The 72,089-nt window shown below is 45.9% G+C and overlaps 1 protein-coding gene across 1 annotated transcript; it reads left to right on the top strand.

The window, feature by feature from the left end:
• The first annotated feature begins 28,380 nt into the window (after positions 1 to 28,380).
• COLEC10 (collectin subfamily member 10) lies at positions 28,381 to 63,716 on the top strand. The gene is made up of 6 exons (XM_084847980.1): positions 28,381 to 28,538; positions 38,853 to 38,924; positions 54,457 to 54,528; positions 57,060 to 57,113; positions 59,229 to 59,324; positions 62,311 to 63,716. The coding sequence occupies exons 1-6, from the start codon at positions 28,403 to 28,405 to the stop codon at positions 62,700 to 62,702; spliced, it is 822 nt and encodes a 273-aa protein (XP_084704106.1). The 5' UTR covers positions 28,381 to 28,402; the 3' UTR covers positions 62,703 to 63,716.
• The last annotated feature ends 8,373 nt before the right edge of the window (positions 63,717 to 72,089 follow it).

Genomic DNA, 72,089 nt, shown 5'->3' with positions numbered 1-72,089 from the left:
TTTTTCCGTCATAATGTGTTCTGGTGGTTTCCACAAGGCAATTTAAAGAAACCTTTTTCTCTCTCTCTCTCTGAAAGAACTGACCTTAAATGATGATGAAGTTATTGCTGGACTCTGAAGCCTACCAAACCCTCTTTCAATTGGCACAGGCTCTGGACAAATCTCAAACAGGCAAGGAGAAGCTTCAAAAATATTTTAAAACTGGGCCACAGGACAGCAGATGAGATATCAACATCTGTCCCAGCTGCCCCCATTTGCCAGGGTCAGTCGTCCTATTCTACATTTGAGGAAAGACTGTGGGATGTTGTTTTTAAAATGTCTTTGCATCCTCATTCTGGGCATGCACAGAAATACATGCACACATCAGGATGTTGCAGGAGTCCGAGAGGGGAGTGGAGACCGGTGGACTGCCCCGCGCCCTGCTCGGCATCCCAAGCTCCAGTCTGTGGACTGCCACGTTTGCCCAACTCAGCATGCACCAAGTTGAGCAAGCGTGACAGTCTCCGCTGGTCTGCTGAGCCGCCATTTTATTACACCTGCAATCTTGCATAAATGGCTGCTTTACGGCCACCATTTGTGTAAATGTGGATTTACAAAACAAGTCCGAGCTGCCACTTTTACGTAAAATGGTGGCTCGGTGAGAGATCAGCAGCTGTGCACCAGGTGCCTGCAGACCACCCAGCAGCTCGCCACACATCTATATCTATATCTATATCTATATCTATATCTATATCGCAAGAGTGTTGAACATCAAGGTTCTCCAGACAGCCACACCCCTTTTCCCTACTCCCCTTTTCCCCAACCACCAATTGTGAGTGATTTCTCAACTTTTGTACAGTTTTTTCCTCCATTCTAAAAAGTAACTTGAAACGCCTCTCCTAAAGCTTAGTTACAGGCAGTAAGTTTTCAGCTAAAATATGTTGGTATCTTTAGCAATTTGGCCCCATCCCTTCAGCATTCTGCCTCACCCACCGCTGGAATGGAGCCCCCTGAATGCTTCTCCAAAATGGAACTCAGCCCTTGGGATGACAGAGTGTTGACACCCCTCAAGTCTGAGTTGGGCAGTAGTCTTCCTTGGGGTGAGAATGGGGGGCATGTTAGAAATGCACACAAGAATGCACCTTTTCCCCCCCCTGTAAAATGCTGGAAGGTACAGATTAAGTGAAACATATGTGCAAAATGGTGCACACAGACCAAAAAAACTATGTACATTCCTCCTTTTGTGCCTATCAGACAGCGAACAGCCTCCCCAGGCTTCTCTGTGTTGGTATCTTGATGAGATGTTCTCCTTCACTCATGTATGCAGATTTGCCAGTAAACATGTGTACCCAATGAACCTGGAAATATCAGGATTTTTTTTGCAGAGGTGTGGTGCGCACATGGTAGATTCTATGCCATACTCTCTGACAAGATGGGGAAATTAGATGGAGAACACATAGCTGAAAGACAGAAGTTTTGTATTATCACAAAAGTTAACAGAAACAAAGTGATTGGGTAGTACACCAACCCCAACACTGGACTGGCAGACTAATAGTGGTAGAGCACGAAGGCCCTCCATGGGCATGGGCTATCCTGGCTTTTACTGGACTTTGGACATACAGCGGGGTAATCACTTCCAACCACAACACATGGTGGTCCCACTCAGTTGAGGAGGATAATGGTGATGATGGACAGACCGAGTGGCTGGTGAATAAAAGCCTTGCTTCTGACAGACAATGAGGTGTAGGTTCATCGAATCATAGAACAGTAGGGTTGGAAGGCCCCTATAAGACCATTGAGGTTCTTAGAAGAAATTATACCATGAAGAGTGCCTAGGTGCTACTCCAACCTGTGGACCTATCTTGAGATGAGGATGCTTCAAGAATGGACCATGTTTCCCACCAAGGTGTTAGATTGGTCAGCTTACAGTTACCTTCATGGGATGCTTAACTATGGTGGTGACCCAGCAGTCAGGAAGACATATGCATTTATCCAGAGTTCCCAAACTTTGAATACTGCAGGAGGGCAACTCCTCTCAACGCAATTCAGGTAGAGTGCAAGCAGGTCATAACTTTCAATCACAATTAAAGCAGGTACCCCTCATACTACCATCAGGATCCTCTTACTCCTAGCTGCCATGAGACTCTTGTCCATGCAGCCTTTCCCAAACAAAAGATACATTGGACATATTAGACAAGTTGCTGGGATGATGCCAACTGAAATGCAAACTTCATCAGGGGTGGGGAACCTCAGGCCTGTGGGCCAAATACTTCCCTCCTGCAGTCCCAATCCATGCCCCCTGCTCCTGACTACACCTCCTTTTACTAGCCAGACACCCCTTCCCCCTCACCACTGAACATTCAGTTGTTTTCCAATGTTGAAATGCCTCTCCTAAGACTTAGCTAGTGGTAGTAAGAAAATTAAGATCAAATATGCTGGGGGGGTGTATTTTGGTCCCTCTCCTTTGACTTTGATGCAGCACACTACTGGAATGTGACTCCCAGGAGATTCTCTGAAACTGAATTCAACCCTCAGGCTGAAAAAGGTTCCCCACCCCTGAACTAAAGAATACATGTATACATAGTGTCATGTTTCAGCTTCTCCTGGCTGAGCTTCTCAGTAACAAAAGTAAAATAAAAAGTCCATCAGCATTTTCTTTTTTAGGCATCCCTGTGGAGAACTGCACTCTCAAAATAATTTTATTTACTTATTTATTTATTCATTGCATTTCTGTACTGCCCAACAGCAGAAGCTCTCTTCAGCTCATTCGAGGACCGTTACCTTGAAAGTGCAGTTCTCTATGGGGACGCCTAAAAAAGAAAATGCTGTGGACTTTTTATTTTTATTTGTTACAACGCATTTCAAGAATTCGTGTTTGACTTCAGCTCCTGAGGAAGGATTACTTCCTAAATGCACTGAGCCTATTCAAGAAGAGCTTATTAGAGAACAATCCCATGTTCGCGGCTAGATGGCCATAGGATTGGTGTGTTTCCGGGAACTGACCTCAAAGCCTGCACTCCGAGGTCAATTCCCGGAGAACCGCCTCCTGCCCCCTCCCCTGCCACCTCATAGGCATCGCGGATCCTCCCCGGGATCCACGCTCGTAAGAGCAGTGCAGAGTGGGGCAAAAGGGGGCATTCCCAGGGGCGGGGAGTGTGTGGAAGTGCTGGTACGACACTTCCTATGTGTCGTCCGGCCTCCCCACCCTGTGCTCTGAAGTCCCGCAGCTAGACAGTCAAAATCGGCCATCTAGCCATGGAGGCAGGGCAGCTGGAGCACGGAGGAGAAGATCCCCTCCATGCTCCTCCCACCATGCATTGGATAGGTGATCGCCTCCGAATTCGGAGGCAGCCACCTCTCCACATAGGATTGCTCCCTCCAAGAATAATTTTTTATAAGCACCAGAGCTTGTCTCTCTCTCTTTGTGCCTTCACTGTGGTGCTGTTTCTCTCTTTTTTCTACATGTGAGTAGGCACAGGTGAATCTGTCAATTGGGGTTTTGTTTTTGTATTTTCCATTTTTCCATTTGCAAGTTCAGTTTGCCCTGAATTTTGAGATTTAAATTTTTTTTCATGAAAATTCATCAGCATTTTTGTGCACATTTCTCCTGTTACATGCATCTTTGTATGTACTTTTGCCTAATACACATTTTTTGCAAGCAGTTTTCCTTATGTAATGCATTTAACATTATATCACCAAGATAGACGGATGGACATTTTTGATGGGAGAATTCCATTGCAAAATTCAGAGAAGTGTACATTTTGATGGACAGCTGAGTTTCGGTTCACATTGTGGTATGAAAGTGCAAAAGTATTTAAGTGTGCATTAAAATACACGCTGAACTAATTTCTCCCCCATCGCTACATGTGAGCTGGTTCAAATCTTGCTTCAGCCTTAGGTAGTGTCTTGTAAGCCACTGCCTCTCAGGCTCTCTATATTACCCATTTGTAATACAGAAGGAATAATACCAACACATGGTGTGCTGTGACAAATTTTAAATGGCAGGTTCAATGCTAAGAATTACTAGAAAGGAGCTGAAACAAAATGGCTAGTAACCTAGTGCTGGTTGCTTTATCTCAAAAAGGGAATCTCAGAACTGAATATACATGTATGCTGTTACACTCCCCCCACTTTTTCAAGTGGTGAGAGGTTCCAGCGGGGCACTGCTTACCTGGGCTTGGTTTCTTTTGGAAGGAGATTACAGAAGGCATATTGGTGTATTGCAATACTGGCATTTATTTACAAATATACAAGTTGACCATAGATGGAGGCACAACTTAAACAGTTCCAACAGACAGCCAATGTCCACTGCTTGGAGACACCCAGCTCCCGACGATGCTTCCAGAGCCTACATCTCCACTCTCTGTATCTTTGTGTTCTCAGTTTCACTCAAACTGCAGTCTCTCTTCACAGACATATGCCTAGAATTCAACATCCTTTGCTGGGAGGAGGGAAATATTGCTTTTTTGCCTCCTTTCAGGTATTTCCTTGCCATTCAGGAAAATGGTGTAATAATTAGTTCCCATGGAAACACATTGCCAGACTACTAACACTCTTCTGTCAAGTCCAGGTATTGCCTCAGGGTGACCCACAAAGATAGTCTACTCATAGACACCTGATATGAAACCCATAACAATATGCTTTGTTTCACTTTACTAGCTGAGAGAATGAGCTGGAAAGTCCCTGATTCAAATGTTACCTCTGCCACAAATTCACAAGGTGGCCCTTATTGTCTCAGCCCCCCCTCCCCCACCTGTTATATGAAAATGATAATACTGGCCTACTGGCTTAGAAAGGGAAGAGAGATTGAAAATTATTGCTCAGGTGTTTTCCTGTTCTGATGGAAATGAAGTACTTGAGAAAATTTAGTTGAAGCTAAGGGAAAGAGTTAATTTTGACAGAAAAGAGGTGGAAGAAATTGGCTCCCTAAATGTGTGTTAGGGGAGCAAAGAACCAACTGTGTTTGAGGAGATGGATGAATCTTAAATACAGTATGGTGAATTTTTATCTCATGCCTCAAGGGTGATTTAAATGGCCATTTCTGAGGTAGAATACGAACCACAAAAGTTAACATTTCTGATCTATATTCACTTGTGGAAAGAGTCCCCAAGTGGTAAGCTCATAGGTTACCTCATCTTCAAAAGGGCTGGAGGCTTAAGGCAGAGTTGGAATTCATTTCCATAATGGAGTTTGAGGGCCAAACTACACACAGGTTGCATGCAGCTACAACTGTTCTTTTTTCTTATTCAGAACATAAGTGCAGAGGATCTGATCCTTGTCAGGAGCTGTGCTGTGTGTGTGTGTGTATGGAGCAGGTAAGGGAGCTTTAACCTTTTCCCCCACTGTGGTCCCTATCTGGATCAGGAGGGCCATGCATGTTATTTATCATTTGATATTTTCATAGTGTTACATGATGTGCTGTAGTCAAACCCATGTACAAACTTGCATACATTCTAACGAGACCCACGCATCCGCTTATAAGGAACATTTAGTTATTGGCAATAGAGCGTCTATGGCTAAGAAGGTGATTCCCACCCAAAGAGATCCACACTCAGACACCGTTGAAGAGGATAATGCCACAATGGCACATTTATTGGGGTTTACAAAGATTCAAATGCACAACTGGTTTGGGAAAAATTAGCTAAGCAAATGGATTTGTTAACACTTAGACTAACTGGGGATGCACCAGCCTTTACCAAGTTATGCTTTGGTGGGCAAATTAGCTGCATTCTTGCTGAAGCTGAGCTCCAGGCCTAAGAGAGGTTTTCAAGACTGTGGGAAGGCCTGAAGCATGCACGCACGCACGCAGAGAGAGAGAAAGAGAGGGGGGGGAAGAGTGGGGTGGAGGCTCCAATTTGTACGAAAAACCTCCAAGAGCAATATACCTTTCCTTGGGCTGAAGCCCTTTCCTGCAGACAAGAACTAGGGAGCATTGCAACTCCTGGTCTCAGGTGAAGAGGGAGGCGAGCAGGAAGGAAGCCTTGACTAGGGGAGACAAGGCACCCACTGCTGGCACCTTGCTCTGGCAAGCAAGCACCCTAGTGATTTCAGAGGAAGGAGGCTGATCCTTCAACGATTTCAGCATGGGGCCCTTTCCTCTGGGAGGAGAGACTCTGAGTGATTTCAGCAGCAGTGTGGCACCTTAACCCTGGAGGAGTGAGGCACCTAGTGATTTCAGCAGCATGGCCCCATGCCTCTGGGAAAGGGGGGACTGGGGACCTGGCTGCCTAGACCTGAGGGTTCTTATACAATTCAGAGAAAGGCAGTGACATCACAACTTTGATGAACCAGACAATGCTCATAAGCACTGGAAATGGCGCTACTTGCTATGGGAGAAAGACTGAGCAGGTTTTCATCCTGTATAGCAAAAGAGGGTGCTTGCGGGATGATGGCTGTAGTTGCCGGACACAAAGTCCTACTGGGTTCTTCTTACTATTTCTATTATTTCAAAAAAAGATGACCTTACATGCTAATGATTGTCTTAACGATGGGTGTCAAGGCTGGAGTGCAACAACAGGAGCACACTGCAGGCAGTTGACGACTGGGTACCTTACCAGATATCACTCTTGCTATCCAGAGCATTCACGTTTTGCTCAATTTTTACCCCTACCTTTGCCTTTGGGGAGTGCATTTTAGGAAGTCCATTAGAAACTGAATTGCTTGATCTAGTCTTACGTGATTGCTCTGAATCTCATTCTTGTACTTTGCTGAAGGTGGAGATGAAGACATCTGGCTTTTCGGCTGTGTCTCAAAATGGAGTCAGTACTGTTCACTCAAAAGCAGTGGTATAGTGGAGGCGGGGACGCAGCCCCAGCACTTTTTCATTAGCAGGGACTCTGATGTCATCTGCCACCGGCCTCAGAATTCCCTGTTCCCTCTGAGCTTAGCTGTGATCCTCACTGTAGCTGTGGGGGCAATAAATTTTCCAAGCAACAATATATGGTTCCATGTTGGAATGCAGAGTATTTGGGATGACATGGCCGATCTACATTGCACCCGCCATCACAATGAATTCGGTGTCCCGTCGGGTTAAACGCTCTCGCATTAAAATGTGATTATTCACACTCACCCATTTTCCCCATTGCAATGCTTCATCGAATACACAAGCTCGGTTCACACTCAAGTGCTGTGCTGTTTTCCTGCTGTTTTCCTGCGCGCGTTGTCTGATCTCGGATGCTAAGCAGGGTTGGCCCCCGTCAGTAGTTGGATGGGCGACTGCCTGGGAATCAGGCTTCCTGCACTGAGCAGGGGGTTGTTCTATCCCTTCAAATGAGACTAAGTTTTACCCCCTCTTATCCCCTGCTCCAGATGTTTTTTTTTAATTAAGGGATTATCCTCGCAGAATCCGGGCTTCTTTTTTCTAATTTAGGCATGATGTTCGAAGATTTGAAGTTGTGAAGCCCCGATTCTGCGAGGATAATGACTTAATTTAAAAAACAAACATCCAGAGCGGGGGATAGGAGGGGGTAAAACTTAGTCTCATTTGAAGGCATAGAACAGCCCCCTGCTCAGTGCAGGAAGCCTGATTCCCAGGCGGGCACTAGGGGTGCACGAAAGTCCCTTACCTGTCCTCGAAGCTTTTCGCGGTGTGGGGGAGGCGCTTCGCTGCTCCCCCCGCGAAGTTCAGGCCGGGGGGGGGAGGCTTCCCACCTCGCCCGGCCGAAATTCAGGCCATGGGGGAGGCTTCCCGCCTCGCCCGGCCGAAATTCAGGCCGGGGAGGAGGCGCCTCTCCTCGCCCGGCCGCGAACTAAAAAGTTAAAAAAAACAAAAAACGCCCCCGTGATAGGCTACATGACGATTAACGTAGCCTATCACGGCTAGATCTGCAAAGTCAGCCGTGATAGGCTACGTAAATCGTCACGTAGCCTATCACGGGTGACTTTAAAAAAAAAAGCGCGTACGCAAATAACAGCCCCCATAGGGAGCCGCCATTCGCGTTCCTTATTTGGTCGCTGTAGTCTACGTAATCTTTACGTAGACTACAGCGACCAAATAAAGAACGGGAATGGCAGCTCCCTATGGGGGCCGCCATTATCCGTACGCGCTTTTTTTTTTTTTTTAAGTCACCCGTGATAGGCTACGTGACAATTTACGTAGCCTATCACGGCTGACTTTGAAGATCTAGCCATGATAGGCTATGTTAATCGTCACATAGCCTATCACGGGGGCGTTTTTTTTTCCTTTTATTGGAATGGCGGCGGCGGCAGCCGGTCAAAAGACCGGCTGCCGCTCCCGCCCCAGACGAAGACCCGCCGAACTGCCGGCCGGACCCGCCGCCGGGAGGGACATTCGCCAAAGGTAAGTCCCGTCCCGGGGGCGGGTGCGGGGGGTGGGGGGGTGCAGATAATTTCTCCCCGAAACTTGTTCGGGGGGCCGAACACGTTGGCGCTCATCCCCCCGAAGTTTCGGGGAGAAATTCTCCGCCATCCCTAGCGGGCACCCATCCAACTACTGACAAGGGCCGACCCCACTTAGCTTCCGAGATCAGACAAGCGTGCACACATCCAGCCCTTTGCTTGTTGCTGAGGAAATGGGGGCTGCTGAGGAAACTATGCGATCAGTAGCCAGAAGAAGACATGGGGCCATCAAGAGCTGTGATTGGACAGGAGGGAAATACAAACACCACCATATATGGACAGGCGGGGGAGGAGCTACGACCGGATATGGTAGCGAAGGTGGAAAATCAGAGCACATTAAGGGGAAATGCTGGGATATTAGGGTATTGACAGCGGGAGCACAGAAGTGGGAAATTCCGGTTCCAATTTGAGGCGGCTACTGCATAGTGAGAAAGGCAGGCGGTGAAACCTCACTGGAAGCAAAAAAAGGCGGTAAGTGTAGATCCAGCCATGGTCTGGAATTGGTAATTAAGACCTATTCACTTTACCAAAGACATGCTCCTTGGGGAGATGAAAACTCCTAGAACTGGTTTGTTGACATGGATCAAGACAGCTGCCTGAAATTTTTGAACTGCCCTTGGACTGTCACAATGAGCTCCTGCATTTCCAAATGTACCACTACACCACTGTGTGTGTGTGTGTTTGTGTGTGTGTGTGTGTGTTGTTCAATCCAGCTGGGTGTGTGAACATTTCTGTTGGAGAGGGAGGGGGGAAATATAATGAAGGAGCTTAAGGAAGGCTACTGGGTAATGTTGGGGTGCTAAGGGAATGTGCAAGGGGGCTATTTAAATGAGAAGGGATCTGTCCATGAGGGCTGAGTTGAGGGCGTGAAGCTTCCATAGAATATCCTATTTTGAAAACCTAAAATGTTTGTGTCTGGGTGAGTGAGTGAGTGAGTGAGTGAAAAAGATTTTAACGCCCCTGCATTTTTTCTCAGACCTCCAACTGAAATACCACTGCCTTACTCTCAGCTGCACTGTTTTTGGATCCCAGTTGAAGGCTCTATATCTTGCAAGGTTGTATAACCTTAGAAGGGGGCATGGCTGTGACTGTCACAAAAGGACCCAGCACTTCTGAATTTTCCACTTTACTACTGCTCAAAAGGGATCTAGTTCATAACAAGAGGCAAATCACAGGTGTGGGGACCTACAGTAGTATCCAATGTTAGTCCTGTGAAGAGAAGACCCATTGAAATAGGACTTAAATTAGTTGTGACTAACATAGGACTAACATTGGATATTTCCCCTAATCTGGATTGTGACTACAGTGGGAGGCAAAGTGTTAACATCACCCTACCACCACCACTCCTGCCCCCATGGCAGGGTCCTAATCTGGATCAGGTCCCATGTGCTTACTTTTGATTAAGAAAAAAGAACAGACATAGATGAATGCTACATATGAAAAATAATGGGTTTGATCCAGACTTAGCCATGCTTAGAGTAGACCCACTGAAATGACTACCTTAAGTCCCATTTATTTCAAAGGGGATACTACTAAGCATGACTAAGGCTCTCTTCACACCTTGGTTTTTAGTAGGATTGTTCTTCGTTAATCACTGGTTTTCTGTGCTTGCAATTGAAATGGTCATTTCCCCCCTGTGTAGTTCCCCCTTAGCCCTAGAGGTGTACGAACCCCACTCACCGATCCACTTGGGGGGTCCGCGGGGGGAGGGAGGCAATACATTCCTCACCCCGGAATCCTCCCCAGCCAGCTCCACTCTGTGGTGAATCTGCAGAGCTGCCGGCTGTGCCCATCCGCAGCCGGACTTCCGTCCACTGCCCTGCCGGTGTGCGGATGCAAATGGCGTCCAGCATAGCAGATACCATTTGCGTCCCTGGTCCTTTCATGATAGGCTACGTAAATATTTACATAGCCTATCAGGGCAAAGAGCAGGGACGCAAATGGCGTAGCAGACACTATTTGCGTCCCTGCTCTTTGCTGTGATAGGCTACGTAAATATTTACATAGCCTACCACAAAAAGATCAGGGACGCAAATGGCGTCCGCATACTGGCAGTGGATGCAAGGACTCAGCAGATGGACCCGGACCCGGCCAGCGCCAGGTAGGGTCCGTCTGGGACGAAGTTCGCGGGGTGGCGGGGGGGAATGGTCCGTTCCGCCACGGACTCCAGGGGGCCGGATTCTAAAGTATCCAGCCTCACTGGAGTCTGTGGCGGAATTCTCCGCCACTCCTATTTAGCCCTTTGTCCTGCTTTGTGTGGGTGCATGCTAGGGGAGGTTGCTGGGCAGTGTTGAATAACATTGTCATGACAACAAATTGGTGGGAGGGTGGGGGTTTCTGCCTCTCTCCCATTACACTACGGGGCAGGCGCTTGAACTATAAAGTGGTTAACCATCCCAAATGCTTCTCCGAGATCCCCTGAACACAGCAATGCTTACTTCTGAGTAAGCTCATTGGCTGTAAAGCTTTCCTTTCCTGGGAGTAAGTCCCATTGAAATCTGTGTGGCTTGCTTCTGATTAGGCATGCACAGGAGTGCATTGTAAGTCTACTTAGAGTAGCAGTCTTAAGGTCTCCCATCCCCTTCAGTGCATGTACTTGGAACCTCCCCCTCCCATTGACTTCACTGACTGCTTCTTCTCCCTCTTGCTCACCAGATTGATGGGCTTATTTCCTCCCAGGGTGGATGGGGGAGTCTCCCTTCTCAGCCGCACAGGAGAAAGGCTTGACAGTTAGGATTTCAATGGGTATTAAAAGCACATTTTCTCCTCCCCTGAATAAATTCATCATGCAGAGCTTGGAATGGTCATTTTTAATGGGTTTGTGTGTGGGGGGGGTTGTTTTAATGCTGAGGTGGTTTTCCTCCCACCTAGCCAGCCACTATCTTTTCTCCTAGCCCACCTTGCAGGGTCGTTGGAAAGCCAGAATAAGGGGGAAGAGCAACAACAGCACTGGGGGTGAGGGAGAAAGCCAGCCACTATCTCTTTTCCTAGCCCACCTTGCAGGGTTGTTGGGAAGCCAGAATAAGGGGGAGAGCAACAACAGTGCATTGGGGGCAGGGGAACAAGCCAGTTGATGGGAAAGCAGAATAAGGGGGAGAGCAGCCCCTGCTGACAACAGATAAGGATGGAAGGGATGCAGGAAGGAAGGCAAGAGGGACAGGCGGAGCATCAATCATGTTACAGGAACCAATTATCAGTGGGGCGGGGGTCCAGGGGCCAGCAGCCACCTTCTGTCCTGATTTTTCCATGCAGCTCTGCCCAATCATGAAAAGGAATACAGTGAAGCACTATGGAAGATGCCTGTATACAGGGCCAGTCTAAATCCTGGAAAGGATCAGCAATTAAAAGGAACAGTTTGTAGTGGAATAAAATGCCAGGTATGAAGACAGCCTAAGTCTGGCTTCAATGGAAACCAAAGTTTTTTTGGTACACAATTGGGATTTCTTTTTGCCAGGGAATGCAGCCATCCCTTGTTATATTTTAACATACTCTCCAATTTAAATCTAGTTGTGTGGCGTATCTGGTGGTAGTATAAAATTATTCAAACATTTAGGGGGCAAGTTGTGAAAATCATTCAAAAGACTGTTTGTTTGATCATTTGTTTGTGTGTTTGGTACTCCACTCTTCCTTCAGCCCATGATGGGACCCTGAGAGGTACTTCCAAAGGAGGTTTTCAAATATATAATGAGAGATCTACTCATACATACATCACAAACAATATCACCAACCAATCTAAAGTAAACTGTATGGGTAGAAAATTACAGTCTTGATGGGGAATGTGTTGTCAGGAACAAGAATTATGGCAAAAATGGGAAACTAGGAACCCATTAATGGACAATTGGTGTAGGAAATGGTGTCCATGTTAGCTGTGAGGAACATAACATTAGCTGTTTGGAACGTAAACATTGCCCCATTTTTCTCAGTATTGTCTACACAATATTAGCAGCAGCTCTCCAAGGTTTCATTAGTGGGGATTAGACCTGGGCAACCCAGGGAGAGTAAAGCATGCGCTCTACCACTGAACTACCTCCCTCAGCCTGCTGTGGTTATGGTACATGCAGTTCAAGAAGGAGCTTTGGTTTTATTTATGAACCAATTGGGAAAATGCGTATGATAATGGAATAAGAAATATCCCAAGGAGATGTGGCATGCTTTAGATGCCAATTGAAGACCTCTCTCTTTCCCAGACCTTCTCTGGTTGCTTGTTCTCTCTAATTTGCTTGCTAATTATGGCACTGTGAGTACTTGGTTTTAATGCTTTTATAAATGTTCTTTTTTAATGTATGTTAATGTATTTTTTGTAAACCACTCGGAGATATTTTTTTAAAAAAAATATGGTAAGCAGCATATTAAAACAAACAAATAAGAAAGAAATACACATGTATAAAGTTCTTGTCCATGTTGTAGGCTTGCTAACTTGAGACCTTTATTTCATCAACATGATTGGATGGTTCTGTTCATAATATTTGTCGTGTGTTCCTTTGAATGATGACTGTTTACCTTTTCTTTGTATATTTTATAAAAACCCAACTAAAATAAATATTTTTTAACATGATCCATTCCTTGCTTGCTATGGCCCTACAATTTGCGCTAAGTGTAAACCACTAGGCATAACGAGTAGCGGTGAGTATACGTTTGTTGAAGTAAGGGAACGTCTATTTGGATCGATGTTTGTTTCTCCAAAGCATGCTGAAGGATTCTCTGCCATTTAGAAACACTTTTTTTTTTTTACCCATAATGCACGGTATTTGATGAAAAGTTACGGTAGGTTGACTCACACCGCTTTATGGTGTGCTCCAATTAAGACACTATAATTTGGCCGAGCGGTAGCCGATTCAGTGGTTACCTTTCAGCCTGATGATTTGTTTTGATGCGGCAGTGAAAGTTTACCCAAATTACATGCAGGCGCTAGTCATGCCTAAAGGGCCCATGTCATCTCAACATTCATTTCTTTGCGCTATGATTCATGCAGCTGACTAACTCCAGTGTCTGTCTAGGTCAAGAATGCATCCTTGGTGTTGTTGTTGTTCATACTGATGATTTGAGGGAGCAACATATGATGTCTGGCCTTGAATCTTTTTACAAGTTAGGCCCTGTTTAATAGCTTAGCGCCATGGCAATCAGACTGTGGCCACACTCTCACATTAGGAGAGGGGCTTCGGGGCTTGAGTGGATCTGTACACAGATAATCACTAATGGGGAAGCAGCCATGCGTGTGCTTCTTCACTGTCAGCACTGGGCAGTATTTCTTTAAAACACTTATGTCCTGCCTTTCCACTGGACATGTTGATGCCCCCCGCCCCACTTCATGTACAAAGGCTGACCAGACTGGCAGATGAATCCAGTGCTGGCTCCGTGTTTTTGAGGACCCTTGGGCAAGGGGCCCTCCGTAGGCCTCCTCCTTCAATGAGTCTGCCTTCTCATCACCATTGTCACCAGCTGTTCTTGCTCCTCATCCTCTTTCTCATTATTGCTGCCACTTGCCTGCTTGACAGGCAGGGAACCAGGGAGCAAGTAGGCCGGGGCATCTGCTGCTCCATAGTCTCACCATCCCCATTGGCTGGGCCAGAGCAAAAGGTGAACAAGCAGATTGCAATGATGAGGAAGAGGAGCACGTCCAGGGGGCTCTTGTCAGGGGGCCCTTGCTGGGGTGTGGCCCTCAGCACAAGCACAACCATACCGACTCTTGATGCTGGCCCTGGTAGAATCATACTGCAGCACATAATCCTCCACCACACCTGGGGGCAGCAGACTAACTTATGGGATGCAGGGCAGGTTGCATGGCACACACACCCCTTTGTCCTCCCAAAACCTCACTGCAGCACCCTGCCTCCCACCATCTGTTGCCTGAGGCAGCCTCTTCACCCTGCCTAATGGTAGGGCCAGCCATGCTCCAAGTTGGCTCACAATAAATCTTAAAAACAACCCGTTACAAGAGAGCAAAGCAAGAAACAAAAGTAGCATTAAGATCACCCCTTAAACAAGTCTATAGCCAAACTTTCTGCTACGTTATATTGTTTGTAAGCTTCCACTTCAGAGCAATTGTTGATTTTTTAAAAAATTTCCCCTCAGCATAAAACATCCTCTCCACCCACTCCCATTAACAGCAATGCACGTTTACTCAGGCTCATTGAGTTCAACAGGGCTTAGACTTAAGTAAATGTACATAGGAATGCAGCCTTATAGTCCGATCATACAGTATGTGTGCTTGCTCAGAAATAAGTCCCAATGCACTCAATGAGATCTACAGACAAATAAGTATGTGAGTATTTTTATTTATGTATTACATTTTTATGCCACCCATTAGCTGAAGCTCTCTGGGCATTTTACAAGACAAACCTTAAAACCATAAAATACAATAACATAGTGAAACATACTATAAAACCACACGTTTAAGAGTAAAAGCCCTATTAAACGCAGAAGCCCTGTTAAAGCCCTTCTGAGTAAACATGTATGGAACTGCACTGCCCATCTCTCCTGCATAAGTGTTAAATAGGGGAAAGCCATATGCGTGTGTATATAGACTGAGAGGGAAGGGATTGTCAGCTGGCTATTGTGGGTCAAATGCAGCCCTGGGGCAATTTTATCTGGCCTCTGGTGGTCCAATCAAATTTTAATCAATTTATGGAAATGTTTTGTTTCACTCATAAGGAGAAGAAAACTTTTCCTTTTCAAGGAGTAAGAAACTAGGGTGGCCATGTGTCCTACTTTACAGAGAACAGTACTCTATTTGAAGGCGTCCTCTATTTGAAGGGCTCTCCAATATATAAACTTAAATATATTAAGTTTTTATATTTTATATTGTTTTATGTTGCACTCTGTGGTTTTAAGTTTTGTGAGCTACCCAGAGAGCTTCAGCTATTGGGCTGTAGAGAAATGAAATAAATAAATAAACAAACAAACAGTTATCACCTGGATAACTGACTGAGCAGGCCAGCACCAGGGTTGTACAAAAAGTTCATTCCTGTTTGCAAATCATGCAAACATTTCCAGTTTGCAACCCCAAACCCAAATGCGAGCAGGAGAGCAATTCTCAGGAAATTTTCAAAATTTCACAAGCTTGCATTCACGTTCAAAAGTGAGCACTTCTGAAAGTGTACATTTCCTCCAAAAATCCGCATTTTCACACTTTAGACTATGGGGGGTAAGTGCACATTTTGCATGCAGATTTTTAAAAATGCACATTTTTCCTTATCAGAAAAACAACAACAAAAATGCTCACATTTGGGGACACAAACAAGGCAAATCAAGCTCTGAGAAGGAATTTGGAGAGCCTGTTTGAGCTTGAATGTTGTATGTTTACCCATCCCTAGCAGATCAGGTCACCTGATCGCAGCCTTTCCCATCATGCTGAAATATACTGTATTTCTATTTAAGTTCTGGCAATTGCTTATAAATTTGTGTCTATGCAAATGTAATGCAAATTGATATCTGCTTTTGTCCCCTTTATTGGTGCTGCATGTCCTCTTTTTTTGGAGATATATAAGTGGCCACCCTATAAGAAATGGAAATATTTCACACTTTTCAATGTGATGTTTCTCTCTTTTTCTTTATGTAATATGTATGTACTCTACATACTGTGCTCTTGCATTCTGTAACTGGGCATCTCTTACTGCTGGATGGCAGGAATTCCATGGCAGAGCCTGATTATACACACACACACACACACACACACCACCCCTGAAGGTATTTCTAGCCCCTGTCTGTAGAATGAAGTCATTCCTGAGAAAAGAGAGGTTGAGCTGAATGTTCTTAAAAGAAAAATTTTGGCTCAAGTTTGATAGCTGCAGAGCAATGCTGAAAGGTTTCCCCAAATTGTCAAAGTTCCTTCCTACCCAGAAGATGTCAGAGTGAGGGCAGGAAGCACTGCATCAGCCTGAAGCCAAATCAGGAAGGAAGTAATGCTTCCTGCCCTCAGGTGTCTTCTGGGTAGGAAGGAACGCTGAAGAAAATGGTGCCCAACAGCAGCAGGGAATTTGAATGCTACCATCAGTGGGGGAGGGGGGTGAACACCTCCCCCCTGTTCATATCCCCCCCCCCTCCAAAATCCTTTCCCCCAATCTTGCAGCCTGTGAATGGTGTGGCAAAGTTGGTTCAGTTCAACTCAAGTTGTCCGTCGCTAATATTTAGGCCCTGGGAACAATGTGACAAAACTCTACTGAATTTCAAGAATGGCATCCAAGTTCTTAAACAGTCCATTGGACTTGTGGCTGACTGCTGAGTGACTACAAAACAAGAGACATCTACAGGCAGGGGACAAAGACAGAACATGACGCAAGGGTCTTTTCAGTAAAATATGTGTGCACCACTGGCTAAAGGTAACGTTCAGGAAAAAGTTGAACTCTTAAGTCTCAAATCCCACATATTGCTACATCACCTTGGAACGCTACCACAGAGGATAAAGATACACTTTGTCAGAGTGCCCAGTCCATATGAAAGAAGTCCACATTAATGACGCGGAGACGTAGGATAAGCCAAGTGCTGTGCTGTGGTGGGTATCCCATCGCCCACACATGATGGGGAAAGACTTCTGCGGGTTACTGACTCATACGACTTGCAGTTGACACTCCTTAGAGGAGAACACACACAGACACACACATATTTGGGGAAATTCTTTCTGGTGCTGACAAACATTCTTAGACTTCGCTCGCTCATGAAGAATGCAGGAGGCAAAAGAGAAGGCTGGCTGTTGAGCCACAATTGGTTGCCGTTGCTGCAGGTTGCCAATCCAAATCCATCACTGGTGGATATTGCTACCCGACAGGAATTGGTTTACCACACTTGCATGAAGGCGTCATACCATGTTACCCGCTGGCGTTGGCGTGAGCAGCTCTATAGCCATATGCGGGCATTGCTAGGGAGAATCGAGGAAGAGTTCCAAACCCAGAAATGTGGATGAGGCTGCATGGCTTCTGCTGCTGCACATATATGGCCATGAATGGGACACACTCCACAACAGCTTTATAGCTAGGTACAGATCAAAGCACAGACAAATGGTTCCAATTGGTGACATCTATACCACAGGCTTACAGTGGTTTCTAGTAACCTAGATACTGTTCAGTCAAGGGAACTGCAGATCTCTAATAGAGGATGTTACCACTCTTACCCATCTACATTTCCCAGGATTCTTCTGGGGAAGTCATGACAGTTTGGTAGGAGCTACTGGGGCTAGAATTAAGAAGGAACCCATAGAGCTGGGCATTCTTGCCTCCAGGCGGTGAGCAATTGAGGCTACAGCTTGGAGCAATAACTGGGCAGTAATGGGTTGCTGGGCTCCAGAATGACTCTGGTTGGCCATTGGTTCCCTGTAGGGATGCTGGAGAAATCTGCCATGGACTCAAATGAGGCTGGATTCCAAAGAATCCAACCTCCGGAGTCTGCAGCAGACAAGCCTCATTTACCTCCAGGTCCGGAGGAGTTCCCACAGGGTGGCTCTCCAGCTTCCTGAAAAACACGATAAGCTAATGGTGGCTACCTTTAGCTTATCACAGGAAAGTCACAGCCGTAAATGGCATATTGTACATCATTTGTGGCCTTAAAGCACTTACTTTGACCTAAATACAGCAGTAAACAGCTGCAATTTAGGTAAAAGTAAGTGTTTTACAACCACAAATGGCATAAAATACGGCATTTACGGCTGTAGTTTTCCTGCAATAGGCTAACGGCAGCTGCCATTAGCATATCGTATTTTTCAGAAAGCCGAAGAGCCACTCCGTCAACTCCAGCAGACGCGACAGGGCCCCAGAGGACTCCGTGGGGCCCCAAGCGGCCCAAATTGCCCTGCAGCAGACCTCTCCCCCCACAACTGGACCATGGGTGGTTCGTACATTCCTAGTTCCCTGCACCAGGAAGAACTATGAAAGCGTCCGGTGGTGGTTGAGATTTTGTCTGGGCAGCAATAATACTCACAGCCCCTGGCTTCTTTCTCTTAGTTTATTCTCTAACTCCTGGCTTGATGCCTACCTCTGACTTGACTTTTGGCTCTAATGTGACCTTGGCCTTTGACCTCTGGCTCCTGCTCACTCACAGTTCAGTGCTGTCATGTACAACCACAGGCACAGCAGGAAGTATCCCTAGTGAAAGCAGGGCCACTTTTATACCTGGCAAGTATCCTCTCAACCTTGCAATGAAACCCCATCACACGGACAGGCAGGAAGTGAGCAGGGATGGCCGTAGTCTCGTTGTTGCCTGGAATGAGATGCCCAACTCCATTATGTTGCTTGAATCTCTTGCCCCTTGGCCCTGCCAGTTCCCCTTCTGCCCATCATTTACTCCAGGGTTGTTGAACCTCAGGCCCGTGGGCCAAATCCCCTTTCCCTCAACCTCCAATCATTTGGCCGTTTCCTGGCTTTTGCAAGATTTTTTTTCTCATTCTAAAAGGTTGAAATGCCTCTCCGAAGGCTGAGTTGTTAGCAGGAAACTAAAATATGCTAGTAGTTCTGGTATTTTGGCCTCACCCTGTTTGCCTTTTGGCTCTGGCCTTAAGAGCTTCTCCTGAATTGAATCCGGCCCACAGCTTGAAAGAGGTTCATCATCCTCAATTTCCCCCTCCCTCTTCCTTGTGCAACTTCAGCCACATGCATATCTGTAGGGATGGATGGGCGCTGTAGTACACATAGACATATGTGCAAAAAGCGCCATGAATTGCCCATATTCGCAAGATTCATGGCGCTTGTTGCATATAAGTCTATGGACACAGACTATCAATTCCGGGTCCAGATAAGTTGCAGCTGCTTGCACTCATGGGAGGGGCTCAAGCTGGGGGTAGGTCTCAGCAGGTGCAGCTTGACGGGTGCGGGCGGCCCGACAGCTTTGTGGACCGAAACAAGCACCTGCACCTTCCCTACACATCTGTGTAGCCAATCCAGTGCTTCCTCATCCTTCCTCTACCTGTGCTGTCCAGGCAGAGTCTCTAAGATGTCACCAGCATCCTAGAGTGGCTGGTAATCATTCTCAAGCATGATACAACCTTGAAGATGGGCAGCAATGGGAAGAGATGAGGCAGAATCTGTCTCCCTTAGATTTACTGCTTGAGGCAGGGAGCTTTGCATCATCACTGCATCGGGCAATACTGGAGGCCTGTGTATGTGTGTACTGTGCAGGGCCAGCCAACCCAGGTCATTTTGCTGCCTGAGTCAAAGGACAAGATGGCTCCCTCCCTGTCAACTTCCAGGAGCTAACCGGGCTGGCAGTTGATTCTTACTTCAGTGCTGGCAATGGGATAGCATCCTTTATCGCACCTGACTATAGCAGGCTAGCTTAGAGCCCAGGGCAGGCTGCGTGACACAGAGAGCTCTGTCTGCTCCCCATCTTTCAGTACCCACTGCCTGAAGTGACCGCCTCACTCTGATGATACTGTGATGATCGGGTACACTGAAATACTGTATCTGATCTAGCAATGAACAAGCTTGCCATCACTTGATTCTGAATCGGCTTAGTAATGATCAGCTTCCTGAGTGAGCATTCAGAAATAACTCCTTTTCCAGCTCTAGTCATAACAGTGATGCATGTGCGTTGATGATGCCATGCCTCCTGGGAAATGAACTGGCTTTTCGTATTGCCCCCTGGGAATTGTAGTGCCGAGCACCTGGTCATGGCACCCAGCTGCTTGGAAATTCAACCATCATCACCCCTCCCAAAACAAACTTTCCCAGGTGCAGGACAATGTCAGTAGCAGTAAGGAGTTCCACGTTAAAACACCTTTGTGTGCCTGCCTGCAGAATCGCAGGCTTTGCAAGCAGCTGTGCTGCTGAATGCTGTGACTGTATTTGCACGGAAGCAATCCACAGAAGAACTTCTGGGGGAAATGGCAGTCGCTGGACAAATCTGTATCCCAAACCAAGTAATTACAAACTTTGGGGACACCACTATAACACCCTCTATAAAAGAATCATGAGAACAAATCCTAAAGGGCTGGGTTGTATCTCAAGCAGTGTGGTAGTGAAACCAGGGTTCACAAGGTCAAAGCACCAGGACCATTTGATTAACAGGAACAATGTCATCTGCCCCACCCCCACCCCCAAGCCTCCCTGTTCCCTCTAAGCTTAGCTGCAATTCTCACAGGAACTGGGGAGGGGGTGGGGATGGATTTTCCCAGCAACAATATCTTATTTTGAGCTGACCCTGTTGTAATGCAAAGTGTTTGGGGCTGGTTTGGTCTTGAATGAGCAATTAAGACCCATTAGCTTGACAAAAGACCTGGTCCTGGTAGGGATGTCCGTCGCTGAAAAACCCAGTTCTTTTTTGACTCGATGGAGTTCCATGGTGACTCGAACTGCATTTGTGAGCCAAACTGTGGGATTTTCCCCAAACTTATTTTGCGCATTTCTTTTCCTGCAGGTTCCACAATTTGTGCAAATTTCTGAGCAATTTGCCCAAATTGCAGCAGAATTTGTGCACATTTGGCCATAATTCGCACAAATTGCTCAGAAATTTGTGTAAATTGTGGAACCTGCAACAATAAATAATGCACTATATGCCCGGAAAATCTGGGAACTGGCCCAACTCACTGCAGTCCAAGAACCAGAATGAAGTCTGGGGGGCCAAACCTAGGAAAACTCATCATATTCCACCACCACCCCTAACAAATTTCTCCAACATCCCTAGATCCTGGTGGAGATGAAAACTGCTAGAACCAGATTGTTGATCCATTTGCATGTCTGAACTCTCCTCGGGGGCACGGTTACATGGACCGTCATGATGAGTGCTTGGACTTCAAAATTTACTCAAGTGAAGTATGGTGGAGCGGCTTGTTACAACAAGTAGAGATGTGAAACATGGTACCTTAAGTAGACTTTTATTTTATTTTATTTTATTTTGTATGCATGCTTCTTTTTGATTTCTAGTGGAAGAAATATTACTCTCCCCATGGGACCTAACTAAATCTTGGCTTGTGATCATCTGCTGCATAGCTGGAAAACAGATTTGGCTCTCTGCTTCCCCTGTGATCTGTTGTATTCATCCTCTTGCATCTAATTTTTTTTTTTATCCCTGCTGAAACAATTTGGGGCTACATCTCATCTGCAATGAGAGTTTCCCAAATGCTCTGCCTTGGTGATACTTCAGGGGAATTTAGTCTTCACTCAAGGTTCACTTGTTAGCCCTCTGACCTTTGTGATCTGGCCCGTAAGAATGTAAGAACTGCCTTGCCAGATCAGCCCATCTAGTCCACCGCTCTTTTCTCAACAGCGGCCAGCTAAATTGTAGCTCATGTGTGAGATTTTCTGGAGTCAATCAGAGGCAGTGTTAGAGAAGAGAACAGGCAACATTCTGGACAGTGAGCTGGGGATGGCCAAATCCATCAGTATCAGTTTCTCTCAGGACACAATCCTATGGAGATAGTCGTCAGCCTCCAAACTTGGAGGCTGACAACTATCCAAAGCAGGGTGGCCAGAGCACGAAGGCCATCCTCACCTCCATGCTCTGGCTGGCCACCATGCATTTTTGGTTAGACAGGAAATTTTGCTTGTCTAGCCAGGGAGGTTTGAAGCAGGAGCGGGGAGACTGCGTGGCACATCAAAGCTGCAGAATGCGGCTTCCACGGTCTCCTCTCCTCCCCGCCCCCACGACTGCCTGCTTTTCCCCGTCTCCGCACTCTATTTCTGAGCGCAGAGATGTAGCTAGCACGCAGAGAATGGTACCAACTATGAGGGGGCAGAGGAGGGGCAGAAAGTGTGGTTTCTGGGAACTGAGGTCAGAGCTGGGTTCCCAGAAACTAAAAAATCCTATGGCCCTCTAGACAGTGTCTAGTGGTCATAGGATTGCTCCCTTAGAGTCTTCCAGTTTTAACTTTGGTTCATCCGAAACTTCCAGATTTCTTTTCCAATCTTAAGTTTGGATCATCCTGAACTTTGAGGGAAAAGTTCATATGAACATTTGTAAACGTTTCTGTGCACATGTTAACAATTGCATGCATTGTTGTACACAATTTTGCCTAATACACAGAATTTTTTTTGCAAGCACCTTCCCTAATCTAATGCATTTTAATGTTATTTTCGCTATTAGAGAGATTTTAGTGTGCACTTTCCCCTAATATACAAATTTTTGTATGCATTTGTTTTGATTGGAGAACTCCATTGCAAAATTCAGAAAAGTGCAGATTTCGAAGGATGGCTGAGTTTCAGTTCACATGTTAGTTTGAAAGTGCGAAATCATGTAAGTTCACACTAAAACGTGAACTGAGCACATTTCTCCCCCACCTCTAGTTGGCCCAGGTTCTCTTCTAGAAGAAAGAGCGAGAGAACAATCAGTTCTATAGGAAACTCTGGGACTAATAGTTTGAGAGTTGGGGTGTCACATTTCTCACTCTGTGCTGTGCTTTCTCAAGATCTTGAAGTCCCAGGGTTCCTAATTTCCTGCTGGCATTTCCTGTGCACACACAGCAGAAGCCAACAGGGTCAAGCCAGGCATCATGGGGCATTTGCCAGGGCCCACACACCCCAGGAGGCCCCACTGGGGCTGATGCCTTGCTGCCTCCCACCCCAGCACCTGCCAGCACCCTTGGCCTCCCGCTAACCAAGCACAGTTTTACCCAGTGACCATAGTGCTTTAATGGGCTGAGAACCAAGCCACCAATTGGCTGTGATTGGCACATTTTATTATTTATTTATTTATTTATTACCTTTCTACTCCATCCAATAGCCAAAGCTCTCTGGGTGATTCACAACAATTCAAACCATAAAATACAATATAAAAGTTTAAAACTACAGTATAAAATAAAAATAAAAAGCAAAATAAAAACATAGCAGCAGTGCAACGATTTAAAATACTCTAACAGATTTAAAACAACAGAACCTGAAATACTAAAATGCCTCTCTGGGAAACTCATTCCACAACTGGGGGGCCACAACAGAAAAGGCCAGATTCTTAGTAGCTACCCACTTCTTTGGCGGGGGCTCCCAGAAAAGGACCTCTGTCATGGTGGACACCAAGTAGCAGTGGGTGCTGGGGTGATTTCCACCAGAGTGTGGCCACCATGGGTAGCCTCTCTGGGGGCCCAAACCCTGAAGCCAGACCTGAACAGGGTGTAGCATAGGGCTGGTAGCAGGAAGAAAGAGCAAGTGCCATAATAATTAGAGACACTGAGATTTCAGGGACAGTGGAGCCAATGCTGCTGATAAGATTTCATCCAGACCACAGAAGACATGCAAGCAAATGAGTTTGGCCTCAGACTTCCAGAGTGCATTAGTTGGCCATTTATGAATCACCAAAAAAGAGGACAAATGAGGACACCAATTTCCACAAAATGTGCATATGCTGATTTATATTTAGTGAGGCTCCCTGCCTCTCCTAATTTTTATTTTAAGAACATAAGAAGAGCCATGCTGGATCATACCAACAAGAGTCCATCCAGTCCAGCACTCTTTTCACACAGTGGCCAACCAGATGTTAACCAGGAACCCACAAGAAGGGCATGAGTGCAACAGCACCCTCCCACCTATGCTCCCCAGCAACTGATGTATATAGGCTCACTGCCTCTGGTACTGGAGGTAGCACATAGCCATCAGGACTAGTAGCCACTGATAGCCTTTTCCTCCAGGAATTTGTCTAGCTCCCTTTTAAAGCCACCCAAATTGGTGGCCATCACTACATCCTGTGGTAGCGAATTCCATAGTTTGATTATACACTGTGTGAAGCAGGACTTCCTTTTATCTGTCCTGAATCTCCCACCGATCAGCTTCATAGGATGACCCTGGGTTCCAGTATTTTGAGAGAGGGAGAAAAATGTCTCCCTATCCACATTCTCCACACCATGCATAATTTTGTACACCTCTATCATGTCTCCCCTTACCCTCCTTTTTCCCAAGCTAAACAATCACAGCTGTTGTAACCTTCCCTCATAGGGGAGATGCTCCAGCCCCTTGATCATTTTAGTTGTCTGGGAGTTGCTGTCCAACACATCTGGAGGGCACACTGATGCACATCATCATCCTGATCCTGATAATAGGATGCATGGGCAGTATTCCCAATTGCTCAGTGGGAAGTACACTGGCTTCTGGCTTTCAGGAGTTCCTGCCCATGGGTTCAAAAGTACTGAGTTGACTGAAAAGCACATGGGCACGTATTTAACACAAGGGAAACAGATTAGACTTTTGTCAGGTATCTCCAACCTGGCACCCTCCAGATGTGTTGGACTACAACTCCCATTGTAGCCTGCATGGGTATGCTGATTGGGAGTTACAAGAGTTGGAGGTCACCAGGTTGGAAGAAAGCTAGACTTACTCGGATTTATCCTTTCGCTGCTTCATCTTGACTTCCTATTCTGCCTTCTTCCCCTTTTGCCATATATTGATATTGCTGCTTGGGTTTTAAAATGTGGTGTTTTGATATAAGCTTATATCACTTGTTTATATGGGAGCCAGTGTGGTGGTTAGAGCGTTGGACTGGGGACTCAGGAGATCCAGGTTCTAGTCCCCACTCAGCCATGAAGCTCACTGGGTGACTTTGGGCCAGTCACTGAGTCTCAGCCTAACACTACCTCACAGGGTTGTTATGAGGATAAAATGGAGAGGAGGCGGATCATGTATGCCACCTTGGACTCCTTGGAGGAAAGGAGGGATATAAATGTAATAAATACATATTGTGAGCTATTACAGCAATCCCATTGATTAAAAGGATGGGGGAGGGATACTTTTTAAAGTAAATGAATAAATAATACATTTATTATTAGGCTTCAAGCCAAACACCACCAGCATTACGAATTTCTGGACATGAACCTGCTCGAGGTGATATTAGAAATTTGCCCCTAACTCTTTCTCAGTCTAAGCAAAATGCTTTTCAGATCTAAACAGTTAACTTTGTGAGAGGCAGATCTGTGTTCACTTTTCTCAAGGCCACATGTGCTCCAGAAGGAAATACATAAATATTTACAAAAATGAAGCAAGAAATATTTTCCCAGGGTAGCTTTTCTCTTCAGAGCTTTATCGGGTCATGAAAGCTGGCATTTATTTTAAGCCAGAAGTTAACAGTTTATATTCTCAATTGCAGAGTTCTGACACGGAAACAAGCTGCGTTTTAACAAACTCATTGGGACATACACTTACATTGCCCTAGAGGACAGAGGGCCATATCCTGACTCACTGGTAGTAACAGGCTCTCAATTTCGGTTTGTTTTGATACAGAATAAACCTAGAGTTGCTCTTCATAGTCACCTTACCTGCTTCATTAAAAATAATTTACAGGGTAAACAAAGTTGCATGACAACAATCCTGGAGTTATTCATCCACATAGCAACCCTGCAAGGTAGGCATTTCAGAATTTGTGGGTGAGGGAGGTTCTCAGCTCCTTCTTCAATGTATTAAAGATAAAATTGCAAAGAACAAGCAAACAAAGCTGTACATTTGAAGTTTGTTTTGCTTTATTTTTATACTTTATGCCACTGTAGGAACATAAGCTGAAAATCAGCCAGTAATTAATTTGGTAAGTAAATAAATAAAATGTTTATTTATTGGACAAATTTATTTTTATGCCATTTTTATTATGCCTTTCCTACAAGGAGCTCAAGGCAGCATACATGATCCTTCCTCACCCATCCCTATTTTATCTTCACAACAACCCTGTGAGGTAGGTCAGGCTGAGCGATATTGACTTTCCTAAAGCCTGAGAGATTAATGGCCAAGTGAGTAGGGACTGGAACCTGGGTCTCCCTAGGCCTAGTTCAACACTCTAATCTTAATAAATAATTACTGTGTTATCAAACCACATCAAATAGTCAACCATGACTTTTTTTCTTTCTTATTTGGTTGGGGAAGAGATTTGTATCTTTGGCATTCACGCTAGTATTCTGGCCCATTTAATTTAAGTGTTTATCAGCCTTTCCCAACCTGGTGCCCTCCAAATATTTTGGAATACAACTCCCATCAGATCAGGAATTATGGGAGCTATAGTCCAAAACATCTGGAGAGCAGCACATTGGGGGGGGGCAGGTTTATTATAACAACCATCACTCAGCTTACAGAAGCAATGAGCTGGCCAAAAATATTGGCAGTCGTGATCATGATTCTATTCCCTCAACCCTGCCCCGCCATCAATAGGTTGGATATATACTAAGTTAATTCCACTTAATTCCCATTGATTTCAATGGGGCTTAAGGTTAAGTCATGACTAAGTCATCCCACCGATTTCAATGGGACTGAAGTTCAACTAACTCCAGTCTGGATCCAACCTCATGATCTCAAGTTTCACATGGCAAATTGCAAATGCTCCAACTGTCCCTGGAGAGTCCTTAATTTCTGGCATGGGCCCTTGGTAAATCATTGTCTTTAAATTTGCCTCTTCAGGGGACATACTGAGAGTACCCTGTAAAAATGGTCTTTGTGTGTACATTGGAGGCTGCATAATACTGAATCAGGCCAATTGCCTACGGCTCTGTGTATTTCCAGACCAGGCTTTTAATGTGTGATGGCCCTCCCCCGTTCACATAATTTTACTGGGGGGAGGGGTCCAGATGGTGTCATGCTCCACTTGTGACCCTCCATACTGGCTGGGGCTGATGGGAGTTGAAGTCCCATACAGCTGGAGGGCACGAGATTGGAGAACGCTGGTCTTAAGAGTCTCCATTTTTAGCTCTTTCAAGGGGAAAAAACAACTAGCAGCAGGATTATGACAGTAAGGTGAACAAGGAGCTCTTTATTTTATTGAAGATCCATGCAATCCTACGCATGTTTAGACATAAAAAAAGGCCTACAACTCCCAGCATGCCCCAGCCAGGGCATGGGGTTAATTAAGTTGTTTTCTTACTTTTCAGAGCACTGTTCCAGCACAATCTTAAGCGTGTTTCTGCAGAAGTCAGTCCAACTGAGTTCAGTGGGGCACTGGTGACAGGACAGCGTCTTCCATCACGCCTGAGAGCAGCTGGCTAGCTCAGGGGGTGCCTGGCAGGTTGGGTGGCACACACAGCTCTGTCCTCCGACACCTCACCACCTCTCTCCGCACCACAGCATCTGCTTCCTGAGGTGGCCATCGTGCTCTGCCTCAGGGCTGACGTCAAGTGTAGGCATGGTTGGGCACTTGCCAAAGGCCCCCATGCCAGCAGGGGCCCCCTGGACTGCTCCTCTTCTTGCCCTCTGAACTCATTCCACCTGCTTGTTCACCTGCCTCTCGCTCTGGCCCAGACAAGGGTGGTGGTGAGAAGGGGGAGCGGTAGTTGCCACGGCCTCCTTGTTCAATGGCTCTCTGCCTGTCAAGCAAACAAGTGCCAACAATGATGAGAAAGAGGGTGAGGAGCAATAGCAGCTGGTGACAATGGCGTTGAGAAAGTAGAAGCACTGAGAGATGGGGCCCATGGAGGGTGTCTTTCCCCAGAGCCCTCAAAAACTTGGAGCTGGCACTGACCCTTCGGATCTTCAATAGGAGGCTTTCTGCAGATGTCCCTGCCATCCAAGGTGAAGTGGGTGGCTTCCAGAGAGAGGGCACCTTCTGTCTGAAAGAAATGTGCTCTACCACTGACTTTTGATTCCTGGTGACAATGGTGGTGAAAAAGCAGACTCACTGAGGGAGGCGGCCCATGTGGGTATCTTACCCAAGGACCCAAATCCTGGAGCCCACACTCTGCTTAGTGGTAGGGCCGGCCCTGCTTAAGAGTGTATAGGATTGTAAGCCTATTCATGTTTACTCAGAACCATGTTCCACCATCTTCAAAGGGTCTCACTCTTTAGTGTATTTAGAATTCCAGCCTTAACGCCTTGTCTTTTATATTTCCCCAGTGAACCTGAAACACATAAGAAATTGGCCCTGGCCTTTTTCTGGGAGGTGAACACAAAGCAGAGGCAGGCTTATGCATTCAAGACATCTCTTCTGGCCTGTGCACTTAATTATTTCACAGCCAACAGATAAACTTTAATAAACAACTGTCACTGCTGTATAAATATACTGCACAACATATGATCCATGCTGCTAAAAAAAATGCTCCATGAGGGCTTCTTCAGTGCCTTCCTTTATTTAGCTCTAATCAAGTGGGATCTTCAATTTAGTTTGCTCTCCAGAGTTATATGGGAAATCTTCTTTTAGCAATTATTAAGGCTGGAACAACGAAGGGCATTTCCTGTGGAGCTGAACGGCGAGCAGCATGAAGAAGCAACTTTGGAAACATGAAACCTTCCTATTACTGTTTCTCATCCTAGTTCAGATTTTTGGTTTGGATGATGACAACCGCCCAGCAACAGAGGTCTGCTCAACACACACAATTTTACCAGGACCGAAAGGTAAGGTGTCTGAGGTAAACATCCTTGCATTAGCTAAAGACGTTTTATGTGCGTCAGGGGAAATCTACACATGATTCATTATCTCTTCCCCCCCCCCAACAACAGTGCCATAGGAGTGGGAATGTAAAGATGCCAACTTTTTTGCTGGTTCCTGTAACTGTGCTTTTAGCAGCTTATTGTGCTGGATTTGGCAGCTGATCCTGTGTCTGTCCTCACAGTGAAAAGCTTCACCTGTGCGGGGGGGGGGGGTTGCACATCAAGGTGCTGATAAAGCAGCATGGGGAACCTGTGTACCTCCAGATGTTGCTGAACTCCAACTCCCATTAGCCCCAGCTAGCATGGCCAACAGTCAGAGATGATGGGATTTGCAGTCCAACAACATCTGGCAAATCACAGATTCCCCACTCCTCTGTTAAAGGCACAAGAACAGCCCAGGTTTTTTTTGCTAATCAGTTGGCAATCCTTGTGGGGAACTGATTTACATTTTAAGCTGAGAAATTATGAATAATTCAGTGATGATTAATATAAATGTCAGTTGCAGAAGTTACTACTATTAATCAATGCATTTTATGATCTAAGCATTTAATCTATCTGGGTGTAGAGGTCACAGATAAAAGGTACTTACAGTATGATGACAGGGCAGAAAAAGGGTGCACAGTTGTTTGGGTTAAGAAGCTTAAGTGTTTTGCAAAGGAAATTCATCTGGAAACATTGTAACTTTAATTAAGGCCAAACTGAGTAGCATCAGAGCGGCTAAAGAAGTGTACGAGACAACTAATCTCTGTTCCATATTACCAGGCTTCCATCCATGTTTTATTATTAATAGTTCACTTCCACAATAAAGAGACAGTATTCTATAATGGTTAGAGTGTTTGGTTAGCATTTGAGATGTCCAGACTGAAATTCCTGCTCAGCTATGAACCATGATTGGTGGCTCCTGTGGATCAATATCCTGAACATAATCCACCTCACAGGATTGTTGTGCAGCTAAAATACTGCCCTAGGCATAATGGTTGGGATGCCAATACATATTGATGTTACTACATTAGTCAAGGCTTCCCCAATCTGGTGCCCTCCAAATGTTTTGGACTACAATTCCCAGCATTCCTGACGATTGGCCATGCTACCTGGAGCTGATGGGAGTTGATGTCCAAACAATCTGGAGGGCACCAGGTTGAGGAAGGCTGCATTCCTCTGGATATCAACCAACAGATATCCCCTACATACAGACTTTAGCTCATTTCATATTTCAAAACTTACCTGCACACGAAGCAATTCTTTTGGTCCAGTGTCACACACATGGGGAACTGCTTGGGTAAAGTGCATATCATGTGGAACTTTATCTCTATAGGTCCATCAAATGGTCTCTACCTGGGTAGCTGCAGCTTCGAACTGGGCCTAGGTGTTGGTTCACACTGTTCTCTTGTACCTGTAGGTTTGGTGCACATCTAAGCCCAGTGTCAGAATCCAGCACCCTCAGGCAACTGCCGTAGGGCCCATCAACATCTGCCTGCCCCACCATAGCAGGCAGCTACAAGCTACCATTTTAAATGGCTCACAATGCCCTGCTACCTGAGACACTGCAAGGCATTGTGGGAAATTTAAATGGCGGCTTACGGCCAGATAAGCTTGCAGCTAGAGGGGGCACCAATGTAAGACAGGGTCCAGGAAGGGAACTTTGCCTACGGAAGGGGCAGGCAACTTCTGGCCCTCCAAATGTTTTGGCCGAGAACTCCCATCACCACAGGCTACATTGGCTAAGGCTGATGGGAGTTGTAGGCCAAAACTACTGGAGGGCCACAAGTTGCCCATGGCTGGCCTAGAGCTTCCTCAGACTTAGAAAACATCCTATGGACAGCATTTTGAGAAGGATTGTACTAAGAATGAGCCCTCCAGTATGTTGAAGGGGTTGAGTAGAGGGGAATAAGAACTGGAATTCCCCCATTCCAATCTCAGCCCAGCTAGAGGGTAACCTTAGACAAGCCCCTAGCTGTCATGTCCCCCTCTATATCCCCTTGTACAACAACAGGGCTGGTGTAAGAATTACTGAGATAAGAGCAGCAAAGTACTTTTCTGTTATTCCAGGAAAGTAAACTTTCCCTAAACTTCAAAGGTGGTATAAAAATCTATGAACAGAGCAATCTTACCTTGCATTTAAGCTGGAGGTGGGGTGTGGCATTGGCAAGATTGTGGGTCCTACTTTGCATTTAAGCCAGGGTGGGGGGTCTTGATGGAGCACCCATCATATCCATTGCCCTGCCACTTCACTCCAGCCAGGGGGGTGGGGGGAGAGAGGCTTTTCTTCTTCTTGACTACAACGGGAGGGAAATAACTACACCATCTCTAGGGCTGGCATAGTGTTAAGATGTTTCTGTCAGAGAAACAAAGGGGCTTTGGATCCAACAGATCCAGAGCTGCCTCCACGATGCCCCCAACATGCCTGGTTTTCCCCTGCACCGCCAGTGGAATGCCGCAGGTGGAACATGCATGCCCGTGGATCTTTACGCCAGTATAACAGGACACCTCTGGCAGCATGAGTGTCATCCTACTGATGGATTTCCCTCTCCACCGGCATAGCGGCACGTACACTGCTCCCTAAAGCCCTTCAGCCAGCCACCCAGGATGGTTAGGCCTGACGCCTAAACAAAATAAAATTCAGAAAATAAAATGGCTACGTATGAAAATAACAGAGAATGGCTATTTACAAATCGCCAAAAAAGAGAAAGTGCATCCCTAAAACAGAGGACAAAAGAGGGCAGTAATCTGGATCCTATTTGCATATGCTATTTTATATGTACAGATGCAAATACAGAAATAATTATTATGATTTAAATAGAAATACAGTACGTCTCACGGAACTGTAGAAGGCTGTGACCAGGTGAGCTGTGTGCCTGCCTGCTCAGTCTGCTGTCGAGGTGCTAACTGGTGATGGGCAACAGCTCTTATGGTTCTTCATCTTTAAACTGGAATGGGACAGGACAGCCCTTCAAACAGAGGACACCTTCAAAAAGAGGTCTGTAAACGAGAACACTTGGCCACCCTAGTGTTGGGGAAGGCTGATTTAGCCCAGTGCTGTTAAATCTGACTGGTGGGGGCTCCCAGGGTCTCAAAAGAACGTAAGAAGAGTCCTGCTGGATTAGACCAAGGGTCCATCTAGTCCAGCATTCTGTTCACACAGTGGCCAACCAGCTGTCGACCAGGAACCCATAAGTAGGACATGAGTGCAACAGCACCCTCGAGCCCATGTTCCCCAGCAACTGGTGTACATAGGCATGCTGCCTGTGATACTGGAGGTAGCATATAGCCATCAGGATGAGTAGCCATTGATAGCCTTCTCCTCCAGGAATTTGTCTACGCCCCTTTTTAAAGCCATCCAAATTGGTGGCCATCACCACATCTTGTGGTAATGAATTCCATAGTTCAACAAGGCATTGTGTGAAGCAGGACTTCCTTTTATTTGTCCTGAATCTCCCACCAATCAGATCCATGGGATGACCCCATTGGGTTCTAGTATTATGAGAAGGAGAAAAGTGTCTCCCTGTCCACTTTCTCCACACCATGTATAATATTGTACACCTCTGTCATGTCTCCCCTTACTCACCCCTTTTCTCATGCCAAAGTCTTTCGCAGTTCTGCTGCCTAAGTTCCTTTGTGGGGGACCTATGGCCCTCCAGATGCTATTGGACTACAACTCCCAACATTCCTGGCCACTGCACCATGACTACTCTCCAAAAGGAGCAGAACACCCCACATATACACACACACACTTTTCTAAGTGCACTAACAGAAGGTTGCTCACTAAATGGGACCCTTCAATCCAAGCGTGAGGGGCACTCTCAACTTTAGATTGTAACTCCTTGCAGCGGGGACTGTCTTTAGTTTCCGTTATTCTGTGAAGCGCCACGCTAGCTGACGAAATGCATCCCCAGATCCCGCATTTACATTGTATGCTGGACATACAGTTCATCCATTCTAGCCCAAACTGGCCCTGAGCTCCATGCGTTCAGCCGGAAGCTATGGATGTGATATAGAAAGTCACTCGCTGAAATCATATTGCATGGATTACACAGGCCACATCTGATTATTTCAATGGCCTGTGCTGGCTTTAAAAGTCGGTTCTTGATAGGAGTAGATGGGTTAATGTCAAATAAAAAGGATTTGACAGCACCACTTGCTTAATGGATATTCAAGCCTGCCACCTGGTGGCCATGAGTGACACCTGTGCTGCTGAGAATAGTATGGACAGCCACATTCCTATATAATATGTGTCATGCTGACTTCTTATAGGCAAGACCTCCTTTTTCTTTTGGAGCTTTTTGTCCGACTCAGATATTATTACTTCCTTGTCAAATAAACTAATTTCTCATAAGGTGGATTCTCCTGGTTTGATTTTCCTTTGTACATTAGCCACAAAGGAAACTCAGATTAATGTACCTATTATTTATTTATGGTATTGTTACCCGGCTCTTCTTCCATCATGGAATTCAAGGCAGCATATATAAGGTTGCCAAGCTCTCTTCTATCCAGGCACTGACCAGATCAAGACACTTTGTTGAAGGGCTGCCTCTTTCCATACATACTTACCCATACCAGGGTCAGCGTCAAGGGTAGGCATTGTTGGGCACCTGCCAAGGGCCCACACCGTAGGAGGGACCCACTGGCAAGAACCTCTTTGATGAGCTTCTGCTGGGCTTTAAAAACCTGGCTGTTCAGGAGGGCATTTGGGATGGGTTAGGGTTTTTTTAGAGCAGTGTTGTTTTGTTATGTTGTTTTGTTCAGTTGATTACGTTAATTCGTTGTATTTCATGTTATTAGTGTTGTATGCCGCCTAGAGTGGCTGGGTAGCCAGCCAGATGGGTGGCTAATACATCTAATAAATGAATAAATAAACCTCCTGGACCAGCCCCTCCTCTTCACCATTACAACCTGCTGGTTCCCCTGCCTCTCACTCTGTCCCAGATGATGGTGGTGGTGAGAAGGGGGAGCAGTAGATGCCACTGCCTACTTGCTCACTGCTTTTCTGCCTGTCATGCAAGCAAGTGGCAACAATGATGAGAAAGAGGATGAGAAGCCATAACACCTAATGACAATCGTGGTGAGACAGTAGACTCACTGAAAGATGGGACCCATCTTTCCCAAGGGCCCTCAAAACCCTGGAGCCAGCACTGACTTGTACCTTGAGATCTTCAATAGAAGGCTTTCTGCAGATGTCCTTGCCATCCAAGGTGAGGGGGGTGGTTTCCAGAGAGGGGGCCAGTAGCTGGAGGTGCTGGCACTTTCTGCCTGAAAGAAATGTGCTCTACCCCTGCAATGATTCCCAGGTGATTTTAGACCATGGACTTAATGGTCTTATGGGGGCTGCCTTTAGATAGCCTTTTGTATTATACAACCAACATTTCTCTTCACCGCCACTCCATGCTTTACTACTGCTTCTATATTCCTTATATATTAGGGTTAAACTAAGCATTCTCCTAATCAACACATAGCTCCATAACTTCCCTACTCTCCTACAAGTGTGTGCAGTCCCAGTTTGGAATAGGAACCTGGGAGGGGTGGGTTGAAGCTTTCTCCCCACCCACCTGTTTTCATCCCCAACTTACACACAGCCACATGGGGGTTAAAAGAAGAAAGAAAGAAAAAAGCCTCTGTGGAATTTTGAAAGGGAAGGGATGGGAGGAGAGAGCTTGAACAGTCCTCTCCCGAAGTGCCATGGTTCTGATTTGAATCGGGGTTACCTCTGAATTACCAGTTGCTGAGAAACAAAGCAGGAATGGGCTTTTGCCTTCATCTCCTGCTTGTGAGCTTCCCACAAGAGACTGGCCACTTAGGGAAACAGGATGCTAGATAGGCCTTTGGTTTGATCCAGCAGGGCTCTTAATAGGTTAGATACAGATTTAGTCCTACTTAGATTAGACACATTGAAATCAGTGGGCCTTATTAGTCATGACTAGCTCAAGTCTCATTGGTTTCAATTGGTCTACTCTAAGTAGGGCTGAATTTGGATCCAACCCCTTTTTTTTGTTTGTGTGTTGTCATATTAAAGACTAATTTATTTAGTGGGCAGAGACCACTTTGTTGGATGCATGACACCACCACCACCACCACCACCACCCAAAAAGCATGGATGCCATAATAAATGCCTCCATGTTAATGATGCCCTGAGACTGTTGGTTTTGCTTCAACGGACCAATTCAGCCGCCCCCTTAGAACACAAGAAACGAGTCATGTTATTGTTCCAAGCAGTATCCAAACTGTAACTCACTGTGTCCTCACTGAACCTTCTCGAGGATACAAGGAGGTGCAACTTCGAAGACATATTGAAGTAATTGCAAGATTGGCTCACCACGTCAAAAACAAGCCAAATGGAGGTGGGGGGGAGGAATAGAGGAGCTCAAGAAAGGTTGATGGAAACTTCAAAGGGATTTGAATTGGGCCTTAAGTGTTGAGTAACTGGAATGGATGGCAATTTAAAGGACAATAATGAAAGTGATGTGGTGTGTTTGGAAAGTTCCCCTTTCATTATTCTAACAAATGTCAATTATAAACTCCTTGACATGGGCCAGTGCCTTTGGGCCCTGTTTCTTGTGGTCACCACTGCTGCGGCCCATCTTCCAGACCTAATAATTGTACTTGCACAAGTCTCCTTCTGGAAACAAACTGCCACATTCTGAGCTCCTGGCTGGAAATGCAGAAGGCCCTTGCCACATCCGCAAGGCTGGCTGAACTGTCATTCTTGCCATCTTTATCATCTCCTCTTTCAGATCGGGGCCATGTGTTCTCAATGCTTAAACAATAATCAAAATCAGAATTCTGTGCCAAGGCAACACAAATCTGCAATTAAAAAAAGCCAAATCTGAAACCTGCATTATTGATATATATTTGCATGATTTCTCTTGTTTTGCACCATCGATTCTGCTTTCACTAGCTATAGAGAGGTGCAAAGAGCTATGCAAGGCACTGCCCCTGACTACTGTAAATCTTATTCAGCGGCTCCTCTGGAACCTGAGATTTCATCAGACATTGCTCACAGACTTTCAAGCATATCTTCTTTCCATGAGGGCTAGAAAAAGAAAGCAAGAGAAAGAGAAAGCTAGCTAGCTGAGAGTCTTAAGAAGCTGAATTCTCTGGCCAGTTCCATAGTTTCTACAGGACTGATATCAAAAGTTGGCATTCATGGGCAACTGCCAGGGACCCAGAAATCTGGCATGGCCCACTGCTGGTGAAGCACTGAATCCTCACCGCCCCCAAACACACTGTTCCCAATTTGCTGCTTCAAGCAGTGCCTGGCAACTGGATCTAGGTGCTATTTAAATTTCCCATAATGCTTCAGAGCAATGAGACATCAGGGGATTGTGGAAAATTAAAATGGTGGCTAGAGCCAGCTGCCCGGTGCTGCTCAGAGTGCTGTTGCAGCCACGGTTGTCCTTTGCTGCCAAGCTCACCAGGGCCCACCAGTGGAGGAGGGGACCCACTAAAGGGCCCTTTGCCTAGAGTCCCCTCAAATCTGGAGCTGGCCCTGCTTTTCTGTCTCCTTGCAGGACCAAAGTATACATCCACACCTGTGGATATGATACTGTGTTCAATGGCACCACCTTTCTGTTGTGAGCAGAGCGTTTGTGCCTTTAAGAGCCTGCAGAAATGAAGCGGCAGAGCTTTTCCTCAGCATGGAGATGCAGACAGAGGGAAGACTACTGTAGCTGCCTGCTATACAGCTTTGAAAAGCACAGAAACTCTGTCCCTAAACAAATGACAGCCTAAGATGGACTTTTTTCTGTCTGAACATGCATCGGATTGAACCCTTTATTTCATTAGCCACCCATCATTGAGCATAGAGCAGTCTTCCCAATCTGGAGGGCACCACAACTCCCATCATCCCCAGCCAGCATGATGGCTAGGAATATTAGGACTTGTAGAGGGCATCACGGTGAGGAAGGTTGTCCTAGTCTTGTTCCTGCAAGCGTGACCTGCTGCCAAAATGGTGATATGACAAGATAACTGCAAGTGAGAATGCTCTGTAAGGCTTTGCATCATTTGCTTCGTTCCCAGGGATGCCAACTTAGGCTGTCCTCATTTTTTTAGGGACCAAGTTCTGTGCTTTTCAAAGCTGTATAACAGGCAGCTACGGTAGTCTTCCCTCTCTCTCCATGAATTGGTCCGATCACCTTTGAAATCCAGTGATCTTTGGCCATCAGTATATCTGGTGGTGGTGACAAGCACATATTTTCTTCTATTGCCAATTGACTCTATTGCCAATTAATTACAGTTGATGACCCTGAGTTCTACTGTAGAAAGAGGGGGAGGAGGGGGGAATCTTTCCACTTTCTCCATAACTTGCTGAGCAATATTGGGCCTGTCAAGAAAAAAGTGGTTTTTTTAAACCTGTTGCAACACAAGACACCAGAAGAGGGCAGCGAGACTCAAATCTTGGTGCATCTTCAGTTCAGATGATGATGCAGTGTTGGTGTGAATTAATGTTCTTCTGAAAGGATACTTTTCCGAAAAAAGGGCTCATCGTGGTCATGATTTAAAGCCATTATATTATTATTATTATTATTATTTTGCTGTAAATAAATGCTTGGCTCACTCCTGGTCAGGAGGATTCCCACGTCTATGGTTTGCCCTGCTACTGTGCCTTACCAGCCTCCTAGCACACACACATTTAGCAGCTGAAGATATAAACATCTCTGAGCCAGGACAAAGTTTCAATGACTTCAAGAAAGGGGCTGCCACCTGGTGGTAAAGCACGTGCTTTGTATCAAAGGGTCTCCTGGGTTCAGTTGCTGGCATCTTTACTTGAAAGGCCTCCGATGGGACGGCTAGGATGGGGACCTCTCCTTGAGACCTTAGAGAGCCACTGCCACCCCGAACAGATGTAGAATGGACCACGTTGGTGCAGGGAAATCCTTTGAGGACAGCATCAGTGGGCAGTGATGGACAGAGTCAGGGCCATCACTGGTAGGCAGGGACACACAAGTGCGCCCTTTCCCACTCACCAGTGCCAGCTCCAGGGTTTTGAGGGCTCTAGGGCAAGACACCCTTCGTGGGCCCCCTTCCTCGGTGAGTCCACCTTCTCACTGCCGTTGTCATCAGCTGCTATTGCTCCTCCTCCTCATGTTTCTCACCACTGATTGGTACCACTGGCTTGGCAGGTAGAGAGCAGTGAGCAGGTAGGTCGTGGCATCTGCTGCTCCTCCTTCTCACCACCTCCATTGTCTGGGCCTGAGCGAGAGACAGATGAACAAGCAGGATGCTATGGTGAAGGGGAGGAGAAGCTCCAGTCAGTGGGCCCCTGCTGGGTTGTGGGCCCTTGGCAGGTGCCCTATCATGCCTACCCTTGAAGCTATCCCTGCCACTCATACACAGATTCACACAGAGATATAAATCCTTCCTCTTCTCTGTCTCTCTGTCTGTCTGTCTGTCTCTCTCTCTCTCTCTCTCTCTCTCACACACACACACACACACACACTTCCCTCCCCATGAAAATCATGCGCACACACACTGCAGACACTCTAGCTCAGAGGCCTAACCAGAGAGAGTGAAGCTGGTAGAGCATCATCCTCTCCATATAGGCCCCAGGGAGAAATCCAGCAGCAGCAGTAGCCACCCTGACCATGTGGGTGAAATTGGAAGAGGCTGTGAATCATGGGAGGGGTGAGGCACTTTGGGGCCGCTGGGGCACATGGCAGGCTGCAGCGGAGACCACCCAAGGGCTGCAGGTGGCCCATGGCCTGCAGGTTGCCATATATGGGCTAGGCCGACCCGTGGTCTGACTCAGTGTGGCAGCTTCATGCACTCACTTTCTCTGAATTAGGCAATGGAACAAGCCTAATGGCAAGATGAGTGTAACTGACATGGGGGGCGGGGAGGGTGTCATTCAAACCCCCTCAAGGGTTGAAAATGCACATGGGAGGGTTGTGGGGTCATGCTCAGTAGCCCTGCCCACCCTGTTGATGCACACACCAGACACAGCCCTCCCTCCAGGTGCATGTTCAGCATCTGTGCGAAGGGGCTCTACACATGCACAGATGTACGTGAATAGATCTCTCTATTCGAGGGGATTCAAAAGGATCTTCCTGGCCCCCTGGCATGGAGGTGATCCTTGGTCTGAAAACAGAGGTGTTCCAAGTGTACAGCAGTGTCCCTGTTTTCCTCTGTAAAATGTCTGAAGGTTTGCTATTGCATAAAGTAGGTGTAGGATCTGGTCCTCTATACAGTTTTGTTCTTTCAAATATCAAGCCAGACTTCTCTTCCCTAAAGATTGTTGTGATCCGTAATGTGATGGTGGTTTATTTTCCTATGTCTTCCTTTTTGAAGGAGATCAAGGCGAAAAGGGAGACCAAGGAGAAATGGGCAAACATGGGAAAGTCGGCCCTACAGGACCCGAAGGTAAAAGTGTGCGTGGTTATGTGCTGTGCTGTGCACAGATATCGGGAAACCTCTTGCTCCTGCAATGGTGTGTATTCAACCGGTATTTCTTATGCTCCCACAAGTGTGTTTTGTTGCTTATTGATAACACCTCTGGATTGATAAAGAAATGACAATGGAGGTGCAAAATTCAGCTCTAAGACTTGCTTTGGAGTTACTACTGAAACAACTAATTATCAGTTCGAACTTACTTAGTTCAGGTGATAGTCTGTAGCTTAGTGGCAGCATTAGGCTCCATAAGGTTCAGGGCTGGTGTCAAGGATAGGCATGGCTGGGCACCTGCCAAGGGCCCACACGCCAGCAGGGGCCTACTGACTAGAGACCCTGGTGTTGCGCCTCCTCTTCACCATGGCAACCTGCTTGTTCACCTGCCTCTCGCTCTGGCCCAGACAACGGTGGTGAGAAGGAGGAGCAGCAGATGCCACTGTCTACTTGCTCACTGGGTCCCCGCCAATGTGTCCTCTACAGTCCTTCGAGCAAGGATGAGAAAGAGGATGAGGAGCAATGACAGCTGGTAACAATGGTAGTGAGAAGGTAGGCTCATTGAGATAAGGGCCAATTGAGAGTGTCTTGCCCAGGGGCCCTCAAAAACTGGGAGATGGCACGGATAAGGTTCCAAATCCAAATCTGTTTATTACAGTGCATGACCAAATTGAGAATATAAGATATCATCTATATCTATATCTATATATGTGTGTGTGTATACCCCCCCACACAGAGAGAGAGAGAGAACAGCATACCATCCACACTAGACAAATGAAGAACATGTTGACTGAGCTCTCAGCTTAACTTCAACAGAGAGAGAAAAATGTAGCAAGTATTTCAGTAACTTATGGGATGATGTCGGCTAAACAATAAGACTCATAAAACAGATTGTTTCTGCCAGGAAAATTATCAGTTAATAGTGGTATAACCAGTTCTAATATCCTGACAAAAATTACCATGTCGTAAGGCACGCATTACAGTCTCTAAATCCCCTGAACCACAAGGACAAAAAGGTTGCTGTGAAGAACCCTTGTTGAATCTCCTCTCTAAGATGGCAGGTGGTAGAACATTCCTACTGGCATAAGGTTTCAGACACATTCACTGGCATTTTAAAGGGATTGCAGGTTTCAGGATTTGTGGCATAATAATCTCTTGCCTCGGTTTCTATTTCTTGGTTACTCTAGAGCGTGACATAATGCCTATACATAATGTTAGAGTGTGTTCTGTCCTCAGACAACTGGGAATCCTGGTTGCACAGAGAACCTAGGTGCATACAACTAAATGTGTTTAAGCACTTCTTTCAAACATCACGCTGAACGCATGAACATTCATGTTCACACATGAACATTGGAGGAGGCACTAGCTGGGCATGTGATACGGGTGGGTGGCAGGAGACATGGTGGATGCAGAAAGGAAGCAGCCCAACAGTGTATTAGGCAACAAGGACTGGGGAGGAAGTGGTATAATTGTAATGATTAAGAAGTTTAGTATTGGTTAGGGCAAAATAGGACTGAGAAGCAATGGGGGGATATAAAGGCTATTAATGCGCTGTTTGTTGTACCAATGGCCTCAATGTCAGCTGTGCAGGCTGGCTATGGATTAAAGTGCAAAATTTCACAGCAAAAGGCTTCGTATTTTTCAGACAGCTAGTCATGCACAAATAATGGCTGTATAAGTTCTGTCTGCATATTTATAATAGCCTAAATGCTTTAAGCTTTTGATCAATACATTTTTATGACTGAAGTGCATTCGACACACAGCTATAATAATAATAAAAAACCAATGTGACTTTGCTTCTTGTTACAAAAATGGGGTTTGACACGGGGCGGCGGGGGGAGATGGATGGTCTGCTACATGCATGTATGGGCTCTTAAAAGGACACAAAGGGAAACATCTCCAAATTTAGGACTGCTGCTCAGTTTAGCCAGCTGGTTTGCAGCATTAGGCAATGTCGAAGATGCTGAACATTCTTTCCATGTGCGCAGAGCTAAATCTTGCAAAAGACACAGGACTGACACAGAAAATGGTATCCCTGTGTTGAATTCTCCCCTTCCCCTTCCATAGCATGTAGTAACACTTATCACATCTGCTGGGCACCATCACATTATGCATTTCCTCAGCCTACCTACATCAGTGGTGGCTGCCAGTGGTGAGGAAACAAATGGCATGATGACATCATGAGACAGAGAGAACAACATGATGAGATCATGATGACATCAGGACTCAGTGTGGGTCACTGTTTTGGTGGGTAGGGAGAAAACTCAACACAAGTAATCCATCACAATACCTTATCCGATTTTGATCAACGCTTCCAATGAATCTAGACTTTGAGGTAGGACAAAAAAGGTTTTACCACTAACTGCTAATGAACTGTGACCCTATATCTGGAATTTGTTTATTATTATTTTTATTTAAAATATTTATTGGCTGCCTTTCAGGGCAGAAGCATCCCAAGGCGTCTTACAACAATAAAATACATAAAAACAGTTAAAATATTAAAAGTGTTAAAAACAATAAAAACAATCAAAGCCAACAATAATAACAATTAAAACTAACACTAAAACCAACAATGATGTTAACAGCAGCAACAGTAGCAGTCATATCAATAGAAGGCCAAGGTAAAATAATATGTTTTCAAGGGCTTCTTAAAAGTCTGCAGTGACGGGGCATGGCAGTCCTCCAATGGCAGTTTGTTCCAAAGGTGTGGGGCCACTGCAGAGAAGGCCCTCTCACATGTGTTCACCCACCTGACTGCTCTTACGGGTGGGCAAATGAGGAGGGCCTCTCTTTCTGAAAGTGCGGGCAGGCTGATATGGGTGCAGGCGGTCCTTCAAGTAACTTGGTCCCAAACCATTTAAGGCTTTAAAGGTCAAAACCAGCACTTTGAATTGGGCTTGGAAACGCACCGGTAGCCGGTGTATCTGGCGCAGTGTAGGCATTATACGATCTACTCCCCTCATCCCCACCAATACTTGGGAGGCTGCATTCTGCACAAGCTGGAGTTTCTGAACTGTCTTCAAAGGCAGCCCCACATATTGCGCATTACAGTAGTCCAGACTGGACGTGACTAGTGCGTAGGTAACTGAGGCAAGGTCCATCCTCTCCAGATAGGGCCACAGTTGGCGTACCAGCCTAAGCTGGTAAAAAGCACTCCTGAACACCTCAGCCACCTGGGCTTCCCCAGTTAGCTCAGGGTCCAGGAGGACTCCCAAACTGCACACTTGGTCTTTCAGGGGGAGTGCAACCCCATCTAAGGCCAGTTGTAAACCTCCATTCGAAGCAGTTGGTTTCCCAACCACAGTACCTCCGTCTTGTCTGGATTAAGTGTCAACTTGTTCACCCTCATCCATCCCAAAACAGCCTCCAGACACTGGTTCAAGAGTTCCCTGGGAATGCCCTGGGATGTGCAGATGGAAATGAGAGGTAGAGCTGAGCATCATCTGCATACTGATGACATTTCAGCCCAAACTTCCTGATGACTTACCCCAGCAGTTTCATGTAGATGTTAGAAAGCATGAGGGACAAGATAGAACCTTGCAGCACCCCACAGGCTAATAGCCATGGGGTGGAACAGAAGTCCCACAGCACCACCTTCTGAGACTGCTCAGTCATGGTTGCATGACTATGTTCTCTGAGAATTAGGGATATGAATTGGATTTGGATGAAGCCCAAAGCCTGAGCCAAATCAGCCCCCTTTGGAGTGTTTCTGGTGCTTCCTGAGGTGAAACAGGCTTCTGAAGCTGGACCTTGCTGGACCCTGCATGAAGCTTTGTCTGTGATACGGGCTTCAGAAAGGCAGACTGTCTCCAAAAATAGCATCTTTTGGTTTTGTTTCTCTGCAAACACTGCTGAGGGGGAGAGGGAGTGAGCTGGAGTGACTGACAAGTCCACCTTCTAATCCTAGGGCACATTTTACCAGCGACTTTCCAGTCACTGTGCTGCAGGGAAGAGACTGTGAGTTACATAAAACTGTTTTTCCCAGCTTCCTTTTCTCAGTTGCTCAATTGTTCCATAGCAAGCAAGTAGGAAGGAGGTCTGAGGTTCTGTGATGGGTTGTGGAGCAGGGCAGCTTCAAGTTCTATTTGTTCATGATTTCAAAATCCTTTTGTTTCTCTTCTCAATTATTAGATCAATCCTTCCCCCAAACTTTTCCTGCAGTGTTCCTGTAGTGAAAAATCTTTCTTTCCAACACCACCAGCCTTCACTATTTTTTTAAAAAAGCCTCAAATTGGTTTTTAGTCATCATAATTCCTTAGCTCCAGCACCTATCCATCTGAAACTCTGTTAGTTTCTTGCCTAGGGAAACCTTTGTGATATGTGCCATTCTCATACAAATTGCCAAAAAGCCACAGGGGGAGGGAAGGAGAATCACTCAACCCCCCCAAAAAAAATTTTAGGACTCCCCTTTCAGATAAACCACTGTACCTATCCTTCTGAAACTTTGCAGGTTTCTTACTTATGGACACCTCTAGGCTGTCCGTCATTTTCAGAACAATGGTCCACAAGGAACAAAAGGGGATAAGCAAAAAGGGGGTTAATTTTTGCGAACCGCCCAGAGAGCTTCGGCTATTAGGCAGTATAGAAATGAAATACATAAATAAATAAGCTCGGCCTGTTTTGGATACTCTCAAAATGTAAAGCCTGCTCTGGCACACAAAAAATCCCTTATACCTATTTACCTGAAACTTGGCAAGCTTCATGCCTTCAGAAGAGATAACTACCTATGTAAATTTCATCCAGTTCTGCCAAGAAATAAAAACGTATCAGCAATTTTTAAAAAAAATCAAAGTACAAAGGCACACAGCAAACAAACAACAACCCTGCACCTATTTTTCTGAAGTTTGGCAGGTATGATCCCCTCCTAAGGGGCTACTGTGCCTGCACATTTCATCTAATTCTGCCAAAGAGAAAGGGTTCTAGCCAGTTTTTGATGTCCCATGATAGTCACTGGGAGGAAAGCCTTGGATTTCTGAATTCTGTACCCAAGGCAACTCAGATGGCCTCCAAATCAGTCTGAGCTGAATCATTTTCCAAAGCACCAAATCAGGGCCTGAGTCAAATCTTGTGGTCAGTGCACCCTTCTAGTGTGTATGTGCATTTCTGTAAGTAGTTATATGTTTGGGTGCACACATGCATGCACATATATTCGCTCAATTGGGCAAATCAGGCCATTTTCTGAAGTGCTAAATCGTGATCCAAAATAAATCTTGTAGTCAGTGTACACTGCTACTGGCAATATCATGTTCCTTTACAGCAGTTGCTTAATTGAGGGATATTAATTGAGGGATTGACATATGTGTGCGTATGTTATATCCCTTAATTGAGGGATATAACATACGCACCACATCAATACACTTGTGTAGAATTAGGTGTGTGTCTCTTTAAAAAGAAAATAAAAAGACTGGAAAGAGGCAGCCCAATTCTTTTCTGGCTGTCGCTTGCAAGATTTGTTTATTTTTAAGGCGATATGCAATGAACTCTACATGTACAAGCCCACACTTGATGGCGTGTGTGTAATCTTGTACTGGGGTATGTGCACCTGAGTATGAAAAATGAAGTTAAACATTGGCCTTCTGACATTTCTGGCTTGGTGTGGCTGATTGCCCAGCATAGAGACAGATTGAAAGCTCACATAACTCTTCATTTTTCTTATTCCTTTTGAACAAGGGAAACAAATGGAATGTCTTCTAGTTAATACAGGCTGCAGTCCTAGGGACAAATAGGTGGCAGGAAGTCCGATTGAACCCAGAAAGGCTTACTTCTTAGTAAACATGTGTAGGGTCACTGTCAGGGCTGGTCCAAGAGGGTTTTTTCTCCCTGAGGCAGCGTAGCCAGTTACACATTGCCAAAAGAGAGGAAATACACCACCAAAAGGACAAAAGAGGGTACAGATTTGGATACCAGTTGCACAGGTTTATTTATATGCATAGGTGCAAATTTAGAAACAATTACTATGACTTAAACTGAAATACAATACATCTCACCATAGAGGGGAAGATGGTGGCCAGACGACTTGTGTGCCTGCTCAGGCTGCTGTCCAGATTAGTGCTGTGCCAAAAATTTCTCCCACAGTTTTTTTGACCATTCTCATTCAATTTGATAGAAAAGAAATTGCTTTCAAAAAGAAATTCAAAGGAGGAGAAATTTCAGAGAAATTCTCATGGGTTGGGTTTGGGGTTCTTGTGCTTACCTTACTGATGACATAGCCATGGAGTGTACAAAGATTCATTGTACAGTCATCTCTATGGCAGCCTGTAGCCTCCTCAGCTTCCTGCACTTCAGTTAAAGCTACCATGAGGAAGACATCATGAGGCAATTCCTCCCATGGGGCTTTTCCAGTTCAGGAATGGCAGGTGGCCTGGGAGGCTGCAGAGCAATGGACAGATGTGTGATAGAGCAAACACACACAGCCCCCTTGGCCACTGGTCAGGTAAGCTCAAAATCCAAAAGAAATGCAAAATTCTGCCTCAGAAAACTGGAAGCCTCACCACAGTTGATCCTGTTGCCGCTTGCAGGAGCACTGCAATAAACCAAAAACCCTTAGGAGAAAAGAAAGAAGCTGTGCTACAACCCCTGCCAATAGTGAGCCCTACCTGTGAGAAACTGTTAGAGAAATTCTCCTCCCCTAGGAGAAATTCGGTGAAATTGTCCCCCCAATTTCTCTGCCCACAAATATTCTGGAGAATTTTGAGAGGCCATTTGCACACGTCTGTAGTCCAGATGCTCACTGTTGATGGGCAACCTCAAGGCCAGCTTGGCCAGTATAGCCCTTCAAATAGACCAGGGGTAGGGAACCTCTTTCAGCCTTCTCAGGCTTCAGAGAAGTTCTCAGGGGCTGCAATCCAGAGGTGGGCAGGGCCAAAGGCAAAAGGGGTGAGGTTAATAATACCAAAAATATAAGTATTTTGGCTCTTAAAGCCTTTGGAGAGGCATTTTAACCTTTTAGAATGTGGGAAAAACTGCACAAATGGCAGGAAACCACCAAATACCTGGCTGTTGGGGAAAAGGGGGTGGGACCTGGGGCGTAGCCGTCCGGGGAACCCTGGAAGGCTGGATTAGGATCCTATGACCGCTGGATTGGGACCCCAGGCCTGGGTTTCTCCGATGCTGAAAAAGAGTTCTGTAAAGAAGGACACATGGCCAGCCTAGGTGGACAAGATGATACAGACACACACCCATTCCAGAAACCAGTCAGACTGGCAGTTGACCGGTTAGCATCTGGACAGCAGACAAAGGGCTTCTTCACACAGAGCTTTTATCCTGCTATTGAGACTGCTCACTCACAGAAGCTTGCGGGTCCTTTAGATGACATCATGAACCTCTGGGGCACATCCAGAGGTATTTTCTGGTTATTCCATCTCAAAAAGATCCAGAAATAATGAGCTATCTATTTGAGTCGGGATGTTGTGCTATCAAAACAGCCACTAGATGGCACTGTTTCACCGAGTTCTATGGAATCCTTGAACATATAAAAGCTTCCCCTCTCAGCAATCCCGTGGTCGCTGCTGTACACGGAGAAAGGCCCCACAGTGGGAGGACTGCGGGTTTTTTTCTTTAATGTAAAGGCAGCATGAGCAGACACCCAGGTCACCTGGCAATGAGACAATGCCCTCCACCCCACCGGAGGGCAACAGGCTAACTTGGGGGGTATAGAACAGGCTGCACTGCACACACAGTTCTGTCCTCCAGTACCTTGCTCCTGCTCCCCACGCCCACAGCATCTGCTGCCTGAGGTGGCCGCCTCACTCTGCCTAACAGTAGGGCCGGCCCTAATTTTTTCACTGACAACTTGCAGTGTTCACCGTGAGCACAGGGTTTGGGTTTTGCATGGCATTGTGTGTATCTTGGCCTCCTTTACTCCTGCCTTTCCCGGTGTGCTCGTTGCTGCACCCAGAGTTGCCCTAAATGCATGTCAGCGTAACGTAAAGGCTTGCACCCACATCGTTCGTCTTCCTGGCTAGGGATGCCAGATCCAAAGCTGAAGAACGCTCATATTCCTTTAAACCTTGTGATACGGCAAGACAGACTGTCGATGCAGCTTCTCACCCCATTTCCTCCCTGTGAATCCCTGTCATCTGCCTTTTTTGTGCTGACTGCCATTCCACCCCCACCCCCAGAATTCCCCGGAATCATGCAGTGTCGAGGGCATGCTGGGAAAACAAAGCAGCTTCCGGGGGCCATCTGTCGAGAGGACGCCCATTGCAGCAGCCAAGCACAAGAGCTTTTTAGCAAGCAAGCAAGGAATAATAATACACAGCGACAAATGTGACTTTAAAAAGTGGATGTGAGCCTAATGAATGAACAATGAAACAAATGCAATCTTAATGCAGGGGTAAATGAAAGAATGCATTTTTTAATAAGGAAAGGAATGGGAGAATGAAACCATTTTTATTTTTCTGTACACCTTTCTTTCTCACATGGAAGTGTTGCTTGCCATTTACTCAAAGGGGGGAAAGTCAAATGCTCTCCCAAGGACACTGTTTCAGCAAAGACAAAAGGCGCATTCCATCTCTCAGACTATTTCTACACAAGGCATTTATCGTGCGCTCGAGATTTGGCTGCTCTCGGAAGTTTGAGGGTCCTTTACACAATGTCATCAACCTCCAGGGCACATCCAGCGGTATTTCCCAGTTATTCCACATTAAAAAGATCCAGAGATAATGAAGTATTTAAATGTATTGGGGTTTTTCCCCTGTATGTAAATTTGGTGTTGCGCTACTAAACAGCCACTAGATGGCGCTGTTTCATTGAGAACTATGGAGCATTGAATATGGAAAAGTTCCCCTTTCGGTCATCACGTGATCGTCGTTGGTTGCCATCTGGGACCCCTTGGTAAATGCGGAAGGACTCCACAACAAAGGTCTTCTTCACACTGAGCTTTTAGCCTGCAGTTGAGATTGCTCCTGCATGGAAGTTTGCGGGCTCTTTACATGACGCCGTGATCATTCAAGGCATCTCCTGCACTAAATGCCCTTTGTTCCATTTTTAAATGGATCGCAGATAATGAGCTATCAAATTACCCTCTTGTGTTCAGTTTCTCTCTGTGAAAAGAGCAGCAAGAGGAGGAGCAAGATCAATGAAAGACAACGAAAGACTCAGATACAGGGAGGAAGGGGAAAGGGGTGGGGGGAAAGAGGCATGTGAAAAAGGGAGTTGTCGTCATCCTGCATTTAAAACGGAAGCAGAAAGCCCCATTTTAAATGCAAGATTTTAGGCTGGTGTAGAGATGCCCAAAGAAAGCCTGGTAGAACTGCAGGTTTTTTCTTTAATGTAGAGATGCCCTGCATGGTTTCTCCCTCACTGAGAGGGATCCCAGAGGAGGCTGCAATATGTCTCTGTGTGAGCACTCAGAGATGCATTTAACCCTCCCCACCAGCCCAGATCTTTGCATTTGCAAGTGCTCCTTTCACAAGCATGAAAGCACAAGCACAGCCTGCCCAACAATCGTGACAGGCAATTGTGCTAGTTATCAGGGCTTAGGGAGAAAAACATAAAGGGAGTTGTGGATTAATTCAATCACACGCTGGTCTCTGAATCATCATAAAAGGATGCTTTTCATATAAAAAATAATAACAAAAATATGATGCCTCCAGGCACCTCAACTGGGAGGTTTTAGTTAGGCAATCAGCTTTGAAAGTTCATGCCATTTCTGCTGCAACACCAGGGGTGGGGGTGGGGGAGGGGGAGCCATCTGCTACCAGTCGCAGCAGTACCTTCAGTGGCAGCAAATCAAAGAGGGTCCCTCTTCAGAAGTGAATCCAGCCTGTTGGACTGGACTCTCAAAGCATATGTGAAAGCTACCGCTATGTTAGGAAGGGGATGGTGGGAAGCAAGAACATTTTACAGCTTGAGCTATATGGATGGCCACATCTTCGCCACTGGGGTACTGGATTGCTCTGGTAGTAGGGGGCAGGGAGCGTTACCACTTTTGTTCCCCTTAGAGGGCTCCTGTGCTCTGCAAGACAGTCAGAAATGTCACGGAGGAAGCCTTTCTCCATCAATGTATTAGGGAAACACTTGGCCTTTGAATTTCTGCCTGTCACAGTGCTATTAAAAGAACAGCAGCCATCTCAGAATAGACAGTGGCAACCCTATTCATCAATAGCCAGTTATTTGTCCTAATCAGTTCCATAGCACATTCCCGACCAACCCACAGTCCCTGTCCCCGTTACCGTAGCCTTCACAGCAGGGTAACAACATGTTTCTGTATAAACACCCATATACATGCATGGGACTATATAAATAATAATTATGAGGATGATTGTACCTGTAACAGTAAGTCTCTCCATAACACAACAGCATGTTTAGAGAATTAGAGGTGCAACCATCACAACCATAATTATTATTTATATAGTTCCATCAATGTTTACCTAAATTTTACTATATATGCTCACTTTATATAGTCGTTTCAAAACTAGGGGGTCAGGGGGGAGGTAGCAACTGTGGCTGCAATCTTAAGACTCTTACTAGGGAGTAAGTTCCACTGAAATCAGTGGGATGTATGTCTGAGCAAACCTACTGAGAGTTCTGCTTCAGGCTGCTCCTGAAGATCATGTGAGGATTTTAAAAAGACAGGAAGAGGTGATCGCTCTCCTTGCCTTGATTGATTATGCATGGCATCTTTCTTTTTCCTTGTCCCCAATAAGGGTGAGAGCCCATCGCGCAGTGTTACTAGGCATGGCGGAGAATTCCGCCACGGATCTCGGTGAGGCCAAATGTCAGCACATTTGGCCCCCCAAAATCCGTGGAACAAAGCCCCCTGCCCCCCCGCCCCACGAAATGGGCCCGGATCAGAGCCTACCTTTGTCGGCCGTTCCAGTGCTCCTCGAATGGCGGCCGCATCTGCAGCCACCATTCGCGTCTTTCGAATGGCCGTGATAGGCTACGTAAATACTTACGTAGCCTATCACGGCTAATGCAGGGATGCCATTTGCATCCCTGCAGAGGCTGTGATAGGCTACGTAAATATTTACGTAGCCTATCACGGCAAAAAAAAAGGGAACGCAAATGGCAGCGGCTACGGCGGCCGCCATTTGCGTTCCCTTTTTCACCGTGATAGGCTACGTAAATATTTACGTAGCCTATCACGGCTACAACGGGAATGCAAATGGCATCCCCTACACAGGACACCATTTGCGTCCACAGCAGCCCGGCAGCGGCTGGAGGCCCCGCTGCGGGTTGGCCCAGCTGGAGGCTCTGCGGCCTGGCTGCGGAGCGGAGCCAGCCGGGCAGGGTTCCGGGGGGGAGGAACGGATCGCCTCCCCCCCATTGAGGATTCCGGGGGGAGGAACGGAATGCCTCCCCCCACCTGCGGAATCCAGCGGAGCCAGGTAAGCAGGTTTTCGTACACCCCTAATGTTATAGCACATGCTTTGCATGCAGACAGCCCTAGGTTCAATCTCTGCTGTCTCCAGTTAAAGCAGGATTAGGTAGCAGATGTTGGGGCAGGGAACCTCTACCTGAAACCCTGTCAAAATGGACAACATTGGACTAGATGGACAAATAATCTGATTTGAACATAAGAAAGTAAGAAGAGCCCTGCTGGATCAGACCAAGGGTCCATAAAATCCAGCATTCTGTTGACACTGTGGCCAACCAGCTGCCCACGGGGAACCCACAAGCAGGACAGGAGTGCAACAGCACCCTCCCACCCATGTTCCCCAGCTGTACATTGGCATACTGCCTCTGGTACTGGAGGTAGCACATAGTCATCAGAACAGGGAGCCATTGATAGACTTCTCCTCCAAGAATTTTTCTAAGCCCCTTTGAAATCCATCCATATTGGTGGCCATCAGTACGTCTTGAGGTAGCCAAACCATAGTTTAACTATGTGCTGTGTGAAGAAGTACTTCCTTTTATCTTTCCTGAATCTCCCACCAAACAGCTTCATGGGATGACTCTGGGTTCTAGTATTTTGAGAGAGGGAGAAAAATGTCTCCCTATCCACATTCTCCACACCATGCATAATTTTGTAGACCTCTACCATGTCTCCCCCCTTCATGGATCACTGCCTTGTTGTGGCGAAGGGGCTTGCGTAACTCAGTGAAGCCATAAGCTATGCCGTGCAGGGCCACCCAAGACGGACAGGTCATGGTGGAGAGTTCTGACAAAATGTGGTCCACTGGAGAAGGAAATGGCAACCCACTCCAGTATTCTTGCCAAGAAAACCCCATGGAACGTATCACAAGGCTAAAAGAGATGATGCCGGAAGATGAGCCCCTCAGGTCAGAAGGTGTCCAATATACTACTGGGGAAGAGCAGAGGGTATTTCCAAGTAGCGCCAGAAAGAGTGAAGCGGCTGGACCAAAGCTGAAAGGACACTCAGCTGTGGATGTGTCTGGTGGTGAAAAGAAAATCCGATGCTGTAAAGAACAATATTGTTTAGGAACCTGGAATGTCAGATCAATGAATCAAGGTAAGCTGGAGGTGGTCAAACATGAGATGGCAAGATTGAACATCGACATCTTGGGAATCAGCAAACTAAAATGGACAAGCATGGGCGAATTTAATTCAGGTGACCATCATATCTACTACTGTGGGCAAGAATCCCTTAGAAGAAATGGAGTAGCACTCATAGTCAACGAAAGGGTCGGAAAAGCAGTACTGTGGTACAATCTCAAAAACGATAGAATGATCTCAGTACGAATCCAAGGCAACCCATTCAACATCACAGTAATTCAAGTCTATGCCCCAACCACTGAGGCCGAAGAAGCTGAGGTTGATGGGTTCTATGAAGACCTACAACACCTTCTAGAACTAACACCAGACGAAGATGTCCTCTTCATCATAGGGGATTGGAATGCTAAAGCAGGAAGTCAAGAAATCACTGGGATAACAGGCAAGCATGGCCTTGGTGTACAAAATGAAGCAGGACAAAGGCTAATAGAGTTTTGCCAAGAGAACACGCTGATCAGAGCAAACATTCTTTTCCAACAGCACAAGAGGTGACTCTACACATGGACATCACCAGATGGTCAATATCGAAATCAGATTGATTATGTCCTTTGCAGCCAAAGATGGAGAAGCTCTATACAGTCAGTCAAAACAAGATCTGGAGCTGACTGTGGCTCAGATCATGAGCTTCTTGTTGCAAAATTTTGGCTTAAATTGAAGAACGTGGGGAAAACCACTAAACCATTGAGATATGACCTAAATCATATCCCTAATGAATATACAGTGGAAGTAAGGAATAGATTTCAGGGATTAGACCTGATAGACAGAGTGCCTGAGGAACTATGGACGGAGATCCGTAGCATTGTTCAGGCGGCCGCAACTCAATCCATCCCAAAGAAAAAGAAATGCAAGAAAGCAAAGTGGCCGTCTGATGAGGCTTTACAAGTAGCTCACGAAAGAAGGGAAGCGAAAAGCAAGGGAGAAAGGGTAAGATATATCCAACTGAATGCAGAGTTCCAGAGAATAGCAAGGAGAGACAAGAAGGCCTTCTTAAATGAACAATGCAAAGAAATTGAGGAAAACAACAGAATGGGAAAGACTAGAGATCTCTTCAAGAAAATCGGAGATCTCAAGGGAACGTTTTGTGCAAAGACGGGCATGATAAAGGACCAAGAAGGCAGGGACCTAACAGAAGCAGATGAGATTAAGAAGAGGTGGAAAGAATACACAGAAGAACTTTACAGGAAAGATCTTAATGTCCCTGATAGCCATGATAGTGCAGTCACTGAACTTGAGCCAGACATCCTAGAGAGTGGAGTCAAGTGGGCCTTAGGAAGCATTACTAACAACAAAGCTAGCGGAGATGACAGTATTCCAGCTGAGCTATTTAAAATCCTAAAAGATGATGCTGTTAAAGTGCTGCACTCAATATGCCAACAAATTTGGAACACTCAACAGTGGCCACAAGACTGGAGAAGGTCAGTTTACATTCCAATTCCAAAGAAGGGCAATGCCAAAGAGTGTTCAAACTACCGTACAATTGCGCTCATTTCACATGCCAGGTAGGGATGTGCAAAAGTCACTTACCTTTTCGAAGGGAGTGATTTGCAGTTGCAGGGGAGGCCCTCCGCACCTCCCCCCGAAATCCTAACCCGGCTGGCTCTGTTCTGTGGCAACTCCGTGGAGCTGCCAGTCGGGTGCATTCGCAGGTATGCGGAGTCTGCAGACACAAATGGTGGTGACTACGGCGGCCACCATTTGCATTCCCTTTTTTTGCCGTGATAGGCTACGTAAATATTTACGTAGCCTATCACAGCAAAAATGGGGAAGTGAATGGCGGCTGCAGACGCGGCCACCATTCGCAAAACAGCGCGAACGGCACCAGGTAAGTGCTCCATTTCACGCTAGGGATGTCGGAGAATTTCTCCACAAATCTCCGGGAGGCCGAATGCCAACACATTCAGCCCCCCGAAATTGGTAGAGAAACGGTCCGCCACCCCCCGCCACCCCCCCGGGATGGGACTTACCTCATGAGAATGTCCCTCGCGGCGGCGGCTCCCGGCGGCGGTGCAGCAGCGGTGCGGGGGCCGGTCTTCCGACCGGCTGCTGCCACCGCCATTTCCAAGAGTAAAAAAAAACCAACAACAACAAGCATGATAGGCTACGTAAAGATTTACGTAGCCTATCACAGCTAGATTTTAAAAAAACACCGTGATAGGCTACGTAAATCCTTACGTAGCCTATCACGGCTGACTTTGGGGGGGGGGAAGAAAAAGCGCATACGCAAATGGCGGCGCCCATGGGCGCCGCCATTTGTGTTCCTTATTTGGGCATGGGTAGTCTACGTAAATATTTACGTAGACTACGGTGAAAATAAGGGCAACGCAAATAGCGTTGCCCTTATTTTTGCCGTAGTCTACGTAAATATTTACATAGACTACCCGTGCCCAAATAAGGAACGCAAATGGCGGCACCCATGGGCGCCGCCATTTGCATACGCGCTTTTTTTTTTCCAAAGTCAGCCGTGATAGGCTACGTAAGGATTTATGTAGCCTATCACGGCTGACTGCAGGGACGCAAACGGCAGCGGCTACAGCCGCCGCCGTTTGCGTCCCGGCAGGAGACGAGATTCGCGGCCGGGGAGACGGGGCGCTCCCCCCCGGCCAGAATTTCAGCGAGGAGGGATGGGGCACCTCCCCCCCGGCCAGAATTTCGGCGGGGAGGGACGGGGTGCCTCCCCACCCGCCAAGAATTTTGGGGGGAGAAACGGAGCGCCTCCCCCCCACCGCAAAGCAAGCTGCGGGAACAGGTAAGGGACTTTCGTCCATCCCTATTTCACGCGCCTTTCACGGGGTGGTGGGGCGGGGGCCTTCGTTCCGCCATGGATTTCGGGGGGGCCAAATGCAGGCATTCAGCCTCACTAAGATCTGTGGAGGAATTCTCTGACATCCCTAAGTCCAGCTGACTTTTGTACACGATTGGGGGTGGGGGTGCCATCTTGTCCTTCACCTCAGACAGAAAAATGTCTTGGGACAGCCCTGCTTAAAGATATACCAAAATTATGTTCTGAGAGACTGAATAAAACAGGCACTCTTCTTCACTGTTTCCTTTCCAGGAGACAAAGGAGCAGTTGGCGATAATGGTGACCAGGGAATGATGGGTAAAATTGGACCGATTGGCAGAAAGGGTAAGATTTCTTTTAATCTTTGGTCAAGCCTTTTGAAAGTGTTGTAAGGCACAGAACAAAACACAAAACAGCTGCTATTTATGCTTCCTAAATTAAACAGATGGCTTTTCTTTCCAAAGCAAAAACATACTATGATTTAAATTAGATCTTATGCCTCCTACCCCTGGCTAGCAGAAGGCAAGCCCTGAGATAAACCAGGCATTGTTTACAAGTTTGCAAAAATATCTTCACAACCATAAGGGCTAATGAAAGTTGAGATTTCCCAGTTCCATATTCCATACTTATAGTAAGGAGTTTCACCAACTGATTTCAAATTTGTTTAGGAACTATACGTTATTTTAAAATATCCAGAACGTAATAGAAGGCAAACTTTCCTTGATAAAGACACACACACACACGCTGCCAAAGTTCTTAAAAACTAATAGATTCTTTGGTGGATTAGAGCCCACTTCATCATTACGTGTTTACGGTGAAGAAAAAATGCAGCCTAAAGGCTATGAAATATAAAAGATATGAACTTATATTCATCATTATGTGTTTACGGTGAAGAAAAAATGCAGCCTAAAGGCTATGAACACCGATGCAATGAATATGAACTTGAGCACACTCCGGGAGAGAGCGCAGGACAGGAAGGCCTGGCGTGCTATGGTCCATGGGGTCACGAGGAGTCGGACACAACTGAATGACTGAACAACAACAACAACAAAAGGCTATGAAATATAAAAGATATGAACTTATATATTTATTTAACAATATTTATGAATCAGTTTCTTTTCTATCCATTTTTTATTGTGAGTTTCACAAGACCTTTTTATATTAAATAAATTTCTAGAGGACAAGATTAGCTACTGAGGAATGCCTGTTGGAAAAGGGATGTTTTTAGTAGGTGCTGAAACTTCAGAAGGATTTTGGTGCCTGCCTAGTTTGTAGTGGTAGGGAGTTCTAGAGACATTTCTATGACCATTCACAACAGCAGTCATTGATAATAACACAAACTCCCTAGCTTTGCTATGCTAATTGAACACCTGTAGTGGGAGATAAAATCTAGGACTTGATTTAATCCTTTATGAAAAGAATCAAGCTTGCTGAAAATTCTGGTTCAGCAAATTCACTTCCTTTGAAATCCTTTAAATGGAGAATGGCAACTTTCAGGTCAGCAGAGAGTGTCCTGGGGGGACTGAAACATTATTACTTTTTTTTGAAGTAATACCGCAGATGTGGTTTATAATGATGTTTGGCCCTTTACTGTTTTCAAAACCCACAAAAGCTGTTTGGCCAGAAAGTATAGCAAGAGACAAAGCAATTGGAGGCAATTGTGATTCTCTGATACTACCATCAACTCTCCTATAAACTATTCTCTGTCTCTAGTGTTTGCTGCTCATCCAAGCAGGAAGGGAGTACCAGGGCCCCATCTATATGGCACCGCTGTGACCCCTCACCCCGTTGCAACTGCGCAGCTGTGCGGCTTCGAATCACCATGCCCTGCGATACACTTGGGATGTATTACTTGCTTCCCTAAGAGACTCGCCGTGCCCTCTTTTTTGTCATTATACTGAAATGCACAGCTGTGCAGTCCCAGGGGTGTGGGTTGCAACACTTCAGTGGCTGTTTTATATTCGAGGGGCTCTGCTGTGTCCTTCTGACCTTTTTTAAGTAAAAATTGGGTGTTTTGTGCTCCATTTCCACACCATCAGTTTGTCAGTTCCCCCCAGCCTGAGAGTCTCGCAATGGTTCGCACTCACAAGCATGAGCGCTATGTGCCTAGCCAGCGCTCCAAAATGGTGTCCGGAGTTATGCTGTTCCTCCCCCAAGACCCTTCCCAGCCCTTGGGTACTGAGTCCAAAAGCAACCGTTGTGAAGATACAAAGCTGCAAAAATGTGCATAAGTGTGAGTAAATATGAAAACGCCCCTCTGTGCCTCTGTAACTGCGCAGCTGCAAAGGGATGCGGGAGCAAAGGGGCATCACAGAGTGACGCAGGCACTACTCACGCCTAAAACACACCCAGTGTAAGATGCGAAGTCAGTTCGGGGAAGGAACAGATGGCCCGCAACCATGAGGGAACCCGCAGCAAACCCCCAAAATCACAGTAAAATGACTCCTTGGAACTCCGCTTTTTCCGGGCGAAAACCATGGATGGCTGCAAAGTTGTGACTACGTCATCTATCATGAGGGACCTCGACTCGCACTCACCCCAGAGTAAAAGCCTGGTGTAGATGGGGCCCAGGCTCCATCCAGCCACAGACCTTTAATGGGTCAGCTATTAAAGCTTGCAGTATGTGTTTGCCAAAAGAAAAGCTTGACAGAGCAGCCCTATGCACGTTTACTCAGAAATAAGTCCCACTGTGTTCATTGCAACTTACCCCCGTGTAAGTGTTCGTAGGGTTGCAGTGTTTAATTTGGCACATCTGCTCGTGCAGCCCTGTCCATCTCTCAAAATCCGCTCAGTTAGTGTTACTCAATAAAGCAACTATGTTTACCTGTGTGTGGGCCTCCTGATGTAGGAACATGTCTATTTTCTCCTTTATTCAGGTGACAAAGGATTGAAGGGTTTATCTGGTGTATCTGGAGGAAAGGGCAAAGCAGGTACAATGTTTGCTTTCCTTTATATTTCCTAACAATTGCTCTCTGTTGGATCAGAGATGGCCTCAGACCACTGTGCTGTTGAGGCAGTAGTTCCAAGGGAAAGGGAGGAGGAAAAGCTCTCGCATAATGTAACTCGACTTCATCCTTTCCCAAGATGGTACCCTCCAAATATGTTGGACTACAATCCCATGATCCCCAACCAGAACAGCCATAGGCCATGCTCAATGGGAATGATGGGAGTTGTAATCTGACACATTTAAAGGGGACCAGTTTGGGGGAAGTTGGTTCAATCCGTTTTCCTTTCCATGGCTGAGAATTAGAAAGTGATCAGAAACATAGGTTGCAGGTGTTCTTGTTTTCTAATTTTTACCTGACCTAAGGAGAACTCAAGGCCAGTTCACAAAGTTGCAGGAAGCTCTTGTCAGCCCAGCTCAAATATGTGCACAGTAAATTGGTCCAGCAAATCAATGCTCAGAATCTGCAACACACAGAAATCCCTATACATGGCCATGATGAGCTGTGTATATTTGTAATGATAGTATACCAGTAGGCCCAAACTGCAGCACAGCAGACATTCGATAGAAAAAAACAGACACAAGACAGTCTTGCTAGCAAAAGGCCTTCAGTATCTAAAACTCTAGCATAAAGAGAGTAACAGTGGACAAATATTGTCCTGTAAAAATTCCTGTCTCCCCTTTTACCTCCACTCGCCCCAGCCAACAGGGCAGCATTGGCAAGCAGATTTTGGGACAGAATTGCAGCTTGTGAATAAGCAAAGAAACTTCCTACATTTTCCTCCATACCAGCTTGCCTATTCTCCCAGTCCACAAGAAAAGAAGTTATTTTTATCCTGCCTACTCCCACAATGGTTTGAGACAGCTTGTATGAAATGCACTGTAAGGGTGCAATCCTATGGGGATAGTTGGCACCCTCCAAACTCGGAGGTGACTGACTAGCCAATGCAGGGCGGGTGGAGCGTGGAGGGGATCTTCGCCTCTGCACTCCGGCCACGTTGCATTTGCAGCTAGATGGCCGATTTCGGCTGTCTAGCTGGGACACCTCAGAGTGGGCAGGGGAGGCTGGACGGCACATAGGAAGCATCATAATGGTGCTTCCGCAACCCCCTCCCCTCCCCGCCCCCAGGAATGCCCCCTTTTTGGCCGCTCCACACTGCTCTTCCAAGCACAGAACCAGGGATGAACCACGCCTGCTATGAGGCAGCGGGGGAGCAGGAGGGGAGTTGGTTTTCTGAGAACCGACCTCAGAGTGCCGGCTCTGGGCTCGGTTCCTGGAAAACAGAAAATCCTATGGCTGTCTAGACACTGTCTAGCAGCCATAGGACTGCACCCTAAAATGACTGTAAAACCTCTAAACACAGCACACACTAACACAATGCAAAGGTCACAGCAGACATAAACATGCTTATGACAAAACAGTGAGCATTGGCAAATCCCACTGGGCCACTGCTGGAGCCAGACAAATGTTGACATCCCTAAAATGCTGATGTTTTTCAAGTCTAGGGCCTGGTTCTAGGCGTCAAGGGTAGGCATGTTTGGGCACCTGCTGAGGGCCCACACCCCAACAGGGGCCCACGGACAAGGAGTTTCTCCTCCTGGAGTTGCTCCTCCTCTTCACCATGGCAACCTGCTTGTTCACCTGCCTCTTGCTTCGGCCCAGACAATGGTGGTGGTGAGGAGGAGGAGCAGGAGATGCCATTATTTACTTGCTCACTGGCTCTCTGCCTGTCAAAGAAGTGGTAGAGATGATGAGGAAGAGGAGGCGCAATAGGAGCTGGTGCCAATGGCAGTGAGAGGGTAGACTCACTGAGGGAGGGGTCCTTGAAGGCTGTCTTGCCCATGGGCCTTCAAAAAGCTGGATCCGGTACTGCCTGGTTCGGATGTAATAGTGAACCATGGTTTCCTGGTTTAATTACTTTAGCGTTGTATGCTGCAAAAGGTAGCTATGATTCCATGAATTGTGTTAAGCATTTGACCACATGTGACTCTACTGATGGGTCCTTCTTGACTTTTACGAATGAATGAATGTATTTTGAATGGCTATTTGTGCCTACCCACCTTGATAGCCTATGTTGCTGATATACCTATATTGAGCTAGGTGCCGTCTGTGACTGTGGAAAATATCGCAAAGTTGTCGGACAACTGGATATTAACATCGCTCGACTCAAGAGTTCCATTCAGTTTGTAAAAAATGGTACGTTTCATATCCAACATTCTAAAATGGTCATTTGTTTCTTCGTGCTTCTGTGTTTAGCTTCTGTCCCAACAGGCAATACAAATGGAGCAGCAGGCAGCAGACCTAGTTTGGGGGAAATTAGCATTTCTAATATCTGGGAAGCAATGGCGCCATTCCCCTCAGAGGACTGGTAGGGTCTCTTACGGAGTAATGTGTTCAGTTTTGGATGCCACACTACCATTCAAAAATGCAAGCTGACAAGTTGGGAAGAAAGGTTCCTAAGACAATGGTGAGGGTGCTAAATGGAAGGGGAAAGGGAATTGTATGAGGAAAAGTTCAAGGAGCTGAATTAGGATGGCCATTTGTCCTACTTTATAGAGGACAGTCCTCTATTGGAAGGGCTGCCCAGTTCAAAATAAAGAACCATAAGAAGGGAGAGCAGCAGGGGCCTTGAAGTTGCCCATCCACACTTAGCACCTGGGCAGAAGACTGAGTAAGGCACACAAGTCACCGGACCTCAGTCTTCCCTACTCTAGTGAACTATTGTATTCAGCGGAGGCTGGAGGCTGTGATTTCGCTGGGGCTGTGATTCCATTCTGGGTTTCAGTCAGAACCAGCCAGAACTCTAAAGGAGCTATCCAAGGTGCTGAATCCTGGATTCAGCATCTTGGATAGCTCCTTTAGAGTTCTGGCTGGTTCTGACTGAAACCCAGAATGGAATCACTGCCCCACTGAACTTGGAGCCACCCGCCTCTACTGATTGTATTTCTATTTAAGTCACAGTAATTATCTCTAAATTTGCATTTATACGTATATATTAGCATATGCAAATTTTATGCACTTCTGTATCATCTTTTGTCCTCTTTTTTGTTATGCATTTCCTCTTTTTTGGTGATGCATACATGGCCATTGTAAGCTGAATATATCTAAGGTAAGAGAAAAGAAAATGAGAATGGATAGGCTATTGGTGTTCGAATATCTGAGAGCAACATGTTACAGGTTGCACGCTGGTACAGATATCTGAGCAAGTGCATGTGAACAGGGCCCCGATCCTCCTTTATTTGCTGATCTTCTTTATTTTAAAGGGGAAAACTGAAATTTGTATACACGCACATTCATGATGCATGACTGACACAATACATCCACGTTTTGTACTCGGATGTCTGCACCAGGATACAAAATTAATTGCCATAAAGGGACGTCAGAAAGAAGAAGAGCAATCATTGTTCACTCTTGAGGATAAGAAGGATTGGGTGTCAGCTACCTAGAGGTAGCTAATATGGGTTAAACTATTACAAAGAACTCCCTCACTGTAAGAATGGTTCATTGTGGAAAAAGATGCTTCGGAAGTTCAAGGTTCTCTTTCTTTGCAGACAAAAGAAGAAAAATATTCTATTCAAGGCTTGTGAGGGGGTTTCCAGCCACGATGTAGCAGAATTCTACTAGTAGCCATTGATAGCCCTCCCCTCCAGGAATTTGTCTAACCCTGTTTTAAGGTCATCCAAATTGGTGGCCATCACTATGTCTTGTGGTAGCGAATTCCATAGTTTAACAATGCCCAGATATTAGAAATGCTAATTTTACGGGGGTTGGACTCGATGGCCTTGTAGGCCCCTTCCAACCCTACTATACTATTCTATTCCATGAATTCAGGGGTCAAGAGGACACCAGCAAAAATTGCCAACATATAGGGCATTGTAATCTGTGACTGACCACACCTACCCATGCTCAAGTACCCTACCATTGAAACTATTACAATGTTGCATGTACATGGGGCTGCCTCCAATGGTTCACAAACAGCAGTTGGTCTAGTATAGGGACACATGTTTATTAACTGGGACTGGGGATTTTGACCACATTGTGCTTGTGCTGTGGTGGTTCATGGTCTGTTTCCAGGCAGGTTCTAATATTTAAAGCCCTAAATGTCTTGGGACCAGGTTACCTGAAAGACCACCTTCTTCCATGTGTATCTACTCATACCTTAAGATCTTCTTTAGAGGCCCTGCTCCAAGTACCCTCAGCTAATTAAGTGATCCAAGTAACCACCAGAAGCCCTTTTGGATAGTGGCAACCCGATTATAAAACAGCCTTCCCTGAAAGGCTCACCTGGCAACATCTTTATGCAGAAAAGGGCAACTAAAATGATCAAGAGGCTGGAGCAACTCCCCTGTGAGCGAAGATTACAACAGCTGGGATAGTTTAGCTTGTTGGGAAAAAGGTGAGTAAAGGGAGACATGATAGAGGTGTACAAAATTATGCATGGTGTGGAGAATGTGGATAGGGAGACATTTTTTTCCCTCGTGATACTAGAACCTGGGGTCATCCTATGAAGCTGATTGGTGGGAGATTAAGGACAGATAAAATGAAGCCCTGCTCCACACAGCGCATTGTTAAACTATGGAATTCGCTACCACAAGACATAGTGATGGCCACCAATTTGGATGACCTTAAAACAGGGTTAGACAAATTCCTGGAGGAGAGGGCTATCAATGGCTACTAGTCCTGATGGCTATGTGCTACCTCCAGTATCAGTGGCAGTATGCCCATGTACACCAGTTGCTGGGGAACATGGGTGGGAGGGTGCTCTTGTGGGTTTCCCGTGGGCAACTGGTTGGCCACAGTATGAACAGAATGCTGGACTAGATGGACCTTGGTCTGATCTAGCAGGTCTGTTCTTACATTCTTTTCCAGCACCATGTGAAGACCTTTTATTCACTCGGCTCTTTTAAATAGCTTGTTTAAGCCTGGGCCTCTCAGTTTAAAATTCTAATTTTATTGTATTCTATTTTTACTTTTAATCATTTTTCCTGTATTTGTTTGTGAGAGTCCCACAGAACGTTTGTTATGGGGCAGCTATATAAATACATCAATTAATTAATTAATTAATTAATATCCAGTGGTCTTTCATGTTTCTCATGAGCATGTTTCTTGAATTAAGGAGAGTATAGTGGACATCCTGAAAGGGCTATTTTTAAAAGGGCTTTCTCTCTCTCTCTTTGCCAAGTATTAGCAGGAATCAGGGAAACAGAAGAGAAATACTATTACATTGTGCAGGAAGAAAAGAGCTACAAGGATGCCCTCACTGACTGTAGGATTCGAGACGGGATCCTTGCAATGCCCAAGGATGAGGCTGCCAATGCAGTGATCTCTGACTACGTCTCCCAGAGTGGCCTCTACCGAGTTTTTATTGGGTTAAGCGACATGGAGAAGGAGGGCCAGTTCGTGTACGCCGACCATACGCCATTGCAGGACTACAGCAACTGGAAGGAAGGAGAGCCGCAGGACCCCTCAGGGCATGAAGACTGTGTGGAAATGCTCAGCACTGGGAAATGGAATGATACAGAGTGCAACCTTACAATGTACTTTGTCTGCGAGTTCCCAAAGAAGAGAAAGTAAGGCGCCAGGGAGGGCATCCAGATGGTTCACCACAAGATCACTTTTGGTAAGCCAGCTAAAGAGTTAAGAGGAACTAGGAGAAGAACTTGCTTCCAATGCAAGGACATCACTATCCCAGCGGGGTGTACCTCCGAAGAGAAGTTTTGGTCGCTCAGCTTAAAGTGGAGACTTGCAACTCCGGCTAGGCCTTTGCTTCACGTCTGCGTTGCCTTCAAACTGAGCAGCCAACAACAATCTGGCACCCTCCAGATGCATCTGAGGGCAACTCTAAACAGTCTCAGCCAGCATGCTGGCTGGGGATGATGGGGATTGTGGCCCACCACATTTGGAGGCCTCCGGGTTGGGGAAGGCAAAAACATCTTCGCTATTATCTCCCCTCCCTCTGCCCTTACACATGCGTCCTGCACTCTGCACAAGTGCATCTGCAATACATACCGGCCTGGTTACAGTCGACCACTTGCAAATGGTGGAGAGATCGCCCGCTCCCATATGGACCTGCCCAAACACTGCGGACATCTTCAGAGACCACATCGTGCAGATGCTCACCCAGCAATGACCAGGAGGAGAGATTTCTCTGCAGCAGAGGCCAGGCTCTGGAATAGCTTTCCTTCAGATACGAGACATGAGCTGACAAGGATACAGTTCTGTTGCATGCTGAAGACCTTGGCATTTGGGGGCTTGTAACTTTTGAAGACGGAATCCTATCCATGTTTAGACAGGAAAAGTTCCTGCAACTCCCAGCATGGCTAGCTGGGGCTTCTTCTCTAAACATGCACAGGATGGCATCCTAAGTTGTTCTTCAGCATTGTAGATGCTGGAGAATCTTGGATTTTATTATATTTGTATATTGTATTGGGAAATGTTACACTTGTTATTCTTATGTCTTGTAGACCACCTGGAAATGGCAGGTGGTATATAAATACTGAAAAGAAATAAATACATAAATAGATATATGGGATGAAAGCATGAGAGCCAAAGCCATGAGAGAATAAAGAAAGGGAGCCTTCAGCATGGACGGATGTCATTCTCTGGCAGCGATCCTCGGAATACTTACAGTCTAGTCCTGAGCAGGTTTACTTGGAGGTATGTTGCCCTGAATTCAGTGGTGGCTGATGCTCGCTAGGGTGGAAGGCAAGGCATGGCAAATGCTCAAAACTCAACTGAAATTGCCAGAGGAGAAGATCGTGTGTGGCCCTCGGCAGCTGCACACCGAGCATTGGAGTAAATGTACCTCATTGTGGGGGGATCTCTCTGCCACAAGTGAGTGGGCGTGGGGGGGTCACTGCCCCATTGGCCCCAAATGTAGAGCCACCTCTGACTGAATGCCATAGGGCTCAGTCTTAGTCTACTCATGCGGAAGAATGTGGTGGCAGAAGGAACTGCATCCCCTCAGATGGCAAGTGGGGGTAACAATTATGAATGCCCCCCCATCTAAAAAAAAAATAAAGCTTCCAGCAAATACCAAACCAGCACTGCAGACAAAGGGGAGTTTGACATGGGGAGCATTCGAAATTGGTATTGCCCACCACACCAGCAGCCTGAAGTGGCACAGTTCATTCTACCACTTCATCTCCAGCCTTACTTCCCAATATAAATCCACCCTTACTTCCCAGTATGTTGAAGATTGCAGTCTTCTCTAAAGCAGTAGTCAGGTGGTCTGATAAACTTCCATGAGATGTCAGTGAGACTGTTCCTAGGGCTCCAACTCCCATAGAACGTACTCTGTATTGTCCTGCTACCTCACAGAACCGTTGTGAGGGTAGAACACAACAAATGCTGTAATACGTGCCGCAACATCTTGCATTCTAAAATGATACACTGTAGTAATACTATTGGATAGCATTGGGACTTCTCCTTACAACCAACTAAAGCTTGCAATAAACCCTTCCCCAACCTGGTGCCCTCCAGATGTGTTGGACCGCAAATCTCATAATTACTAGCCAGCGTGGCCAGGGATGATGGGAGCTGTAGTCCAAGACATCTGGAAGGCGCCAGGTTGGGGAAGGCTGAGCAATGGCCCAACTCCAGCCCCACTTCCTTGTTCCAAAACAGAAGGGAAATGGGTTAATTTCCTGCTCTGCTCTGTGGGGCCTCTTTCCAAGAGCTATTTATTTTGTCGCAGTGGGGAGTAAAATGAGCAGAGGAACTTGAATCACAGGTTAGTTTGGGAGACACAACTTTAGTCACCAGCTGCCGAGGATGGGTGGCATCGTTCAGCCAAATTAGTGCCATTGGCAGAGGTGTTGAAAGAGATGATAGGAGTGGCCCCATGGCTTAGAGCCATTTTATTAACAACAATAACAATAACAAAAAGGCCAAGATTTGTCCAAGTCTAGTTGGCCTTTCATCAGAAAGACCCCACTATGGAACACCAGAAAGCAAAGTGGGGGGGGGAGAGAAGAGAAAAACGAAGACATCCTCTGTTGTATACTAAGGGCTTCTTCACATGGAGCATTTATCCTGCTATTCAGATTGCTCACTCGTGGAAGTTTGCGGGCCCTTTAGATGATGTCATGAACCTCCAAGGCGTCTCCTGCACTAAATGACCTTTATTCCGTTTTTAAATAGATCAGAGATACTGAGCTATCAAATTACCCTGCTTGAGTTCTGCTTGAGTACCTTCCGTGAAAAAGGAAAAGCCGCAAGAAGAGGAGCTGGATCAATGAAACATATGGAAGACTCAGATAAGGGTGAGAATGAGGGGAAAGGGGGGGGGGGGAGGAAGGAAGCATATGTAAAGGGAGTCCATTGTGATCCTGCATTTAAAACAGAAGCTGAAAGCCCCATTGTAAATGTGGGATTTTAGGCTGGTGTAGAGATGCTCTAAGTCTGCTGTAAACATCTCTTGCAACCAGATCAGATGAAACACAGCAGTAGGTCACTGAGTTCAGTAGAGCTCACCCGCAAGTAAGTTTAGGGTGGCCTCTAAAAAATAGGTCAAGCATAATAAAAAAAGAGAAGATATCAAGTTGCATGAAGTATGCATATGCTGATCAATAAGTATAATGGAAATTTAGAAAGAATTACTATAACTTAAATATAAATGCAATATATCTCACCGTAATGGAGAAGACTGTGACCATGTGACCTGTGTGCCCGCCTTCTCATTCTGCTATCATTCACTTATTACATTTCTATACTGCCCAATAGCTAAAGCTTTCTGGGTAGTTTACAAAGATTAAAAGTGTTAACTGTCCAGGTGGTAACTGCGGATGACCAACTTCAAGGTCCCTGTGCTCGTTGACTTGGACTGGGCAGCCTTCAAATAGAGCATGCCTTGAAATAGAGGACTATTCTCTGTAAAGTAGGGCACACGGCCACCTGAATATAAGATTGCATCCTTAGGCTACTTTCACCGGCCATATAACCATCTGTTACCATGTGTGCTCCTCTTAGATACATGTACAAACTTGTGCCCATTCTACAAGACACGCATTCACTAAAAAAAAAGGGGGGGAACCTTCCTGCATTGGTAAAAAGACATCTGTGGCAAAGGAGGCAACCTCAAACAAAACACACACACACTTCAGAGAATGCACATGTATTGATTACAAACAAATTTAAAATGTACGTCTAGATTTGGGGAAATTCACTTGGTAGAACAATTGCAATTCAAATTCGAGTACAATGAACCCTAACACCTTCATGAGAACTGTTATTTCTTGGGGAAATTAGCTGAGCTCTCAAAGCAGGTGAGCCACTGAAATGGACTGACTGTTCAGGAGGAAGGGTTTGTTGGGGTGAGAGGTTTCCAGGAGGAGATAGGGAGATTGAAGGCATCTCTGCATGAGCAATTTATTCCACGCTTGTGATTGGCCACTCACGGAACTTTGCAGGTCCTTTACATGACGTCATCAACCTCCAGGACATCTCCCGCACTTTTCACCATTTATCCCGCTTTCAAAAAGATCGGAGATAATTTGGAATTTTAGAAAAACGCAGGATATCACCAGTGTGTAATGCTGCTGTAGTGCTATAAGTCAGCCACTAGATGGCACTGTTTCATTGAAACTAGAGAAAGCCCTGGTAAGGCTGCTGAGAAAGGGTGTTTTCAGTTCCATGTCACGTGTTCATCGTCTAAAGGAGCCCATCCTAATCGCGCCTTGGAAACGGAAGCAGAAAGCCCTGGTAAGGCTGCAGAATTTTTCCATAATGTTGAGAAGCCCTGAGAGAGTCCCTAACGCTCTTGGGAAGGAAAAAGAAAGGGTTGGGGGGGGGTATAAGGTGGCAGAGAGGAGGAAGGAGCTAAAGGAGGATTTGTCCTGCTGCACAGCAATGCGATCAGGTTCTCTTCCCAAGCGCACTCACCGTAGGAAGAAGCAGTGGGGAGGGCTATCCAAAGCTCAGTCACTTTTCTTTCTGGTGCTTTGTGCACTTCCTCTTGTTCCCTCTTCTAGAAAAGTATTGTGCAGAAGGGGCTCAAACCACGTTGCATAGGAAAACAACTTCTCTAGGAGAATTTGTCTTGGTGGCATGGCCTGGAAGAAGAAATAAGGGGAACAAGTTCAAAGGAAAACAGGATCTTCAGAAATGGCCGAGGCTCCGACCAAATTCAGTTAAAAAGAAAGAGCCAATCAGCACATACATACAATAGAACAGGGGTTGCAGGCTGAATTTGTAGAAATCCCTCTGAAGATAGGCAGGGAGTTTCAAGATACTTTCCCCTGGGCAGAAGCCCTTTCCTGAAGACTGAAGCATCGGGGTGCACTGAAACTGATCCCAGGCAGCAACAGCAAAAATGTGTCTTTGTAAAATAAGACTTGAGAAGGACCGATGCCCATGGCCAGGCACAGACCAAAACCGCCAGACCAGTGCTAAACTGGCTGAGCTTAAACTGAGGAGAAACTGAGAGCTTTTCTACAGGAGGCATTTATTGTGCGCTTGTCATTCTCTACTCACAGTTGTTTGCAGATTCTTTAGACAATGATGTAACCCTCCTTCTGTGTCTAAAGCTCACTTTTGGCTAATTTTTTTAGAACAGGGAACATGTGGTATTATTTGTGAAAGCAAAAGAAAATGCTTTTTCCACTTGTATAATTGCACTCTTCCACTATACCACAGTGCCACCTAGAGGTTATGTAGCAGAAAAGCAGGAAAGGAAATGCTCTTCGTGTTGCACTTGTATCTCAATTGTGCATCGATATAGAAAGTAGATACAGTGGATTAACAGCCGCATGTAGCCAAAGCTCCTCAGTTTCCCATACCCTCTGTGGGAACCCTGTTCTCCCTGGAGTGGTGCAAGGGAGAGCTGGATGCTGGAGCCTGCCTTCCTGTGGAGGAATTGGCTGAAACTTGGGCAGCAGCTCCCCAAAGTCCTGAGCGCCCAGGCATAGAGTGCAGTAATCTGGCAACCCTTCAGAGGACTGTCCTCTGTAAAAGAAAGCATGTGGCCACCCTAGGAAACATTCATGTGTATTGATATGAGAATAGTGTGGGATGTGAGAATTGCAGGCTTCAGTAAAGACACCACTACCACCCCCCGCCGCCAGATCTTATTGCTGGTGTTGCCTGCCTGGATCGGGATTCTCCCTGCCCTACCCTTAGTCTTCCCCCAAATATTTCCCCACGTCGATATTTCGCCATGCAGTTCTGGAGCCAACATTTCACTCTCCGATTTTCATTAAAAGGGTGGTGTTCATAATAACTTGTACAATCTTGTTTAGCAGAGAATAACATACCAGGAAGGAATAATAGAGTGAACTAGGGAGAAATCCTTAACAAATACTACCGTGGAAGGTGTACAGGGGTGTACAAAGGCATGTTCATTCTTAGGCCATGATTCAGCAGTGTGTTTAATTTTAAGTATGTGTTTGGTGTCACGCAGTGGGCACAAACCAGTGCTTTTTTTATTATTATTTTGATGGGAAAGTTCATCATAAGCCTAAAACTCTCCCACTGGAATCAATGGGACCTTTAAAACTGCTCAATTTAGCTGGATCATGTCTGTTCCTGCTGAAGTTAGGACTGCCTTACATATATGTCTGGACTACATATGTAGTAGAATGAGGTGGTAGAATATTGGGGTGGTAAAGGTAAAAGGGCCGCGGTGGCTTAGTGGTTAAGACGCTGAACTGCAGACTGGAAGGTCGGCAGGTCAGCAGTTCGAGACCCGAGTGCCGCGTGGCGGAGTGAGCTCCCGTCTTCATTCCCAGCTCCTGCCAACCTAGCTGTTCGAAAGCAAGAAATTGCAAGTAGATAAATAGGTACCGCCTCGGCGGGAAAGGTAACAGCGTTCCGTGCACCTCGGTGTTCAGTCATGCCGGCCACATGACCACGGAAGCGCTGGCTCTTCGGCTTAGAAACGGGGATGAGCACCGCACCCTAGAGTCGGACACGACTGGTTGGGGACACCTTTTTTAGCATAGGGCAGCATCCTGCACTGCCCATGCACCAGTAGCACCTACCACTAGCGCAATGGGCAGCTAACGTTTCATAAAGGAACTGGGAACTTGTGGAAGCATTCATTTCTGGAAAGAGGCAGATCAGCGGAGCTTGCAGAAGAGAAATCTACTGACCTGTCCCAATCAGGAAACACATGTTTCCACTCATATCCAGGGTTCTGTTACAAAGCGGTGATTCCCCATTGCATGAGCGGTGGCGGGTCCTGCTGCTGCAATGGAATGAGCGGGACTGCAGCAGCAGTAGTATAGGATACAGCCCATGGATTGCACTACTTTAGACTGCTAGTGAGGATTGCCATATATACTGTGTCCTGCAATGTTTTTGTGTGTGTTTTTAAGCCTAGCATATTCAGTGAGAAAGACTCCAGCCCAGCCTGTTCTTTGCTTTGCTAGTTTTCTACTTCCAGGGAGAAGTGGTACAGTCCACTCTGCCATGCTATTCTGCTGCATATGTATAGTAAGCCCCACTTCCAAGTAATGCATTTAGAACCAGCATCTAATGGTATTTTCACACACAAGGCATTAAATCACCTTCAGAGCCTCTCTTGTTCTATTTCCATTTGCATCTGATCGTTGATCATGTGGAACAGAGTAAAGGCATTTGTTATGCACATGAGCGTTCCAGCCAATGTAAGATTTACATTCAAATTATAAAATAATTGAAGCAAGAGCAACTTCAAGTCTCATGTGTGGAAACACTCCAAGACTCATAGATGGTTGTGGTATGACTTAATATGTATACGATCAAGCATGGTGTTAAATGGAAGCTGAAAGCACTGTAGTAGCATCCATTTCTCAACAACACAAGAGGAAAACTTCCTGGATCACATTAGTAATCTACCAAACCCAGTATCCTACCTCCACTGGTGACTAGTTCCAGATGCAATACACAAATTGCACAGCAAAAAGGGTGAACTTTAATTAGTAGATTAACCAGCCAGAGCTTTTCTTGATTAAACAGCAGGAGTTAGTTTTAATCAATAAAATCAAATTTTAATCAGTTGTGGCCGACACACTTTCTTAGTTTTTGAGGATATGTTGGGTCTGATGTCTTATTCTAAAAGGGAATAAAAAAGAAAATGTTAAAGAAGGTCTTGGGTTCTATGTATTGACTTTTCTTCCAAATGGATAATAAAATGTCCATCACTATGGTGATTTTTTTTAAAAAAAGACGCGTTGTTGATGAACAAGCAGCAGATTGTGACAGAAGCACTGTACACTTCAATGCTTGTAAGACGTCCCACATATTTAGATGAGCATTCTTTGATGGAACCACATATTTTGGATGAAATTCCACTAGCACAGCCTCTCCCAACTCGATGCCCTCCAGAAGTGCTCGACTACAGTTCCCACCCACCCCAGCCATCTTGGTCGATGGTCAGGCATGATGGGAGTTGTAATCCAACAGCAGGTTGTGGAAGGCTGCATGACGATTACCAAAATTCAGCAGCAAGTCAACATTACACTTTCTGTTCTTAGGGAATGCATCCCAAATTATACTTCTGCACTAAATCACTGATTTAGTGATTCACAGAGCATAAGAAACTTCTGCATGTTTGGTTCTCGACTTGTAAAAAAAACCTAACAATAATTTATTATAACATTACAAGTTACAACTCCTTTGGTGTGGTGCATAACAACTTTAATTCCTCTGTGAGAAGAAACAAGCTAACAAGAAGAATGCAGGCAAACTGGCTTACATTTTGACAAGGGATCAGCAAAAAGCAAACCTGTTTGCTCTCTTTGGAATTGAAGTGCTCAGGCTTAGCAGTCCTAATGACATCAGAGAAAAGTCAGGAGAACATATTGCATAAACCTCCTGGGGTTGGGCCCATTTTCTATAACCTACTTGTAGTAATATTATATGGGTATGACTGCAGAAACAATTTAATGACCAGTCTTCAAGTTTGCCTTTTTAAGGGCTGCAATCCAAAAAAAAAAAACACTAGGGAGCAGTGATGTGGGTTTTCCGGAAGATTTTCTGGAATTTGCATAGTGTCATTTGCACAGGAACATTTTCATGTCGCATCAGAAAATGTTCTGATGCCCTAGAGTTGGTATTTTGTAATATTTGTGTTCATCTACAAATATACATGCTGAGAATAGGCTACTGACTACAGGCAGCCAAAGTCCACTGCTCTCATATCCAGTCTCCAGGGAGAAAGAGCCAGCCCCCTAAGATGTTTATGGAGCCCAAACTCTCAGGTCTCAATGGCCCAATTCGCACATAATGAGAAGCCACAATGTATGAATATCCCTGGGGGACTTCTCATTGCGGTGGTGGCCATTTTGAAGCTACCAGAACATGGTAGCGGTGCACTGTAGCTTCTTGTTATGTGCAAACCTGGCAAGGGTGAGTTGTTGGGGTAACAGACCATGGGTTGTGGGTGGCTTGAAAACCACTCCAACAACCCACTCTCGCCAGGTTCGCATGTAACAACAAGCTGCAGTGCATCCCCACCATGGGTTGAATATTCAAAATGGTGACCGCCGGTGTAACAAGAAGCCCCGTGGGGAAATTCACCCACAGTGGCTTCTCTTTATATGCAAACCAGGTCTGTGTCTCTCTCAGACTTTGAGCAGGTTCACATTATTGGCAGGCACTTAACGAGCCACAGTGGCTGGCTAACTATGCTGTGCAAGCTGGTCACATGCCGGGAGATTTGCATAATTACCCTCGGCAGCGTAGCTTGTCGTGTCATGCAAACCCAGCCAGGGTGGCTTGTTGCCCTGGGTAACAAGCCACCCAGAAACCATCTGTCTCAAAACTGAAATTGTATCCTTTGTTATTTATTAATTAGATGTATTTCCCTTCTGTCAAAACATGGCACGCAATGCAGCTAGCAACAATAAAATACAAATTGGAAGCAAAATCTTAATTAAAACATAACATAAAGACAAATCACATTAACACACAATGATAAACATAACAACAAAAGGGCACCAACTGGTTAAAAACCCCATCAGCAAAAGAATAACTTCAATA

The sequence above is a fragment of the Heloderma suspectum genome, chromosome 4 (assembly GCF_057233095.1).
Source record: "Heloderma suspectum isolate Gila_16-S chromosome 4, 16-S_ref, whole genome shotgun sequence".
NCBI lineage: Eukaryota > Metazoa > Chordata > Lepidosauria > Squamata > Helodermatidae > Heloderma > Heloderma suspectum.
The sequence above is the reverse complement of the archived record's forward strand: the minus strand, read 5'-3'. Positions and strand labels throughout refer to the sequence as shown.

Bases quoted from the DNA above. Each gene is read 5' to 3' on its own strand.
- COLEC10 (XM_084847980.1), top strand. From the start codon at position 28,403: ATGAAGAAGCAACTTTGGAAACATGAAACCTTCCTATTACTGTTTCTC. The intron at 28,539-38,852 runs GTAAGGTGTCTG...TCCTTTTTGAAG, and splicing joins AATTTTACCAGGACCGAAAG to GAGATCAAGGCGAAAAGGGA. The intron at 57,114-59,228 runs GTACAATGTTTG...ATATTGAGCTAG, and splicing joins TGGAGGAAAGGGCAAAGCAG to GTGCCGTCTGTGACTGTGGA.